General features: G+C 43.7%; 1 protein-coding gene across 1 annotated transcript; it reads right to left on the bottom strand.

Moving 5' to 3' along the window:
- Positions 1-20,891: 20,891 nt before the first annotated feature.
- On the bottom strand, positions 20,892-71,563 carry CACNG8 (calcium voltage-gated channel auxiliary subunit gamma 8). The gene is made up of 4 exons (XM_068242986.1): positions 71,192-71,563; positions 56,352-56,435; positions 23,951-24,091; positions 20,892-21,582 (listed from the first exon to the last, which is right to left on the bottom strand). Exons 1-4 carry the CDS (start codon positions 71,412-71,414, stop codon positions 21,002-21,004), a joined length of 1,029 nt encoding a protein of 342 aa, XP_068099087.1. The 5' UTR covers positions 71,415-71,563; the 3' UTR covers positions 20,892-21,001.
- Positions 71,564-72,089: the final 526 nt, after the last annotated feature.

Raw genomic sequence — 72,089 nt, 5'->3', positions numbered from 1 at the left:
GAGTTCCTCTTTAAGGACCATAGGCTTACACCCCCCTAGTGACCAGGCTATTTTTTACAATTCAGGCCCCTACGGCTTGAAGGGCTTGCAGCAGGGCCGTACAACTCAGCATACAAGTGATTCCACCCCCTTTTCTGCCCACCAATAGGGCTTTCTGTTGGTGGGCTCTGATCACTGCTGCAGTGCTTTGTTTATTTTTTATTAATTTATTTGTGTTTTTTTTATAAAAATGTACATTTTATAATTATTTTTGTAGCCCAGATCTCTTCCTCCCCCCGCCAGCCAATCACAGCGATCGGCTCTCATAGACATCAGCCTATGAGAGCCATTTGCTGCTGGAAGACTGATAACGGAGCGGAGCTACATCATGCAAGCGGGGATGCGCATGCATCAGTGCGCGCAATCCCCAGCAAAATACTGCCCCAGAACTTTATGCCAATTGCGTTAGGCGGTCCTGGGGCTGCCGCCGCGTTCATGCCGATTGGCGTGAGGCAGTCTTTAAGTGGTTAAAATTGTTTATAATTGGAGTATATATGGTTGAAACCAACTCCTGGAAACTTGGATTGGACATCAAACATCTTCATTCATCATATTTTGTACATATATAATTATGAGCTGCATTGCCTGAGCCATGTAGGGTGCATCTGTCTTACACCAAAAGCAATTAAAGCAGGTTTGCTGGTTTTTAATAAATCATCCGACTGCAGTATTGATATTTTGTTTCTTTAGAAAAGACACATTCATCTCAATTACAGAATCCACACAAGAGATTTCCTTCCTTACAGCCCCTAGTTTGAGACATTTATAAAATATGTCACATTCTTCCATTAATAAAGAAAGTTTCTGAATAAAGCTCACGGTACTTAAAAACAGGAGGCCGCACTTATTTACAGAATAACAGAGCAATAAACTGTCTTCATGTCATGCAAACACCTACGTGTACATAACATATAACAAATATAGTATTGTTCAGACAAATCACTGCTCACACCCTGATTGGTGATTAGGACACAGAGGCCCGGGCACTGGGTGGCTGCAGCCCAAATGGGCACCTGGACATGAAAGCGAGATTGCTACATATGAAAGAGGAGGCTGAAAATAGGCAGGAACACATGAAAAAGGGAAATTACATTCTTATGAATAGAATATTTAACATAGCTGGGTTGTGGGTTGTCTGTGCTGCAGCCACATTCTTCCAAAGTTTAGTTACTTTCAGGGTGAGTCAAATGAGATAGTAGAATATGGGTAGGGAACCTATGGCTCAGGAGCCAGATGTGGCTCTTTTGATGGCTACATCTGGCTCACAGACAAATCAGTAGGGGTTGATTCACTAAGCTACACTGCTCAAGCAGCGCAGCTTAGTGTGGCAGCGCAAGTAACATTTTCAAAGTAGTGCACGTTTCTGCTGTAGAGCACTACTAACTTACTTGCGCTACCCCAAAAGAAGTGGCTGCTCCAACTGTCCCACTCTGGACCCTGTCAGGTCCAGTGACTTTGTAGAACTAGATCCTGCACTTTGATTAGCCCAATAGGCTGCCTGTCACTTGACTTGACAGGCAGCCTATTGGGCCAAAGTGTGGGGATCCCGTCTTACAAAGTGAATCAACCCCCAAGTCAGCTAGCTAATTGTAAAAGTTGTTAGTCTGTATTTCTCCTGTCTGGCTGTTGTTGCGGATGTTGCTAAAACCCAAGAGAAGCTGAAGACATGTCTGACACCTCCGCTGCCCGGAGGATCAACTGTGTACACATCACCATGGCAAGTGGGACGTAAGCCCTACTGTCCCAGTTTGAAACATATTGTATGGCTCTCATGGAATTACATTTTAAAATATGTGGTGTTTATGGCTCTCTCAGCCAAAAAGGTTCTTGACCCCTGCAGTAGAAGATCCTTGCCAATCTTTTTCTTAAGTCGATAACTAAATATATTCTGGCTGTTGGTTTCCTACATTAGTCTATGTAATAGAGCATATCATTTGTTTAACACATATTGTACTATAATAACGTATAACACTTCTGTTGTCCAGAAACACACATAAAATGGAGAATTGTTTAATATATTTAGGTCAAACCTTTGTTTTAAGTTTGAGATTAAAATGCAAACTCCACAGCTAGCATCTATGAGCAGATTTACTGTGAAAATACAAGTAGAGCAGGTCAAACTGGATTAGGCCAGATATAATGTGCTTTGGCACCTCTGGACCTAAAGCTTCCTGTGGTGTAAAAAAATGCTTAATCTTTTTGAAAGAGTACAGTTAGCATAGAGAAACAACAGGGTGGATGGTTAAGAGGAAGACTGGAACAAAAGTGGAACAATAACCAATCAGAACCTTGTTGAAGAATACGAGAGGCACCTACTTGGGATAAAATAAGGACTATTTAGGTGAGCAATTTCAATCTAGGGGCACTTACCCCTTACAAAATACATTAAAAACTAATATAGATGAACACTTTTTGTTCAAAGAATTTTAAAACAAGTTTCACATGTTCAGCCAATTTTGCCAGGTAACAGTGCCATCAAGAGGAAATACAAAGATATACAGATCACGTGTGGGCTGTGGGCACCTATTAGCAGAACCTCGTTTTGTTAAGCAGGAAAGACCTAAGTGGTTGAGTTGGGAAATGCTTCCATATAGGGTACAGTTAAAAATGGCGCTGGCCGAATAACGGCACCATTTTATGAACGATATTTTGTTTAAAACAATATTTTTTGTTTTAAACCTCTTCTTCTTGTTTACAAAACATTATAACATTATAGTCTTGCTTCACTGAGAGGGGCGGGCGGCGGCGGAGATCCGCTGCTGACAGACGCATGTGAGGCAGGGCTGCTGCTCATAGCCCTGCCTCACTGGGAAACGAAGCCCGGATTGCCCCCCGGGGAGTTTGGGGGCAATTAGTTAGATTAGAGCGTCGGGAATGCGACGGTTTAGTTAGGGCTATTAGGTATAACACTATTATTAAATAAAACAAAACTTTTACAATGGCAACTGACGATGACAATTGAAACTATAAATAATGTTTTATAAACAAGGAGAAGAGGATTAAAACGAAAAATTTAGTACGGACATCCTGCGCCATTATTTAACCATAAACGATAATAAAAGTCTATGAGGCGCCGTTTTTATACCAATGGTGCTCGGCGCCGTTTTACACTGATTCATCCATATATTCTTTGGCATTTCTTTTACCTGTTTTGTTAAATCTTCTCTAATTTTCCCATTACACTAGACATACTCATTTTTAGCAGTATGACCTCTGCTGGCTGATAGAGGTAGCAGTTGTAGGTACAAAGGGACTGATTTTCTTTTCTGTGGAATTATCTCACCTTACCTATTAACTCACAATGGGCTTGATTCACAAAACGGTGCTAACTGTTAGCACGGCTTTTCGCTCGTTTTACCGCGTTTTCACATGAAAAAAACAGGTTTCCACCAAAATTGCCATCAAGGCAAAGGAACATGATACAAATGTTAAACTGGTAGAAGAGACCCCCCAGACAGCACCCACTACTAAAAAAAAACAGGCACAGAGCACAGCTATTACCAGGTAATAGAATGGGTGGGTGGTTCCCTGTGTGGACAAACCCTTCAGTTCCCCATCAGGTTCGATCATTTGCATACTGTTCTTTGATTGGCTTTTATACTGTGATAATGACTATATGAAGAAGTGTGTTTGCATTTGCTCATTTGGCTGTGTGGCGTGAAGAAGGACTGTGGTGGTCCGAAACGGTAGACCTATGCAGCTGTAACAGTTTGTTTTTTATGATCCCAGTAAAGTAATTTCTGATAAAAGAGCTGTGCTGGATCGTTTTGGAGAAACTGCCTGATATACCCAGAGGGTACATGGGCTGATCCGCTGCACACTCATCCCCTGCATCGCTGGAGTGCGGTCTCATATCCCTTTTTGGTTGCCATCCCTGGAAGCAACATGCTGCTTCCAGGTCACTTACTGCCGTGTCTCCCTCATTGGGAGTGAAAAATGACGGAAGCTGTCAAATGCTTTTCTGCAAGCTTGCAGAAGATCATTTGACTGTCCAGCCACCAGACACCCAGTGAACCGGCCCTTAAAGTGAACCCGAGGTGAAAAAAAAACTGGTAAAATAAACCATTGTATTTATCCTCCTCTTCCTAAAAATAACTTTTTTTTAGATATCCCATGGTATTATTTTATATTTATACATTTACAAAGTAGATTGACTGTTTTATTGTCTCTACTCAATGGCAGTCTATTAAGTGTCCCAGAGTTGAGATACATGAATTATTGACCTTTCTTTATCTCTCCCTGCATTTAGAAGTTGTATTCTGCCAGGAAAACTACTATGTCTGTAATTTGCTTATCAGCGAGGTTTACTATATTCTCGACAAGGTACCCACAAGACAGAAGCTGTCACTTGCATGCCTGAAAATTAACTCTTTCAGACAGCAAAATGAAAAAAAAAATAGCCTGGTTATTAATATGTTTGGCGCTGTATATACACGTTTATCTCATCATGTCACATGCCGTCTTGGGTACATTTTAAGGTGAAAAATAAGTAAGCTTTGTGAATCCCCCAAAGAGAGATATCTAGCTTTCCCTTCTTGCCATAGGTCTTGTGTACATGGACAAAGCGTAAAAGCATACTCTCAAAGTGCACAAACTGCTGCATGCCAGGAAAATCTAGTGGCAGAAGCAAGAGCAATACTGCATAAAAACTGCATTATTGATCATTCACACCCTTATTTGGGATGTTTTTGAGGATACACGCTTTATAAGAATAGCTTTAAGTAAGCAAATATGTGTTTTAAAGGAGTTATCAGGGGAAAATGAATAAAATAAGTGCTACTTACCGCGGGCTTCCTCCAGCCCCAAGCTCCTAGCATGTCCCACGCCACAGCTCTCTCCTGGTCCCCGGCGAAGACGTCAGGCCAACCTCCAGGTCGGCCTGTACTGCGCCTGCGCGAGCGGCGCTGTCAATCACCGCCGTGTGGACCGGAGAAGGCTGCGCAGGCGCAGAACGGCTGCGGGGAGAGCTGCGGCGTGGGACATGCTGGGAGCTTGGAGCTGGAGGAAGCCCCCGGTAAGTAGCACTTATTTTATTCATTTTCCCTGATAACTCCTTTAAGTCTGGTAGGCCTTCAATGTGTTTCATACCCCTAGAGGAAGCTAAGCATATGCGCTCAAAATAATCTCAGTTAAAGCAAGATGCCTCAAATGTAGTACAAGCCTTCAGTTTGTGTTTTAACAGATGCCAGATTAACGGGGGAAATGTGGGCAGGGAGCTGCCCAGCTGACCCATCTACTCATCTCCTGACACTCGCAAAATGGCAAGTGATTGACGGACGCTTCTCTGAAGGCAATACAAGGACTGAAAATAACAGATGTAATTTAATATTCTTGAGAGCATTGTGACTGCACAAGAGTGACAAGTCAATCTGACTTGCATGTTTCAATTAAATTAGTTTATTTAACAAAATATATATATTTAGTGTAACTCTAATCCCTGGAAAGCCTACATGGCCTTGTGTTAAAATCTGATAATTATACAGACATCATGCAAAATGATTGAACTCCTACTTTCTTACTGTTATGCCCTCCATAAAACATTCAATACGCAATATGTCCAAGCATTCTCATTTTACAATCCTGGGCTGTTCTTGTATAGACACTCCAAGTTACTACATCCTCTCGACAGCTAATTGCAAATTTTTTGTCTCAAGGCAGTTATCCCACCCATTTGTCTCTTCAACAGATGGAAGAGACTGGAAGAGAGTTTACAAAAATATTTTTAACGTATATTGTTGGTGGCATAGCAGTGCCTTACATGTACATGACTTATCTGGTTGTGGGGTATAAGCAGCATGTGCCCTTTATGTAAGTCTGTTTTTTAATATGTTTTATGGTGCGGAATGATGAAGAAATACATTTTATAGTCCACGATAAAAAGCTTTGATGATGATGAGGATTTTTTTAAATTTTGGTCTGTTTAAGCTGCTTCATCTTCTCCTGGTGGTGGGACCATTAAGTTCACAAGAGGATTTCCATGAAGAATACTCTTTTGTCTGTTTTCTTGGGTTACTCTGAGGACTGGACATTTGTAGGGATGGTTGGAAATTTCCATTTCTGATTCCGCGGAAAATCCGATTTCCGCCAATGCCAATTTCCGATTTTTATTTTTCTGATTTGCCAATTTTTGAGGAGTATTTTATTTGTCATTTTTTGCATCAGAGAATGCAAAAAAATAACAAAAAATCAGAAATAGGAAAATCAGAATCTTGTGATTGGTCTAAAATTGCCGCAGTAATCCGACTTTTGCGGGGAAAAAAAAATCTGCATTCTTTGATTGGTCCAATGCTTCCGAGTTCTGTGATTAAGCTAAAATTACTGAGTTGTGGTAACTCGGAAATTTCAATGCCACAGAATCCGAGTGAGCATCCCTAGACGTTAGCTGCAAGCTTTATCTGAATTTCAACTTTTACAGCACAGGCTGATTATTTTTATAATGTATAAAGTTGCAGGGAGTTTTTTTGAACATGACTTTTTTCAACCGGACATTTTTTTTTAGGATGGCAATATGAAACATGAACATTTTGGACACAAGGTAAATTGCTTCCTCCGTTACCTTCCCACCCCTTTGCCCCATTCCCTTCATCTTTTCATTAGATGGTAATATCAATTTAAAACGCCATGCTTTCAACATATACATTTTCTAGAGAGAAGAAAACTGGTTTGCTAAGGGAATGTTGAACTGGAAAAACCATCTCTGAAGAGGGGAGGAGGCCTAGGACACACCATTAGTCAGGCACTTGACCAATTTATATCTATATAAAAATATCAGTTAGCTACAGTATATTGTTTAGTTGAATCAAGTGGATAACCTCCACTTTTTAAATGCCTAGGAATCTGATTTGATCATTAGGACTTGAAAAGTCAGCCTACAAAACAGGATTAAATGTCTTCTACAACAGTAAAAAAAAAAGGTGTCCACTTAAAGCAAACCTAAAGCGAAAATAAACTTATGAGATACTGTTGTATGTGTAGTACAGCTAAGAAACAGAACATTAGTAGCAAAGAAAAAAAGTCTCGTGTTGATTTCCAGTACAGGAAGAGCTAAAAAATGTCAGTTGTTTTCAGTGCAAAAGAGCTTCTCTGAGCTATTCGACCCACTGGGTCTAATACAGTCCTGTTTTCTGAAGCACTTAAAAAGCCAAGAAGCAGTGAGAGACAGCTTGAGATATCATTTTACTGCAGGAAAGTTCAAAGGATAATTATTTCAGCTTTGTTTTATAGCTTAAAGCAGAGTTCTCCAACCCTGTCCTCAAGGCCCACCAACAGTACATGTTTTGCAGGAAACCACACACAATCACAGGTGGGGTAATTAATGTATCTGCAGAGCTGATTAACTACCTGTGTGCATTCATATAACGCATGCAGTGTTGGTGGGCCTTGGGGACAGGGTTGGGGAACACTGGCTTAAAGGACAGAGTGTGGTTTCTAAACTGCAACTGTGACCGTAAGATGCAACATCATAGAAAAAGCTATATAACTTAAAATAAAAATATGAGACTCTTCTCTTTGTTACTAATGTTCTATTCATTATATCATTGGGGTTTTTTGCATCAGGCATGCTTTAACCTCTTCAGGACCCAGCCTTTACCCCCCCTTAAGGACCAGCGCTGATCTGTGCTGGATGGGCTCTACAGCCCCCAGCACAGATCAAATACCAGGCAGAGCGACCAGATCGCCCCCCTTTTTTCCCCACTAGGGGGATGATGTGCTGGGGGGGTCTGATCGCTCCTGCATGCGTGTGGGTGGCGGGGGGGGGCACCTCATAGGCCCCTCCACCGCAGGATTCCCCCTCTCCTTCTTCTCCCTCCCTGCCCCGGAGATCGGAGGCTGCACAGGAACGGATCTGTCCTGTGCAGCCTCTAACAGGCTCCTGCCTGTCATGTGACAGCGATCCCCGGCCGCTGATTGGCCGGGGATCGCTGATCTAGTACAACGCTGCTACTGTTAGCAGCGTTGTAAAAATGTAAACAAAGTGGATTATTTCCGCTTGTGTTTACATTTAGCCTGCGAGCTGCGATCGGCAGCCCGTAGGCTATTCACGGAGCCCCCCGCCGTGAATTGACAGGAAGCGGCTGTTTCCTGATTAATTAGCCTGCAGCCGGCGACGCAGATGTGCGTCGCTGGTCCTGCAGCTGCCACTTTGCACGTTATGAGTGGGCGGTCGGCAAGTGGTTAAAGCTATTTCAATTTTTCTTTGGATATCTGTGTTAATAACTCAAAATGGGAAAGGGCGGCAAAACAATCTTTTAAAATTAATTCCTTGTTTAGATTAAAAAAATTAACACCATCAGCATCCTGTCTTATGCCGCTCCAATTCATAATTCAGTTATGACATTAGAAGTTGAATGTTCACAGCTGAGAGCCAGTGAATAGCAGCTGTAGTCAGCCATGGAGTGGAGAAGCATTGGATAAGATGACTGCTGTGTTTTTCGTTTTTACCTTAGACCAGGGGTCCCCAACCTTTTCCGGCCCGGGGACCACTTTCTGACCAAATTTTTCTCCGGGGCCCACTGGGGGTGTCGGGTGTAGTAGCGTCCTAGTGGACAGTGTCGTGCACAGCGGGTTACCGGGGGGGGGGGGGGGGGGGGTCATAGCTAGCATAGTTGCCTCAGTATAGGGAGTTTGGTTGCCCCAGTATGGCTAGTAGAGTGCCCAGTAAAGCTAGTATAGTGCCCAGTAAAGCTAATAGAGTGCCCAGTGTAGCTAGTATAGTTCCCAGTATGGGTAGGTAGTGCCCCAGTATAGCTAGTATGCCCCAGTATAGTTAGTATGCCCCAGTATAGCTAGTATAGTGCCTCAGTATAGCTAGTATGCCCCAGTATAGCTAGTATAGTGCCCCAGTATAGCTAGTAAAGCCCCAGTACAGCCAGTATAGTGCCCAGTATAGCTAGTAAAGCCCCAGTACAGCCAGTATAGTGCCCAGTATAGCAAGTATAGTGCCTCAATATAGCTAGTATGCCCCAGTATAGCTAGTATGCCCCAGTATAGCTAGTATAGTGCCCCAGTATAACTAGTATGCCCCAGTATAGCTAGTATAGTGCCCCAGTATAGCTAGTATGCCCCAGTACAGCCAGTATAGTGCCCACTACGCCTAGTATAGTGCCCAGTATAGCAAGTATAGTGCCCCAGTATAGCTAGTATAGTGCCCCAGTATAGCTAGTATAGTGCCCCAGTATAGTGCCCCAGTATAGCAAGTATAGTGCCCCAGTATAGCAAGTATAGTGCCCCAGTATAGCAAGTATAGTGCCCCAGTATAGCAAGTATAGTGCCCCAGTATAGCAAGTATAGTGCCCCAGTATAGCAAGTATAGTGCCCCAGTATAGCTAGTATAGTGCCTCAGTATAGCAAGTATAGTGCCCCAGTATAGCAAGTATAGTGCCCCAGTATAGCAAGTATAGTGCCCCAGTATAGCAAGTATAGTGCCCCAGTATAGCAGCACACACCTCCTCCACCCCCCCCCCCCCCCCCCCGCGCGCCCGCCGCTGCAGTTACCTTGGCCAGCGGTCTCTCTTATTCCCCTCTCTCTCTCTTCCCAGCGTGTGAGTAACAGCGCACCCTACGGCTGCTGTGATAGAGAGGGAGGAAGCAGGAAGGTGAGAGCGGTTCCCATAGTAACGGTGCGCCGCTACAGGAAGCCGCTCTTTCTCTCCTGTTTTCCTCCCTCTCTATCACAGCAGCCGCAGGGCGCGCTGTTGTGACACACACTGGGAAGAGAGAGAAGGGAGAATATAAGAGACCACGCGGCCGCCAGAGGTAACGGAGCGGCGGCCGTGGAGGGGGCGGGGCGGGCAGACAAGAGGACAGTCCCGCGGCCCAACTGGAAACGTCCTGCGGACCACCAGTGGGCCGCGGACCACAGGTTGGGGATCCCTGCCTTAGACCTTCAAAGCGAATAATATTGTGAGTTATTTGGGTGTGGCTATGCCTTCATGTATTTTAAAAGCTATAACTTTTTGTTGTGGTAAGGCCATGTTAAAGTGAACCTAAAGGCAAAAAAAAAAAGAGATAAACTCACCTGGGGCTTCCCTCAGCCCCCTGCAGCCGATCGGTGCCCTCACAGCTCTGCTCCGATGCCTCTGCACCCGCCGGCGACGACTTCCGGTTTCGCCGTCACCGGCCGACAGGCATGGGAACGCGAGTGATTGTTCGCGTTCCCAGCCTGTATATGGCCCCTTATGCTGCTATTGCGACCTCCTGGCCGCAATAGCAGCATAGGGAGCGATATACAGGCTGGGAACGCGAACAATCACTCACGTCCCCATGCCTGTCGGCCGGTGAGGGCGAAACCGGAAGTCGTCACCGGCGGGTCAAGAGGCATCGGACCGGAGCTGCGAGGGCACCGATCGGCTGCAGGGGGCTGAGGGAAGCCCCAGGTGAGTTTATCTCATTTTTTTTTTTTTACTTTAGGTTATCTTTAAATAGAGAAAAACATATTTTATTTAGGCCTTGGCAAAAGGATGGTTGGGGTTAGGCATTGGTTAGGCATAAATATTAGCTATTTTTGCTGTTAAGGGGAACAGTTATCATTAGGCATAGCTTATGGTTAGTTGTAAATATCTGAAATATTTGCCATTAAGGTGGACGGTTAGGCATCAATTAGGTTTAGGTTAGGTGTAAATATCCATTATTTTTGCCATTGAGAGGGATGGTTAGGGTTAGGCGTAAGTATTAGCTATTGAAGTTAAGCATAAATATTGGCTATTTTGGTTAAGGGGATGAGTAGGGTTGGGCATCAGTTAAGGTTAGGTGTAAATATTGGCTATTAGAGCTAGGTGTCAGCTATTTTTGCGGTTAAGGGAAATGGGTTAGGTTTAGGCATCGGCAGAGGGGCAGCTTGTGTGAGAACAGGGCTAGATTAGATGGTAGTAACATTTTGGTTTACAATTACCGATATTTCACTATCGAAAAAATGTCAAATACTGTCAAAAAATATTTAATGTACTCTCCCTCAAAGAGGTCAGGGGTTTCTTCCCCAATTTAATGTACAAATAAAAGGGAACCCGAGGTGAGCGGAATATGGAGACTGACATGTTTATTTCCTTTTAAATAATGCACTTTGCCTGGCTGTCCTGGTGGTCCTCTGCCTCTAAAACTTTGAGCCATAGACTTTGAACAAGCATGCAGATCAGATGTCTATTATGTCTGTTTGTCTGTGACAACTCTGACAAGATTAGTTGCATGCTTGTTTCAGGTGTGTGATTTAGACCTTAATAACCAGAAAGACCAGCAGCACTGCCAGGCAACTGGTATAGTTTAAAAGGAAATAAATATGGCAGATTTTACAGGTCTCACACCTCAGGTTCCTTTTAAGGAAAATACAAAGCTCATCAAGAGTAACACAATAACTATACATGGTGCAGCGACTTGTGGTCACAGTCCCATCTAGAGATAAAACTGCATTAACACAACACTAGCAATGTTTGACCAGCGTCCGATGGTGTTACAATATAACAGACATGGAGTGCCCTATAAAGAAGTACGGTAATCTATGTAAATGAGAGATCATTTGCATATTCAGTAGTGATGCATTGTGGGTAACCACAGTCACTCACTTAAAGCTGAATTATTACAAATACCTTGTTGTAAGAAGGCAAACTACACTGAGCTTTGCTTGTTAGTAGGAGGGCTTTTAGACCTCTTTAGTTCCCTATACAGTTCTACTAGTTTTGGGTCACCCCGAGCTGCTTCGGTCTTCTGTTGTACTGGTCAAAGCCCTATCCCATAGAGCCATATTAATCCCTGCCATGCACTGATGAGGACCAGCCAGCACACACAGCTGAGAGATCAAATTACACTTGTGATTAGTCACAGAGGAGGAGGAAGTAGACAGGTTCAACTCTCTAAATACAAACAGGGTGCATTTCTCTGTGTTTTTCTTCTGTCCTGTGCAAGAGTTCAGGTTCACCTTAAAGCGGACTCCAGTGAAAATAATGTAATAAAAAAGTGCTTCATTTTTACAATAATTGTGTATACATGATTGAGTCAGTGTTTGCCCATTGTAAAATCTTTCCCTGATTTATATTCTGACATTTATCACATGGTGCCATTTTTACTGCTGGAAGTAGCTGGAACTAGAAGTCACTGGAAGTAGCTGCTGCTTGCTTTTTTGGCAGTTGGAAACAGCTGTAAACAGCTATTTCCCACAATGCAACAAGGTTCACAGACAGGAAACTGCCAGGACCATGGTCCTCACAGTTTCCTGTGGGAGGGGTTTCACCACAATATCAGCCATGCAGAGCCCCCTGATGATTTGTGAAAAGGAAAATATTTCTCATGTAAAAGGGGGTACAGCTACTGATTGGGATGAAATTAAATTTTTGGTCACGATTTCTCTTTAAAGAGAACCAGAGACAAAGCACCCTCATGTATTTTATTACATTTATCAGTGGGAACATGACAGTAAACACCTACCCTGCTTTTAGTTTTATTCTTCTCAGTCTAATCTATCTGTTATCAACTGTGATAAGAATCCACCGATTATTCAGTGGAGGTTTGACCTGGAATCATTATAGCTGAGTCACTCTTTTGTTCTTTTCAAGCCCAAGCCTTCCCCCTCCTGGATCAGATTTCCTGCTTTACATACTGAGAGCTCTGATGACATTGGAGGGGCTGCTGCTGCAGGAAAAATCTCTCTCTAACAGACAAGTGTGGCTGTGTGATCTGTGTGCTCTGTCTGTGCAGCCTGTCATGATTATCTACTGTATGCAGTTTCATTACTATGAGAGACACTTCCTACAGGCAGCCACAAAGCATACCAGAATATGAAGTTGAAAGCACACAGATGAAAGCCTACAGCAGCCCTGCTTGTCTATAGTCTCATATAGCCTAGACAGCACATCCAGAACACCTCAACCTGGAAGCAGAAGGAATATGAGCCGGCGGCCATATTGGATATTTCCTGGAGCAATAATGGATAAAAAGCACTCAAAAAGGCACGCCAGAGTGGCGAAATTATCGGGTAGAGCATTTATTCTTTACAAGCTATCAACTGATATGTTTATTTTGTGTGAATCGTTCATCTCTGGTTCCCTTTAAGGGGGATTTACATCGCACAACAGTGCTAAGCAATTTTCTAAACCTTATTTTGGAATGAGTATTTGACCGTGTGACAACGATGAGCTCTGGAGATCCAGCTGAATTACACCCCATTCTTGTGTAATTTCCTGGAAGGATTTCCTTTAAGCCAGTAGCCCTGTCCTCCTCAGCTGCGTCTCCTCCACAGGCTTCCTGGCACTGAGGTACCACTGGGATACAGACGCCCTCTCACAGAGAGATCTGAAGAAGCAATATATTTATATTCTTGCCAGACGCAGACTCCCATAGCATTCCATTACTCTGACATGGGAGATAGATGACTATTTTGCCAATAAAATGGAGGAGGCACAGCGGGCGCTAGCAGAGGTAAATGGTGCAGTATTTCATCATTGCTGCACTCATCGCAGAGTATGTTTCCCAACACAGCAGCAGCCCAGACATCTGGCCCACACACCTGGCTAGATAGATAAACTCTATGACTATCATAATCTTTCTTAATTTTTCTCTCACCTTGCTGTAGATATATTACCCTTCTAATGAGGTTTGTAACAGTAAAGCTCACATGGAGAGCTCCACGATAACTACGGTTCGTGAATTTTTAAATCTCACCACATAGTAACCTATCCAAAATAAATGATAGTTGGTCTTTGCAAACAGATTTTTCCTTTTTTTCATACTCGCTTATCTCCTAAGCCTTTTAAAGTGAACCTCTACTTAGGTAAAAAAAAAAAAAAATGATATAAACATGTATTTCGATGATGCATTTTAAGGGTTTTATTATGGAGTTCAACCTTCAGCCGTATTCACAAAAATGGTAATCCGTTTTAACCCTTAATCCTCTTCATGGACGCTCCCCTCAGTGCTTAAAGGTAAAATCCGCGCAGAGTATAAAAAACAAACTGCACTTACCTGGGGCTTCTTCCAGCTCCTGGCAGTCGATCGGTGCCCTCGCCGCAGCTCCTCTCCCTCCCGGCGTCCAGCGGTGAAGAAGCTAAGGTTGGCTTCTGGGTCGGCTTCATGTGCGCTCCACGGCGCGGGTCACGTGGTGTAAGTGACATCATCTGGTCTCTACTGCGCAGGTCGGCTTCTGCACCGCTGGACGCCGGGAGGGAGAGGAGCTGCGGCGAGGGCACCGATCGACTGCCAGGAGCTGGAAGAAGCCCCAGGTAAGTGCAGTTTGTTTTTTAAAGTCTGCGCGAACCTTCCCTTTAATTTTTTTCTGGTGTCCTGGGGGGGGGGGGGTCATAGTTGATCAGGAGTATGCAGTGGCAGCAGGGATTCTGGGGGTCGGTACCTCCTGGCATTAGAGCAAGGAGGTGACCATGCATCAGTGACTCCTGTTGGACTTTGTCACATAAATCCGGCAGTGTCGCCCCTAGTAATCAGCCCAAATGTGCCCACGTAATATTTGTATTGCATGACAATGGGAATGAGGCTGGTGGTGCTCAAAGTGTCGGACATTGTCCGACACTTTGATCTGAAGGGGTTGATGCAGCGCAATCTGGCAGCAAGTTTTTCAATGTCGGCAGAGATGGTATAAGATGTAATAGGGCCCTAGGCAAGGTAGTAGATCCGGGGCTCCTTTGTGGTCCTTTTGGTAAGCTGGTGGGCCCCTTGACACCCACTAGGCCCCAAGCACCTGCCTAGGTTTCCTGGGGATTAACCTGCTCTGGATGCCATTGCCAATTTAACTGTTTATAGACAGAGTAGCAGGAAGCTCCTTACAGATCTTGAAACATTCAGCTGGCCCCCAAAAAAGTCTGATTGCTAGTAGCTCCTATTTTGACAGGCACCGGAGGTGGGAGATGCCTATAAAAACCATGGAAACCTCTATGACTGTCAGAAGTTTGATGCCTGCACAAAGCTTAAGTGTGAGGCTCCTATTATCTAGTTAATAATTGATGCATCGGTTGTGAAAATGTGCTTTAATTGTCTAAGATGAAGGAATTAAAAAAATAAAATAAAAGTATTAGGCCTCTGCCAAAAAAACTCTAGAAAGTGCCAGATAAGTGGTTATCAAAGTGCTTCTCTGCGCTGTGACTATTTTTCATTAAACACATAGGAGCAAATGGACCCTCATTATCTTGTTTCAGAACCATTTTCAGTACTCAGATGTCACCAAGGAAAAAAGACATAAAAGGCTTTGATATAATGATGAACACACACGAACTGAGGTTCAGGACAGCACTGAGGTTCAGCACAAAGAGATCTCCGTGGGGGGAAACAGTTCCTCTTTTATCTTAAAAGCATTCAAAAGCAAAGCAGAACTATTTTTAATATGATGAAAAAAATGCTTTCCAAATCCCGCTAGTGATCTGAGCCAAAACTGGTCATCTTACAATTTTTTTTTCCTTTTAAGAGGGGAACACAAAAGAGAGCAATTCATTATTTCTTTGCTGAAGGGTACCTTAGAGATTTACTGCTGAAAACCCCCTTAAAGGACAAGAAAAATAACATTTATATTGTGCTTTTCTCCTGGCGGACTCAAAGCACCAGAGCTGCAGCCACTAGGACACGCTCCATAGGCATTAGCAGTGTTAGGGAAGCTTGCCCAAGGTCTCCTACTGAATAGGTGCTGGCTGACTGAACAGGCAGAGCCGAGATTCGAACCCTGGTCTCCTGTGTCAGAGGCAAAGCCCTTAACCATTACACCACCCAGCCACAGGAACCCTGTAGTGTAAGAAACATGGTGGCTGCCATCTTTATTCACTTTTCTTTAAATACCATGTGCCTGGCCTTGATGCTCATCATTTAGCTTAGTACAATCATGCAGCCAAGGAGGTCAACATATCAGCTAATCTCTGTCCTCTTTCTAGGTCACTGACTTGAGATATTAGAGGCAGAGGATTACCATAACATAGACAAGTAGCATTAAAAAAAGCAATAAAGAAAGCAGCTTCTGTAACCCATAATAGTACATAAAGGGTAAGTATTTTTAAGTAAAACACATTGGCCCATGTGCAGTTAACTTTTTCTCCTGCGTTCTCTTCTAGGTGATATGTTCGCACTTTATCAATAAAACGCCCTTTAAACCACCAGCAAGCAAGAAAATACACAAAATAATTATGCAGAGTTCCCAAAAAGTTATTTAAAAGAGAAGATGAAAAATTATCTCCTAGGCGAAAACTCAGGAAGAAAAGTCAAATGCTTGTGGGCCAGAGGCTCTTATTCAACTCACATTTTTCAATTTAAAATAGCATTACCTGAAGAGCTGATGATTCTGTGCTAACATCTTGCATTGGACACTAAAGTAATATTTCTGTCTGTAAGCTCCCCAGCAAAGAGAGTCTTTGCTGTAGAGGTGCACAGCAAGGTAAAACAATAAAGCCACTACTACTGTCACACTAAAAGCTATTCACTAAAGAAGTCAATATGAAAAAGGTCAATATCTTCTGAAAAAACTATGAAGGCCCACATGCCATTAACTTTTTCTCTTGAGTTTTCTTGTAGGAGATTATTTCTCTCTGAAATAACTTTTCAGCCCTTTGCATCATTACTAAAAAGTGGGTGAAAAAACACTACCCAAATTATTTTCAGTATTTTCTTGCTTGCTGGTGGTTTAAAGAGAATCTGTACTCTGGAATTCTTACACTTAAAAGCATACCATTCTATTCATTATGTTCTCCGGGGCCCCTCTGTGCTGTTTCTGCCACTCCCTGCTGCAATCCTGGCTTGTAATTGCCAGTTATAGGCAGTGTTTACAAACAAAAACATGGCTGCTCACCAGCTTGTGATAGGCTCAGAGGAGCTCAGTCTGTGACTCATACAGAGCCTGCAGGGGCATGGAGAGGGTGAGTATAGCTTCTGCCTGTAACAGCAGAGCAGCACATTCCTGCCTGAGCCCGACAAAGCCATTAAAGCAAAGAAGATTAGATTATATAACAGAGATAATACAGCCACTGTGCAACTAGGAAAGGCTGCAGTAAGACAGACCACATTAGAACAGGTATAGGAACTTATAGGATAGAAGAAATAAAGCTGAACATTTTGTTACAGAGTCTCTTTAAAAGGCACTTTATTGATAACAGGTGAACATATCACCTAGGAACCAACTCATGAAAGTTAATTGTATATGGGCCGAGGTGTGCAAACATAAGGGGCCTTATTCAATTCCCCTTTTCCTCAAAATTTTCTTCTAGGTGATAGTTTTACATCTTATTAAATAAATGCCCTTTAAACCACCAGCAAACAAGAAAATACTCAAAATAAATTCTGTAGTACCTTTTCACCTACTCTTTGGTACCTTTTCAGTTGCAATGTGCTAAAGAAAACTTAAGAGAAAAAGTGAATTACTTATGAGCCCTTATCAATAAAATACCTTTGAAGCCACCAGCAAGAAAAAAATAGTCATTTTAACATCACTTTTTCCACTTAGTTTTTGATACTTCGTCAATAGCAGAGTGCTAAAAAGTTATTTTAAACAGAAGATAAAAAATTATCTCCTAGGAGAAAACTCAGGAGAAAAAGTGAATGGAATAAAGGCCTGATGGTCCTATGCAATTGCAAGAGATTGCAGAAGATCTTGGCACTGTACTCAAGTTACGGCAAATTCATTTGCTGTCAACTCACTGCCGATGTCTTTGCGAGGTTAGCCTCACACTGATTAATTAAACAAATTGCCTGAGCCTTGAGGAAGCAAAGCCAATTGATTTGTGAGCAATATGCAGTGCCATGGAGATGTCTTCAGTACCATGCACTGCTTTTTTATTGAAACTTTCAAAGTAAAAATTTTAAAAAATTGACGTAGCTCCCCTCCCATGACTCTTAATGCTCTTGTCTCTCATTTAAGTTGGCATGGCCAGGATGGCTGAGCCGGACTGTGTGCAAATCCATACTAAACAATACAGCCTGCATGAACCATGACAAGAAGGGGACCCTCCAGGAGAGGGACACAAATCCTTCCTCTCTCTCTATGTCAAGGACAAGAGGCTCATGCCCATCTTCTGTGCTTAGGAGGAGGTGAGGGAGGGTCTTTGGGGTGGATTTATGTCTGAATCTGAGAGACACTTTATTAATATGGGGACCCCGGGATGTCAGTCCCAGAGGTCCAGATGTATTTGCTTTCAGGGATAAGCAACCCATGCAGATGCCTAACATGACATCTGCAGAAATGGACACCACAGAGCTGTTCTTAGCACTTTGCACTTTATGGAATTCTTATACACAGCTACTTGCTTCATTAAGAAAAGGGCTAGATGGCATTTTTTACGCTGAGGCCTGAAAAGCGTAACAATGATATGGTAGGTGCTAATAATGTGCTAGTTAAAGAAAACCCAAAGTGGGTTCTAAGAATCCAATTAGCATACAGAGGCTGGGTCTGCATATAATACCCAGCCTCTGTTCCTATACCGTCTCCCCCAGTCTCCCCCTGCGCTCAGCTATGCCCCATAAATCAATCGCCGTGCTGGCAACGGGCCGACGGCTGTTTACATGTGAAGTGTCAGTCTTCCCCGACTCCTCCATAGCGCCAGTCCCTGCCCGCGTCCCTTTCCTCCCCGCTGATTGGAGGGAAGGGGCGGGACCGGCGCTATGGAGGAGGCGGGGGAGCGGCAGACTGACACTTCAAATGTAAACAGCCGGCTGGCGACACGCTGCGTGTCGCCACCAGCATGTCGATTGATTTATGGGGGACAGCAGAGTGCAGAGGGGGCTGGGGGGGAAACAGTATAGCAACAGAGGCTGGGTATTATATGCAGGCCCAGCCTCTGTATGCTAATTGGATTCTTAGAACCCACCTCGGGTTCTCTCTAAGCTGTAATTGCTAAAGATTTGGTCTGTATTAAGTGTTGCAACTCTTCTTAATTTATATTACAATATAATGACCTGTAATGACCCAGGCTTTAAATAAAAGGTAAAATGTTTTTATGCAATCGCTACACACCCCTTGTAAAAATATAGGGAGCGTTTCTTATGTGGGTTTAGTTAGTTCGGGCTACTCGGGTGTATCTGCCTGGTAATGATTTGTGTATTCATTCTAGGATTATTTTGAGAAACAACATAACTCTGTACATAACCTACTTATTTGTTATAGGTAACTAACTAATGGAGTCTAGGAATTTCCAATTTACAAGCTTGGGGGAAGACTATAGATACCCTGCCTGTAACGCTAAGATGGCCAAAAACAGCCCGATCTAGGAACTTGTGGAGAAACATGTGATCAGTTTGATCATGTGACAGATTTGTAAGGCTCTGATTTGCTGGTCATTATCACATGCTCAAGTAGGACGTAATTACAGTAAGTCAGAGCCTCGCAAATCTTCTTATGGTTCTGCCATGATAAGTGCCAAATGAGTAAGTTACAAGTTACATTTAGTTTGTCCAGACCTTTGGACATGTGTTGAATCAGAAGTCACATCCACCAATGCAGTATATACATATTAATAAAGAAAAAAGTGATAGTCAGCAATGACCCTTTTGACACTAGTTAGTCTACGTTGAGATTTAAGTTAGAAAATGTCAGACAAGGAGAATAGCTAAATGAGCTCACCAACTGAGTGTTATTACTTGGTTTTAGTGTGTTTAACGCAAACTTGTGAGGTTTGAAATGCACAAATTTAGATACTTCCCCGATCCTCCTCTGCCAGGCCGTTCCAGCGCTGAGACACCTGAAGCATGGTCACACTACGTCTGAGGCACGAGCCTTCAATAAGCCCTTGTCAACAGTTCTCGTGAGGAGACAGCACTGGAATGGTCTGGTGTAGAAGGACGGGGGAAGCCTCTGAAGGATCCAGAGGCTTCCCTCTCCCGAGGTAAGTACCCAACTTGGGCACTTTTTCCCCTGCTGGTTTCCATGATTCTTTGTAATTGTATACTTGTCCAGACTCCAGAGTTTCACTTTGGCATTCCCCAGGTTACTTCTTCCTTTGCTGTTGACACTTTGTAATGTGTAAGATCTCCCACTCAAGTCAATGATATTAAACATTCAGCGTGTGGAGAAGAGTAAAAGATGAGGAATGAATCTCACCACAGTGTGCTTATTTATACCCTGTATTCTGTGACCACCCCCCACTACGTTAGGTAAAAGTACTTTATCAATTTGTTCATTTCCTGCCAACTAGCCAAATACATGACACATGAAAGGGGACTACAGCCATTGTGTAATATAATATACAGCCAAACTGGACACCTGACACAAAAGTCCAAATACAAATATCTCAGATTATTATTATTACTATAAAAGCTTAGCCTATTAAAAAGTGGTATTTTAATTTGTGGTTAGCTATCCATAATTCCCACTAGCTTGTCAAAAACTCTCAGAGGCTTCTAAACAGTGCTCTCTGCACTTGGGTGTTTGTAAATCCAGAAACCCCATTGGAGAGATTTGTTTTTTGATGGCCCCGATGAGAAATCAGAATGATGCAATGAGTGTACAAGCGATTGATGGTCATTTAAATTGCTCTGGCACTATTTTCAGGCAAATTTTACTATAGCCTTTATCACCCCTGTTGTTTTTCACAGTACTTAATTACAATGGAATGTCTTTTTAAAAATCATATGAAGAGTTAAATTTTGAATGTGAAACTACTTTGTATTTTTTGTGATGATGTCGTGACTCATGAGAGAAACTACAGCATAGCAGCAACGTAGACTGAAGCATGTGAAATAACAAATGGTCGGATAAACCTTATCGTATCTTAAAAGAGAACAGTTTTTGTAAGGTGTACATTATCTCTCAAGTATATATTTATATATAATTTTTTTTTTATCAAAACACTATAATGCAGATTTCAGAACATTTACCATTTGGTTCCAAAATTTCTTTCACCAGAACAGAGGGTTTAGACTCCTGACACCTCTGTACCAGAAATTGGCAGCTACATGGCATAAAATGGCTCCTACCTCCATCCTAAAACGTACATCCTATCACACGCATTGCACATTCACTCACTCACACTCACTTTGAAGACCTTAGCCTTGAAACCACCTACACAGGTGTGGTTTTCCTGTTTAGAGTGTTGGTGTTTGAACCGTCCTTGCCCAGGGTGCCCGTATTGGAGGCTGGTCCTGTGACGGTGACAGCGACTCCTGGTTCCTTAGGGAAGCAGTTGTGAAGCTGTAGAAAACTGTGATCACCACGCTCTGTATTGTATAGGCTGCTCACATTAGCCTTGGAGGTATCTCTTGACAAGGTGTACATTGAGATATCGGTTGAAGGTATCCCTTTCACTCCAACAGGGGAAGTGTCCCTTGACTGAGAAGGCTCAGTGGAGCGTGAACTTGACCTAGAACGTCGGCGGTATCGAAAACGATAACTTGGTAAGCGTAGGATGGCAGAGGGGTTTTTAATTAACTCAGTACGTGATTTACAGTGGGCTTCTCTGTTCTTTTCAATATAGATGTTGACCGCCAGGACCCCGATCATTTCGGCAATAATGAAAGAAAGTCCCCCAAAATAAAAGGACCAACCGTATGAATAATGACTTTTCTTCTCATCATCTCTCTTGGTGCCAGGATCTCCGGCGTTGGCAGATATGTAAACAATGACACCAATAATGTTGCTTAAACCTGTCATTGGGTGAGGAAGTGACAGTGTTAGAGAAAAGGGTAAGCATTTTATGAAGTGGGCATATCAAACACACAATTAAATTACCTTTAAAAGAAAAATGCAATATGTCAGGCATTGGTGGACACTTCTGAATTGAACACTCACATTTGTTGGAACGGTGACAGACTGACAGACTTGTAAAGTAAGATGAACCCATCCCTAAGGGCCCCTTTCCACCAATAATTGCATTCCGAAACCAGTTGTGATTTTCTCTATTTTCACAGTCAAGATCTACTACTGTAATTTTTCCAGAGACTTTAAAAACTAATTATAGTTATAGGCCAATTTCAAACGCATTTGTCATTTGAAAGACATCTCAACTCCTATAAGATTGACATGATATAGGCATCTAAAAGGACTGTCCCTTAAAAATATACTTCTATTCGTTACTCATTGCCTATACAGTAGTACATGTAGTCGTCAGCATACCCTTTATTTACATATCTATCCCTGTTCTCTCCAGACCTTTCTGTTTACTAAGCAGTAAAATGTCCACATACCTTCAGCTGTGCAGCACCCACAATGGTCTAATGCTGGGAATACACCATGACATTTTTTGGCAGGTAGATGGCTCTATAGATGATTTCCGACAGGTCCTATATGTTTTCAATCTTTTTTGTGGTTACTGTATATTCTGGCGTATAAGACTACTTTTTAACCCTTGAAAATCTTCTGAAAAGTCAGGGATCGTCTTATACACCGGGTGTCATTAATGCCGGGTGATACGCCCTATCCTGTTACCGCCTCTCATATCTCGCTGCTGAGGACTGTAGTGGAGCAGCGCCGGCGCACGTGTGAGATCTGAGAGGCAGAGAAGGAGGGAAATAGATTACAAGGGCGGGCCAAACAGGTGAAAAGAGGCGTGTTTTATGGGCTCAGCGCAATCTATTCTTCCATACCACTCTGATAAACAGGGAGACAGAGAGAGCTGACCAATCCACTTAGGGAGAGTTGACCAATCCAACCAGTCAATCGCCTATATACTGTTATATGCTGGGTACCACATACAGTACAGTACAGCACCAGTATCTGTTCATACATAACACCACTATATTATGTTTCTAAAATCTTTATTTGGTGTGCATTGGAAGAGGGGTAGTCTTATACTGCGAGTATATCCCAAACTCTATATTTTAACTGCAAAAGTTGGGGGGTCGTCTTATACGCCCAGCCGTCTTATACGCCAGAATATACAGTAATTTTCCTATGGAAGTGAATGGAAATCGATCATAAAAACAATCAATGAATCGGAAAAAAACTATCAGAAAATCAATCGGAAAGTAGATCTGCCAAGAAAACTCATTGCATATTCCCAGGATTAAGGCACAAAAGCCCAGTGTGTGAAGAACACCACAACTGCTGTGAGTACTAGGACCTCAGTACCTGGTAGGTGGTAAGGAGTTAGAAGGTACAGGAAAGGCTGCAAGGATTATTTAAAGCCCCTGTTCTTCATCAAGGTTTATCACACCAATTTATCTCTCCAGTAACATAACGCAAGTCTGATTAGTTAAAAATGCCCAAAAGTATCTTAATTTTTACAAAAACAGCAATAGTTATGTAAAAAAGAGAACACCGAGAGCCCAATATAGTGTAGTATGTAATGAAATATGAAGAAAAATGAAAGTGGTTCCAGGCAACCACTGTACATGCAGGTGAGGAGATTAGACCTGTCCTCACTCAGAAATAAGAAGTCACTCTCTGTAGACCGAAAAAAAGGGGTAGGTCACCCCTCCACCAGGGGCGGACACAATACAAGTAGTAGGGAACAGAGGCGCTTTTCATGTTCCTGACGACATACTGTCTATATTCCTACCTATTGCCCGATGAAGCTGGTTACACCTGCGAAACGTGTTGCATCTTTTTTGGGGGAATATACAGTAAAATTGTTTGTCTTAATTGACAGTAATTGTGTCTGCTTTTTGGAGGTAAGTCCACCACTGCCTCCAAAGCATTTTTAAAGTTTATAGATTGTGTTTATCCTGCTGGCACCTCTGTTCTCTACTACTAGCAATAGTTATGTGTTCACCACTGCTTCATCAGCCCCACTCCCAATTTCAAGCATTCTGGAAGGCCAGGTGCAGGCCACTCACCACCTCTTCCAAAGAGGACAGGGAAAGGGGGCGCAGCCAACATGCCACTGGACCCCTCTGTGATGGGGGTATATGGAGGGGATTGCATGGCAAGCGAGAACTGGGAGACTTTGGACTGCAGACTCTCGTTTTATGCGCAGAGAGCATAAGCTAAAAATTAAAAAAAATAATAATAACCAAGGTCCACATACTCTTAGGTACTTAGGTGAGAATGTGAAAACACTCATTTACTTCTTACCTGCAGCAACAAATAGAATTCCAGCTCCCAGGATGATGTTGCGCTTGGATTTGTAAACACGACTGGCAGCAACACAAAGGCCCCCGAGTAGCAGGAGCATGGCACTGAGGATAGGGAAGATGCTTGAGGCACGAACAACACCTGGAACCATTAAAAGACAAAAAATGGGACTCAATGACCAACATGACATATGGTTTTCTGTCGAACGCTGTCATGATGAAGCAAAATTACACTAAAACAAAATAAACCAAGTATATGATGATAAAGTACACAACCAGAGATTACCATCCCATCAGTAGAAACGAGATAAAATGATTCTTTGTTCCCAAGTTAAAATATATGCAAATCAGTATCCTGCAGTGAGTGTCTGCGCAGTCCGCTCCGGCCCACGTGGCGGTGACTGACAGTGCCGATCGCGCAGGCGCAGTACAGAGCGACCTCCAGGTCACTCTGACGTCATCGCCGGGGACCGGGTCGGAGCTCCGGAAAACGGCTGCGGGCAGAGCTGCGGCGAGGGAGGTCCTGGGAGCTTGGGGCTGGAGGAAGCCCCCGGTAAGTAGCATTTATTTTTTTCAAATTTCCCTGACAACTCCTTTAAGTTCCTCTTTAAAGAGACTCTGAAGCGAGAATAAATCTCGCTTCAGAGCTCATAGTTAGCAGGGGCATGTGTGCCCCTGCTAAAACGCCGCTATCGCGCGGCTAAACGGGGGTCCCTTCACCCCCAAACCCACCCCCGCAAACCTTGGTCGCAAACTTGGTTGTGAATTTTTTCTTCCTGGAGGCAGGGCTAACGGCTGCAGCCCTGCCTCCAGTCGCATCTATCAGCGGCGCATCGCCGCCTCTCCCCCGCCCCTCTCAGTGAAGGAAGACATAGAGGGGCGGGGGAGAGGCGGAGATACGCGCTGACAGACGCGCCTGGGGCAGGGCTGTGGCGGTTAGCCCTGCCCCAATGCGGAAGCGCTCCCCGGCTGTACGGAGGGGATTTGGGGGTGAAGGGACCCCCGTTAAGCCGCGGGATAGCGGCGTTTTAGCAGGGGCACACATGCCCCTGCTATCTATGATGTCTGAAACGAGATTTGTTCTCGCTTCAGACTCTCTTTAAGTACAGTACCTTCCAGTTCACAAATAGCTAGGAACTTGATTTTATACCGTTTGTTTTTTGCCATGCTGGGCAAGTTAAGATAGCTTAGATACAATTTTGCTATATTGGGTCACAGATTTACTAGATAAAACAAAGTTTATGCCGCATTACCTATTAGTCTGCTAAATTACTAGATTTACGGTAATTAGGGTTGAGCATACACATTTTTAAAGTTTGTTCTCGCTGTGAATTGGCCTGTTTTAGTCCACCCAACTTTTTTTTGCAGAATTGCCGCATAATTCACCTTAAAAATTGACTTTCACCTTTTTGTGAGTTCAACAGCAGATTTCCCCAACACTCAACAGGGAAACAGGTTTCAATGGAGCTGAGCATAGCTTATTTAAGGGCAACTGAAGTGAAAGGGATATGGAGGCTGCCATATCTATTTCCTTTTAAAAAATACCAGTTGCTTGGCTGTCCTGCTGATCCTTTGCATCTAATACTTTTAAGGCGCGTACACATGCCGTATGTTTACAAACGACGGGTCCGTCAGACCCTCCCGCAGGGCGGTCGTTCTGTCGACAGTAGTACGTGAGTACAGGCTGTCGACAGACTGATAAGACTGTTTTACACTGATCCACAGTGCGGATCAGTCAAAAACAGTCTTATCAGTCTGTCAACAGCTTGTAAACACGTGCTACTGTTGGCAGAACGACCGCCCCGTGGGAGGGTCTGATGGACCTGTAGTTTGTAAAAATACGGCATGTGTACGCGCCTTAAAAGTATTAGATGCAAAGGATCAGCAGGACAGCCAAGCAACTGGTATTTTTTTTAGCCATAGCCATAGGCTCTGAACAAGCATTCAGCAGATCAGGTGTTTCTGACATTATTGTCAGATCTAATAAGATTAGCTGCATGCTTTTTTCTCTTGTGTTTCAGACACTACTGCAGCCAAATAGATCAACAGGACTGCCAGGCAACTTGCATTGTTTAAAAGGAAATACATATGGCAGCATCCATATTCTTCTCACTTTAGTTGCCCTTTAAAGAGACTCTGTAACAAAATTTTCAGCCTTATTTCGTCTATCCTATAAGTTCCTATACCTGTTCTAATGTGGTCTGAATGAATGCAGCCTTTTCTAGTTGCACTGTCTCTGTAATATATCTAATCTTCTTTTCTTTGTCAAGCTTTGTCAACCTAGAGAGGAATGCACTGCCTCTGCTGTGATAGGGAGAAGTTATGCACGCCCCCTCCACGCTCCCTGCAGGCTCTGTGTGTGTGTTTTGTTTATCCCTCACAGACAGGTCTCTGCTCCCAGTTTCAGCTTGTCTGAGGGGGAGGGAGCTGCCACGCTGAGAATCCCAGACTGGAGTGCAGATAATTCACTATGTAATAAAAACTTGTAGTATACTGTAACATGATATATATATATATATATATATATATATATATATATATATATATATATATATACATACAAACATCACTTCCTGGTTAGCGGCCATGTTTTTTGTTTGTAAACACTGCCTAAAACTGATGGTTAAAAGCCAGGATCATAGTGGGGAGCGGCGGAAACGGCAAAGAGGGATCCAGGAGATCACAGTGACTCGATTGGTATGTTTTTTATTGTACAAATCGGACAGTACAGATTCTCTTTAAGTGTAGACAGCAAAGGAGGTTCATAGATCTCTGAACTTGTAGTTGTGGCACCGTCAGCAAAAGGTATGATGGTTAGTGATGGGCAAATATGTCCATTATCATTTCACCATAATTTTTGCAAAAATGTCACATTTTGGCACACATGAAAATATTCGCGAAAATAAATGGGAAGCAGAGAACTCATTTTCAACAAGTCCACTAAAGTGTATGGGCATGAGAAAACTAATTGTCCCACAAATCAGTATATATGCCACAATTAATTGCCATGCATACAAAAATATTTTTTTTCCTAATGCATTGAATGAGACACGAAAAATGGGCACAAGAAAACACATTTTTAAGAATGTTCTTACTTCTTCACAAATGTGTTCATTGCAAAAAAAATCATTAAACAGGTATTTTCGCAATAATTTTGAGTTGGGCTAAGATGCAAATTTTGATGTGAAAATACAAGCTCATACCTTATAATGGTATCCTGTCAGGGGTTCAGGCAGCAGACTAAGTTGAAGTAATTTGTGATACTTTAGCAGGGGGTACCTATGAAATCGCAGCCGGGAGACTTGGACGCAGGATACAGCCGATATACAGCTTACCCTGCTCCTGCACAAGTCCTGGTGGCGTTAATTACTACCCCCCCCCTTTAGGTCGATGTAGATTGTGGGGAATGATGTAATTCGGGTGCCGGCTGTTGCTGGCGGCCAAATTACAGTGTTTTAAAAGTAACTTCAGCTCTGTCTTCTGACAGCACCGAAGTTACTCACTGTGCGCCGCTATAGCCGTTATACCTTTTTTTTTTTTTTTTTTTTATTCTTTCAGGCTCAGTCATGCCACCAGGCTATTTCCTGATTAATTTAAGGCACTCGCCTTAGATTCAGGTATCACTTGCATCATTGCCAGAAAAAAAGATTGATTTTTCAGCTTAATTTACTCTTCTATCTATATAATACCTTTAATAAATCTATTCAATTTTTTATACCCCCCACCTCCTTCCATACCGCAAACACACTAGAACAGACATACCTTTACATAACAAACATACCATAACAGGCCATGCCAAGAGCTATCACCATCGCCAAATATACTTTACACCCCACCTTGCTATTATTTTAAACATTTTCCAAAGAGAGAGCATCCCGCATACTACCCCATGTTCCTCTAAAACAGTGATGGCTAACCTTTCAGAGGCCGAGTGCCCAAATTGCGACCTAACATCGACTTATTTAGGGTTGCGCGCCGCGCAGGAAAATGGGGGCGTGGCCATGATATTGGATGGGCGGAGCTAACGTAATGATGTAACAGCGAGTCATAAGAAAGCAGTGTTTCCGCCATGATGTGGTGAAACGAGGATTCGCATCATGGGTGTGCAGAAACTGTGTGATGCTATTTATACCCTCCGTAACCCCAAAGAAGCAAATATAGCCAACTATGACCATTAAGGGCTCATTCACACTATGTGCTGCGCTGTCAGTTTTGACGCAACGCACATAATGTAAGATTCATATGGTAACATGAAAGTCAATAGACTTCCATGTTACCATTCACACTACAGGTGTGCGTTCCCATGTGTGTAACGCATCTGGGAACATTTTAACGCACAACGCAAACGTTTCCCCGATGGGTACAGCTGCCGACGTCCACATTTAGCGCACCACAACGTGCATTCAGTGCGATCACTGTGCGTTGGCAGCACATGCATGAAATCGCATTCGTGCATACGTTCTGTAGTGTGAATGAGCCCTTAATAATAAATGCAGCAACAGTTACCCCAGACACCAGAAAATAAACGCAATGTGTGCAACATTTCAGCAGAAAATCATGCAATGTGGGCCACATTTCACCAGAAAACAAACGCAGTGGGCCACATTTCACCAGAAAACAAACGCAGTGGACCACATTTCACCAGAAAATAAACGCAGTGGGCCACATTTCACCAGAAAACAAATGCAGTGGGCCACATTTCACCAGAAAACAAACGCAGTGGGCCACATTTCACCAGAAAACAAACGCAGTGGGCCACATTTCACCAGAAAACAAACGCAGCGGGCCACATTTCACCAGAAAACAAACGCAGTGGGCCACATTTCACCAGAAAACAAACGCAGTGCGCCACATTTCACCAGAAAACAAACGCAGTGGGCCACATTTCATCAGAAAACAAACGCAGTGGGCCACATTTCATCAGAAAACAAACGCAGTGGGCCACATTTCATCAGAAAACAAACACAGTGGCCCACATTTCATCAAAAAACAAACGCAGTGGGCCACATTTCACCAGAAAACAAACACAGCGGGCCACATTTCACCAGAAAACAAACGCAGCGGGCCACATTTCACCAGAAAACAAAGGCAGTGGGCCACATTTCATCAGAAAACAAATGCAGTGGGCCACATTTCACCAGAAAACAAACGCAGCGGGCCACATTTCACCAGAAAACAAACGCAGCGGGCCACATTTCACCAGAAAACAAACGCAGTGCGCCACATTTCATCAGAAAACAAACGCAGTGGGCCACATTTCATCAGAAAACAAACGCAGTGGGCCACATTTCATCAGAAAACAAACGCAGTGGCCCACATTTCATCAGAAAACAAACGCAGTGGCCCACATTTCATCAGAAAACAAACGCAGTGGGCCACATTACATCAGAAAACAAATGCAGTGGCCCACATTTCATCAGAAAACAAACGCAGTGGCCCACATTTCATCAGAAAACAAACGCAGTGGGCCACATTTCCCCAGAAAACAAACACAGTGGGCCACATTTCACCAGAAAACAAACGCAGCGGGCCACATTTCACCAGAAAACAAACGCAGTGTGCCACATTTCATCAGAAAACAAACGCAGTGGGCCACATTTCATAAGAAAACAAACGCAGTGGGCCACATGTCACCAGAAAACAAACGCAGCGGGCCACATTTCACCAGAAAACAAACGCAGCGGGCCACATTTCCCCAGAAAACAAACGCAGTGCGCCACATTTCATCAGAAAAGAAACGCAGTGGGCCACATTTCATCAGAAAACAAACGCAGTGGGCCACATTTCACCAGAAAACAAACGCAGTGGGCCACATTTCATCAGAAAACAAACGCAGTGGGCCACATTTCACCAGAAAACAAACGCAGCGGGCCACATTTCACCAGAAAACAAACGCAGTGGGCCACATTTCACCAGAAAACAAACGCAGCGGGCCACATTTCACCAGAAAACAAACGCAGTGGGCCACATTTCATCAGAAAACAAACGCAGTGGGCCACATTTCACCAGAAAACAAACACAGCGGGCCACATTTCACCAGAAAACAAACGCAACGGGCCACATTTCACCAGAAAACAAACGCAGTGGGCCACATTTCATCAGAAAACAAACGCAGTGAACCACATTTCATCAGAAAACAAATGCAGTGGGCCACATTTCACCAGAAAACAAACGCAGCGGGCCACATTTCACCAGAAAACAAACGCAGCGGGCCACATTTCACCAGAAAACAAACGCAGTGCGCCACATTTCACCAGAAAACAAACGCAGTGCGCCACATTTCATCAGAAAACAAACGCAGTGGGCCACATTTCATCAGAAAACAAACGCAGTGGCCCACATTTCATCAGAAAACAAACGCAGTGGGCCACATGTCACCAGAAAACAAACGCAGCGGGCCACATTTCACCAGAAAACAAACGCAGCGGGCCACATTTCACCAGAAAACAAACGCAGTGGGCCACATTTTATCAGAAAACAAACGCAGTGGGCCACATTTCACCAGAAAACAAACGCAGTGGGCCACATTTCATCAGAAAACAAACGCAGCGGGCCACATTTCACCAGAAAACAAATGCAGCGGGCCACATTTCACCAGAAAACAAACGCAGTGGGCCACATTTCATCAGAAAACAAACGCAGTGGGCCACATTTCCCTAGAAAACAAACGCAGCGGGCCACATTTCCCCAGAAAACAAACGCAGCGGGCCACATTTCACCAGAAAACAAACGCAGTGCGCCACATTTCACCAGAAAACAAACGCAGCGGGCCACATTTCACCAGAAAACAAACGCAGCGGGCCACATTTCACCAGAAAACAAACGCTGCGGGCCACATTTCACCAGAAAACAAACGCAGTTTCACCAGAAAACAAACACAGTGGGCAGCATTTCACAGGACATAAACATGTGACAAAACATTTTAGCAGAAAATAACACAGTGGTCCGCATTTCACCTGCAAAAACAAGTAATGTACTCACCTGATAGAAGTCTTCTCTTTCGGCTGGGCTCTGGGGCGCATCTCTCCCGGACGTTCCTTCTGCAGTGACAGTCTCCCGCGCTGCCGCTGACAGGCAGAGTGCAGGGCTACGGGAAGATGGCGCCCGAAGCCCTGTACTGGAGACACAAATAGTCTCCTGTACAGGGCTTCGGCAGCCATCTTGCCGTAGCCCTGGTCTGCTTCCCGGGAGACTGCGGGGCTGCGGGCTATGAACTGGCGCGGCGGCGTCTAGTAGACGCTGCGGCCAGTTCACAAGCAGCGGTGGCGTGCCAGCAGATTAGGCTACGCGTGCCGGGCCCGGCACGCGTGCCATAGGTTCGCCACCGCTGCTCTAAAAGATCCCTCAACATTTGATAAAGCCATTGTGGGAGCATTGGTGGCTCTATCATATACAGATTCCACTTCTCTAAACCAGTCACTAATATGGGGGTTCCCCCCGCCCTTCCAATGTTTTGCAATTATTTTTTTCAGATAGATAGAGCCAATCTCCTTTAGGAAATCGCTTTCCCCATTTTCTTTCGAATCTCTTATGCTAAATATTACACTGATTATGGAGATGTTAAAACAGCTATCTGCCACCCTTTTACCAAATTTAATAAAATGTTCCGACAAGGTGCAAATCGCTGGACAAAGCCGCCACATATGCAGCTCCGATCCCCCTAACCGCCCGCACCTCCAGCATGGAATCCCCGACAGTGGACCGAACTTTCCCGCTCGTTTGGGAGTCAAATACCATCTTGTTATTATTCTATATTGCATCCATTGGATATCCGGATCAGGGATATTCCACACTGCAGCCCATATTCTAGGCCATTGTTCGGTCAAGGAAGTTTTCATAATATGCTCCCATTTTTTACAATATGAGGGAAGTTCACATTGATCATTAGATTGTAAACAGTCATACAACAAGGACAGTATTTTGGGGGGTCTTTTATTCAAAAACAAAAGTTTTTCAAAAATATTTAAGTCCCTCTTAAAAGGCCCACTTTTATTTATATAATTCCATAATTGAATAAGGCCCCAGGGTACGTTTCCTTCTACTGTTTCCAGGATCCCATTTATCCCCGCTTCCCTGTTACCCAAAACATGGATTAAGCGGGTATCCAAGCTCAAACCACTCCCGGTGAACCAAGAGGCCAAAGATGCGGGCGGGAAGTCTGGGATATTTGGATGTCAAAGGAGACAGGCCATCTTTTAATTGCCATCTTTTCATGAGCCCCATTAAGACACCTAAGGTTGGTTTTATCAGGGGATGGGTTGATGCCAACCATAACCCCCGCACACTTACCCATTGCCAAGAGAATAATATCTCAAAATTTAGTTCCTCTTTCTCTATGATTACCCAAGTTTTTTCCCCTGAGGATGTAGAATGCTCTCCCTTCCAATCAGTTATCCTTACCAAATGTACACTTTTATAGTAAACCAGTATGTCAGGCGCCGCCAACCCGCCCCCCAACTTACTTCTACAAATTGTCTTATTCTACGTGGGGTCCTTGCCCAAATAAAATCTTGGAATAGTCTATTCCATTCCTTAAACCATGTGCTGGGAAGGGCAATCGGTACACACTGCATACAAAATAAAATTTTTGGCAAAATAAACATTTTAAGTGTTGCAATGCGCCCCAAAGGGTTAAAATAAGGTCTATCCCATCCCTTAAGCTTCTTTTTACTTTCCATTATTAATTTTTTATAGTTTAAGTCGAATAAGTTGTTAATTTCACCACTCAAATCAACCCCCAAGTATCTTATTACCTTCTTCCAAGAGTAGCAGTTATAGTCTTGTATTCTTATTCTAGTGATACGGGTGCATCCCAGGTCAAGGATCAGGCACTTTTCTCTGTTTATCTTAAAGTTTGAGCAACTTCCATAGCTATTAAATAAATCCTCACATCTCTTTAAAGATATTACTGGATCTCTAAGCACCAGCAGGAGATCATCCGCATATGCCAATGTTTTAATTTCAACATCACCCACTATCATACCATTAATAGTTGGATCGTCTTGGATAGCTCGAATCAGCGGTTCAAGGCACAGATTAAAAAGTCCGGGCGACAAGGGGCAACCCTGGCGCACTCCGTTAGATAATTTAAAAGGACCCGAAATAGAGGAATTGACTATTAATTGAGCACTCAAATTGTTATACAGCAATCTAATTCTTTCAATAAAAACTGGTCCAAAGCCAAACTTCCTTAAACAATTGAATATAAAAGCATGAGAAATCCGGTCAAAAGCTTTCTCAGCATCAACGGCTACCAGAATTGACTCCATTCTTCCTTTCTTACTATCGTGAATCACATTGATAGCGGTATATACCGTATGTTTTCATGAATATGCCTCTTTTTCCTAAATCCGATCTGTTGGTTTCCCAACAATTCCTCCACTGCCTCTTCCAGCCTTGTTGCAAGAATACCTGAATATAGTTTTACATCCGTATTTATCAAAGAGATAGGTCTAAAGCTCTCCGGGTGCTGCAAATTCTTACCCTCTTTTGGGATAAGGCAAATAAGAGCCCTATTAGTAATATCAGAAAATGCAGCACCACTTACATTCTCGTTAACCATTCTACAAAAAAGAGGAGCCAATTCCTTCACAAAAATGCCATAAAATTCTGGTCCAAAACCGTCTGCACCCGGACTTTTTCCCCTCTTGGCCCTATCAACCGCTGCCACAAACTCGACCTCTCTAATTTTTCCATCCAATAGTTGTTTCAAATCATGTTTAATTGTGGGAAGCTCAACCAAGTCCAAAAAAGGACTAGAGGCCTCTGCTTCAAGAGGGTTTATATTGTAAATTTCCTTATAATAGTCCACAAAGGCATTACTAATTCTCTCCTGCTCGTGCACCAGATTTCCCTCTCGATCAATAATTTTCCCAATGAATCTTTCCTCTGACTCTTTTTTCTTCAATAACTCTGCCAGCACTTTACTGGGGCTATTTTTCCCTCTACGAAACGAGTCATGAGCACCATAGTATTCTTTTTTGCATATGGAGTCTAGAATTTGGTTTAGCTTATTTCTAGTTGCCAACATCTGCTGGGCTAACTTTTGATCTGATCCCGATTTTTTATGTATTTTTTCCAAGTTTGCTAGTTCGTTTAATAAATTTTTAATTTTTTCTTTTTGATTCTTCACCCTCTTAGCATTAATACCAATAAAGGTTCCCCTAATTACACATTTTAAAACATCCCATATTATTTCTGGTGCATGTTCCCCAGTATCATTATATTTTAAGAATTCCAAGATACTAGATCTAATTTTTTCTCTATTTTCCTCCTCTTCCAGTAATTTAGGGTCCATTCTCTACCTAGGTCTAGGAATATTTTTATTCGATATGTTTATTATTAATTCTACGGGCGCATGGTCAGAGTATGTAAAACTTCCTATACTGATATTAACTACATCAGATATAAGTAATAAACCAATAATCGATTCTAGAGTAGCTTTTATGGAGTGCCGAAAAGAAGGTATAATCTCTACTGGAGGGATTTTTAATTCTCCAAATATCTATGAGTTTATTAGAGTGTAACATATCTTTTAATGTATGGAGATTTTTGACCGGCAACTTATTACTACCCTTAGAAGAGTCAACCTCAGGTTCAAGGGCTAGATTTAGATCACCTCCCATTTAAATCACGCCATTTTATTTACTTTCTTTAAAAATCTACAAAGGTAGCCCACCTGATTCGTATTCGGCGCATAGACATTTACGATAGTTAGAGTAACCCCGTTTACCCTCCCCAGCACAATCAGGCCCCTCGCATCGCTATCTCTATATATGTTATCGACAGTAAAATCAAGATTGGATCTAATGAGAATGGCAACGCCACAAGTTTTATTATTAATTTTATCATTAGTAATCCATAACTTACCGTATATACTCGCAAGCAAGCCGACCCGCATGTAAGCCGACCCCCCCACTTTTACCCCAAAAAACAGGAAAAAATGATTGACCCTCATGTAAGCCGGGGGTAGGAAACGCTGGCCGCGTGATCCCCCCAGTATGTCCCAGTATAGCTAGTATAGTGCCCAGTATAGGTAGGTAGTGCTCAGTATAGCAAGTAAAATGCCCCAGTATAGCTAGTATAGTGCTCAGTATAGCTAGTATAGTGCTCATTATAGCTAGTATAGTGCTCAGTATAGCTAGTATAGTGCTCATTATAGCTAGTGAAGTGCCCCAGTTTAGCTAGTATAGTGCTCAGTATAGGTAGGTAGTGCTCAGTATAGCTAGTAAAATGCCCCAGTATAGCTAGTATAGTGCTCAGTATAGCTAGTATAGTGCTCAGTATAGTGCTCAGTATAGCTAGTATAGTGCTCAGTATAGCTAGTGAAGTGCCCCAGTTTAGCTAGTATAGTGCTCAGTATAGTGCCCCATTATAGCTAGTATAGTGCCCCCAGTATAGCTAGTATAGTGCCCCCAGTATAGCTAGTATAGTGCCCCATTATAGCTAGTATAGTGCCCCCAGTATAGCTAGTATAGTGCCCCATTATAGCTAGTATAGTGCCCCATTATAGCTAGTATAGTGCCCCATTATAGCTAGTATAGTGCCCCATATAGCTAGCATAGTGCCCCAGTATGGGTGGGTGGGTAGGTGCTGTCCCTCCCCGCTCCCCCTGCGGCCGCCGCTGCTGCTATTACCTTAGGCGGCGCCGCTTCCTCTATCCTCCCCCGGTAGTAACTCATTCACAGCAGCGCGCCTCTCGCTGCTGTGATGACGAGTAAACCATAGAGAGCGGCTTCCTGTAGCGCGATGCCGTTACTATGGGAACCGCTCTCTATGGTTTCCTGCGTCATCACAGCAGCGGGAGGCGCGATGCTGTTAATGAGTTACCAGAGGAGGACGGGGATAGAGGCAGCGGCGCCGCCTAAGGTAATAGCAGCGGTGGCCGCGGAGGGAGCGGGGAGGAACAGCACCTATCCACCCACCCACCCACACATGACTCGCAAGCAAGCCGACCCCCCAACTTTTGGCCCACTTTTGGGGGGTCAAAAATTCGGCTTGCTTGCGAGTATATACGGTATACCGTTTATCAAAAAAAAGAGGCTTTTTATCAGCCTTAAAGTGGGTTTCTTGCAAGAGGGCAATATCGACTTTTTTTCTGACTAATTCATCTATTATTCTGCCCCTTTTTTGACCTGAATTTGCTCCCTTGACATTTATGGTAATCAATTTTAATGAACTCATCTCTTTTCCTTTGCTTTCCCCCTCCTCCCTCTACCCTCCTCCCTCCCCCCCTCCCCTCTCCATGAAGCAAAGCCTGTTAACATACACCCATCCAGCATACCATTCATACCAATCAAGTCCAGTTTGGATACCCAGAGAGTCATATACTTTGTCTCTGGGTATTTCCAACTTCCGACCATGATCTATCCAATAGTTGACCAAGGTGGACCTGTTTATCCCCCCCCCCTCCCCCCCAACCCCTCCCGATCTACATGATTATTATTTATTTCAAGTTATAGCCGTTATACCTATTACGGTCTATGGTGGTGTCGGCTGCACCCAAATCTCCTGCACTGTTATTACAGCGCTCGTTAGCAGGGCTGTGGAGTCGGTACCTCCACCGCCTGCACTTTGGCTTAGAAAATCAGGGTAATTTATATTAGTGAGAAACGGTTGGTGCCACATGTGCTTTATCCCTCATGGGTGGCCGTTTGCCACATAGATAATATGGTGGATATTTTCATTAAAAACGGAGTTGAGAGGATTTTTCACCGAAAAATGCTGACCTAACAAAGCTGTGCACAATGCCTGTATGACTAAAGGCTCATACACACGTCCAACTTAATGCGCAACCAACGGCACAACATGACTAACCACACAACAAGTTGTTTACCTAATTACCTGAAAACTATGTACACACACGCCAACCGACTAACCAACCAACTCACTTAAATACTATGCGTGCAAGCTAAATGACAAACTGCACAACATGTCTGCATTCAAAAACAACAAAGTTCTTCAAAAGACTTGTAAAGTACACATGTTCCAACCTGCATGATAGTTGGGCAGATTGATTCAGTGGTTGGATCTGGCAAAACAACCTGTTATCAGTTGGTCATCTGGTTGTTTGCCAGCCGTACACACTCCCAACTTATCTTCCAACAGACAAGTTTGGAAGATAGTTGGACAGATTGTTGGTATGTGTGTATGAGCCTTAACTGCCTGTGCATGTGTGCACACGCTTCACAGCGAGAACTTGGATTGCACTCACATTTATTCAGACTTTGGAACTTGCATTTTCTTTTGCTTTCCATTGTCATACTGAGCCGTCCACACATCTGAGGTTTCTCTTATCTGATAGCTGAATACATTAAAGCTGTTATAATTAATTTTCCTTTCACTCAGCAGATCCAGAGATAAGTTGGTACACTGCAGGCGTGCCAGAAGAACAAACGGTATACAGACAGCGCAGAGTTGGCAAAAGCCAGCTAGATCAGAGACTCACAATAAAAGAAAACTGTACAATATGGTTTACTTTTCGTTTTTTTTTCCAGTGGCAGTATTCATTTATTGCACAGAGCTAAGAAGGAATTAATAATGATATTTAGTCTTCATGGGTAGTTTTCATGTGTAAGGCCAACACTGACACCAACGTTTAGCTATGTTTGTTGTTTTTCATTTCTCAAGTTTAAGTGACTATATATGGATAAGTAAGGAAGCCCATCAGTATGAAAGACCAGTACAAAGACTTAGGAGCCAAAAGTAAATGTGACACTAGCTAATTATAGAAGGGCTGACTATGGTCTGCAATGCCAAGCAGGCCTGGATTTCTGGAAAGGCCACCAAGGCCCTGGCCTTGGGCGGCAGCTGGACAAGGGGTGGTTGGACATGGAAGAGTGCTTGCTGCACATGGAAGAAGAGGCTGCAAATGTAATACAAAGGTTGCAAATAAGGAGCAACACATGGTAATAGGGAGCTGCTTGACCAAGTGACCTGTATAGAGTTGAACGAGGCTGCTGTACATGAATGTTAGACATGGAAAAGGGGGCTGCACAAGGAATAGGAGGGAGGTGCTGTACATGGAAGGGTAGCTGCAAGAAAATTGGCCGGGGGCGGAAAATGTATAAATCCGACCTTGATGCCAAGTGGATCAATCCCTAGCCTATTGGAATTATACTGGAGAACAAGTAATGGGAACAAATATGTAGAACCAAAGAGTCTAAGCTATCCTGAAATTGAGAGATGGGTCTGAGAAGCCACTAGACAGCAGTAACTACGATTAGATAGTTAGCCTACTGAAGGACAGTTAGGGATCATTTCCACTATAGCGTTGCGGAATCGCCGGAAAATCACAGCGGACGAAATCGCATGCGGGTGTGATTTTGCATCCGTTTTTCCCGCGATTTCGCATGTGATTTCGCATAGGGTAGTAGGTATGCTATTTTAACCATGTCACTGCCAGTGTAAAGTAACATTACTTACTATGCAAAATCGCATGCGAAATCGCGGGAAAAAACGCATGCCAAAACCGCATGCGATTTCCCTATTAAATACATTGAATGCGATCCGCATAGCGGTGTGCAGGGAGCGAATTCTGCCGGCTCTGCCATGCAGATTTTCCCCGAACACAAAAACGCTCCGCACAATGCACAAGTGGAAACAGGCCCATCCACTTATATTGGCTGTGCAAATCCGCATGCGGACAACGCATGCGGATTCGCTATAGTGGAAACGAGCCCTTAGTGATCTGCCTATGGACTCTGTAAAGTGTAGTGGAAAATGTCACTGCTGTATACATTGACACAATAATAATTTTAACCTTTTTCCGACCGCGTCACGCCGATGGGCGTGGCCGCGGCGGCAGCCCCAGGACCGCCTAACGCCGATTGGCGTAAAGTCCTGGGGCTGTAATTTGCAAGAGATCGCGTGCACGCTGTGCGCGCATCTCATGCTCGGAGGGCGGAGCTCCGCCCGCCTTTTCAGTCTCCGACCGGCTATTGCCGCTCGGGAGACTGTTAGACGGCGATCACGCCGTCTATTTACACTGTGCAGCGCTGCGATCAGCAGCAGCGCTGCACTGGGGACAGCCGTGTGACACGGCTGTCCCCCCGGGGGACAAGAGAGCGATCGGCTCTCATAGGCAGAAGCCTATGACAGCCGATCGCCGTAATTGGCTGGCTGTGGGGAGGGAGGGTAGAGCTTTAAAGAAACAGGGATTTTGATAAAAAAACAACAACAATAATATTTGTTATAAAAAAAACAAACATGGGGGGAGCGATCAGACCCCACCAACAGAGAGCTCTGTTGGTGGGGAGAAAAGGGGGGGCGAATCACTTGTGTGCTGGGTTGTGCGGCCCTGCAGCTTGGCCTTAAAGCTGCAGTGGCCAATTTTACTAAAAATGGCCTGGTCACTAGGGGGGTTTAGCCCTGCAGTCCTCAAGAGGTTAAATATGTATTACATCCATGTCAGTCCATTTGGTGCAGCCACTGGTTGAGCAGTCAGTGCATGCAGGGTTAAGCAAAGGCTCTTTGTTTCTTGTTAGACATAAAAGAATGCTACCAAGTCCCATGTCAATGCCATCCTTTGCCTTGGAAAAACACACATCTGCATTCATGTTTCTGCTCTGATAGAGCGATCTATGAAATTTATGATTTGAGGTTATTGGCCCTTGAATAATGTTTATTTTGGTGGCTGAACAAATATGAAAAATACATGTTAAATGGCATATCCTATTAGCTGCGATCCTCTCTGGGTTTTTAGTGATTTTGAACATCAACAACAAGTACATTTGGAATGACCTTCCTTATTGGGCACAGTCTGTTAATCTCTCTGTACAGCACAAAGGAATGTCCATCTTATTAAGCAGATGTTCTCTTCAAAGGAACTGTATTCAATAATCAGACTTAATTTGGTTCACTAGTAGAAAGTAGAAAGGAAACTTTTATTGATTACTTTCGCTGATAAAAAGCACCGTCGTAACGAAAGCACTTTGACTAACAGGCTAATGCTTTTCACACCATTCAGGATGTTGATCTGACATCCGAGTTATGTCATATCTCTTTATGTAGAAAAGAGTACTTTGATCAGTCGTGTCTATATGTCTTCATGGATGGCTGCATGTAGAGGTCATAGGGATGCTACCTGGTGTACAGTGGCGTAACTAAGGAGATTGGGGCCCCGGTGTGAGTTTTACATGGCGCCCCAAAAATAACCAAGGACAGCTGCAGTGTCAGAGAGGTGTAATCAGAGGAAGGAGACAGTTAAAGGAACTGTCATGAAAATCTTAAAATGTAAAACATATACAAATAAGAAGTACATTTCTCCCAGAGTAAAATGAGCCATAAATTACTTATCTCCTATGTTGATGTCACTTAAAGTAAGTAGTAGAAATCGGACATTACCGGTTTTGGGCTAGTCCATCTCTCCATAGGGCATCTATATATATAATAGAGTAAGTGCCTCAACCTTCAAGCAAGAAGAAGAAGTAGCTCCCTGCCCCCAGGGCCGGTCCAAGCAAGAAGAAGGGGCTGGTCCAAGCAAGAAGAAGAAGTAGTGTCAAATCAAACCAAGGGCAAAGAGGGATAATTTGCATATTCAGTAGCAGTGCATTGTGGGTAACCACAAATGTTCACTTATAGCTGAATTATTGCAGATTTACTTCTGTTTTAAGAAGGAAAATTACACCAAGCTTTGCTTTTTTTAGTAGGAGGGCTTTTTGGTCCCTTTTATCCTCCTATACACTCTTAGTAGTGTGGGTCACCCTGGGCTACTTGGTTACTCTGTTGTACTGGTTCAAGCCCTATCTCATACAGTCTTATCAATCCCTGCTATGTACTGATGAGGACCAAATGTCTGAAATAGGCTGTCACATGTGGGTGTGAAATGACTGTGTAAAACTTAAAGCTATAGGCTTGCTTGACTTACCAAGGGTGAAAAGGAATAATTTGCATATTTAGTAGCGGTGCATTGTGGGTAATCACAAATGTTCTCTTATAGCTGAATTATTGCAGATTTTCTTCTGTTTTTAGAAGGCAAATTACACAAAGCTTTGATTTTTTTAGTAGAAGGTCTTTTTGGTCCCTTTTATCCACCTATACATTTCGAGTGGTTTGGGTCACCCTGAGCTGCTTGGTTACTCTGTTGTACTGGTCCAAGCCCTATCTCTTACAGCCATATCAATCCCTGCTATGTACTGATGAGGACCAAAAGTCTGAAACAGGCTGTCACATGTGGGTTTGATATATGGCTGTGTAAAATTTAAAGTTGTACGCTTGCTTGGCTTACCAAGGGGGAAAGGGGGTAATTTGTATATTTAGTAGCAGTGCATTGTGGGTAACAACAAATGTTCATTTATAGCTGAATTATTGCAGATTTCCTTCTGTTTTAAAAAGGCAAATTACACCAATACAGTGTGCGGCATTGCAGGAAGTGACGACAGTGGAATGCACGATGGAGCATGGAAGAGGTGAGTCATCCCCGCCCGCTGCCTCTTACTAATAGTGGCGGCTGCTACTGTGCTTAAAAAGTAGGGGGAGCGCACATGGGGGACCTAGGTGAGGGGGGGGGGGGGGTCCTGCTGAGCTTAAGCTGGAGGAGGAGTGCACATGGGAGACCCAGGTGAGGAGGGGGGGGGGGTTCCTGCTGAGCTTAAGCTGGAGGGGGAGTGCACACGGGGGACCCAGGTGAGCTTAAGCTGGAGGTAGAGCACACATGGGGGACCCAGTTGAGTGGGGGTCCAACCCCCCTCCACGCCGCTGTGTCCAATATCCCCTTGCTGCCCTCTACCCTCTTATGCGGCTAGTTTTCTATATTCTTTATAAAGACATTCCCTGAAGATTTATACGAAGATGCTGGCCAGCCTCCCTGTTCGCTGCACACTATTTTGGCAGTTGGACGGAGCAACTGTCATTCACTAAGTGCTTTTAAAAATTAAAAAAAAAAAAACCTGAGAACCCCTGCAAACAATTTTTTGATCTTAATGAACCCCTGCATTTATATTGCAGGAGGCATGGTCTTTAGAAGTAGGCGAGGCTGTTTATTTCACTACCCTCTATTACACTGCCTCTCATTATACGGTCTCCTTACCCTAGTGATTTGATTAATGTGCTCATTATTATTCTGACCCCCAATTTAGTGCTTCTTTTTACAGAACCCATTATTATAATGTGCTCTATTATACTTCCCTCACAATGAGGTAAAATGCCAAGGAACCCCTGCAGAGTACTCAGGGAACCCTGGTTGAGAAAGCCTAGTCCAGAGGGCCCAGTGCGGTTGTAACCTCTGCATCCCCTATTGCTACGCCACTGCTGGTGCACTGGATGTGACTGATGAGTGTATGTTATAACTTACCGCAGTAGAGAAGTACCTGGATAAGTAACTTCATATCGGTTTTGTGTTTGAATGTTTCTCTTCCGAACTGGTTCTGTTCCATATATCGCCGGGGTGCACATAGGAACGGGAATGCACTATGCTATACAGAGCCTTCCCTCTACTTAGGTAAGTATCAAACCTGAAATTAGTTTTCTCACTTCAGGTTTCCTTAAATGTATGGCATAATGTGTGTGTCGGGGGAGGGGGCAAGACAGGCAAAAAGAGCTCTGGAACTTTGGGCATTGGCTGTAATGGGAACTATGGCTGTAGCGGTGCTCAGACAGTAATTTGGGCACTGTCAAAAGATGGTGCCCAAATTACTATAAAAACAGTGTAATTTCTCCACCAGCAATAGCTGGCAGCTGAATTATGTCTTACCCCTGAGTCCACAGTGGCCAGGAGGGGGAAACGCCGTCAGGACATTTGCAGGAGCAGGGTGAGACTTTTTTTTGCCCTGCACCCAAGTTTCCTGGTTCCTTAATTACATGAATGCGGATTGGGTGCACTATGCTATCTGACTATGGTGACTAGGGGGCTTTTTATAGGATGACCACACAAGCGATCAGGGTAGTCATCATTCAACAGATTCTATTTCTGTTTTCAATCCTGGATACTCTCCAATGGGGACACATTTGCCTCAAGTCAATGCTTTTAAATTTAAACATACAAATGAAGAATAAAGTCCCTAGCGACATAACTTTATAGTTGGGGTGACATAGCGGTCTTGCAGTGCTAAGGTACCTGGTTCAAATCTGGACCAGGACACTAACTCTATTTTGGGCAGCACAGTGGCGTAGTGTTTAGTGCTCTCGCCTTGCAGCGCTGGGTCCCCGGTTCAAATCCCAGCCAGGGCAACATCTGCAAGGAGTTTGTATGTTCTCCCCGTGTCTGCGTGAGTTTCCTCCGGCACTCCGGTTTCCTCCCACATCTTAAAAACATACAGATAAGTTAATTGGCTTCCCCCTAAAAAAGACTACGATCCTTACACTACTCCATATAGACATATGACTATGGTAGGGACTAGATTGTGAGCTCCTCCGAGGGACAGTTAATGACAACAAGCCTATACTGTATATACTCTGTACAGCGCTGCGGAAGATGTCGACACTATATAAATACTAAATAATAATAAAAATATTTTGTATTTTCTTCCTGTGTTGGCGTGTATGTCCATCCACATCCCCAAAACACTGCCCATAGACCACAATAGGGATAAAATACTGACTATGGTAGTAATTAGATTGTGAGCTGCAATTAGGGACAGTTAGTGACCCGACTAAATGCTCTATGTAAAAAGCTGTAGAAGATGTCAGCACTATATGTCGTAAATAAATCTGCTAATTATGATTATTTTCGCAATTACAGCCATACGTAATTAGAATTTGGACATTCAGTTGATTCTGTGTAATACATTTGTAAGTTTTGCATAATTTTGTGTCGACTTTAGTGGTTAATAGCAAAGTCCCCATACATGCTATCGTCACCAAAATAGATATATATGTTAAGGAGAAGGGCAGGAACTAGTGATGAGTAGAAATTATGCCCATGCGTAATTACGCATTGTAATACGCAATTACGCATAGTAATGCAAGATTTCGGGGGAATAATGTGATTCATTTCGTAGTCACATAACTTTATAGTTTAATTGGGGTGACATAGTGGTCTTGCAGTGCTAAGGTCCCTGGTTCAAATCTGGACCAGGATACTACCTATATTTTTAGAAGGATGAAGGAGGCGCCCGATAGGTTCGCACAGTGCGGTGTATAATTTATAAACTCAAGAACAATAAACTTAAAGTATGAGATAAACTGTATACAGAAGGTCCTACCTTATACAAAAGTAGTCATTCACTGAGTTTATTTCTAGAAAGTAGATACTTTATTGGGCACTTAGCTGACAACGCCTTTTCGCGGTGAAAATCGCTTCTTCAGGTCGAATAATGTGCCTCTTAGGCTGCAGGAGCTATCCAGGCTACCTGTATTTTGGGCAGCATGGTGGCGTAGTGGTTAGCGCTCTCGCATTGCAGCGCTGGGACAAGGAATCAAAAAAAACTTGCAGTTTTTGAGAAAATAACTTTTCCTAGAAGATCGAGTTCCCGGATTCTCCATAAGTAATTGCTACTGTTCATATCATTATCAAAAATGATATCTACAAACTATTCCATTCTGATCTAATTCTGCCAAGAACATAAAGAATTATTGCTAATTGGTAGCACTGGGTCACAAAATGAATACAAAGCTTTTTGTCTTATTTAATGACAGATTCTTTTTATCAACCTAAAATTGGGTTCCACCGAGATAACTAAATAGTTGCATTCAGGTTAAATAACAGCAGTCATGTAACCATTTTTGTCCTCTGATGCCAACTTCAGCACAACAATGGAGGAGTACACAAAATGGGAGGAGGCGTCCCAATGTAGTATGCACAATGGGTAAACTGGGTGATGGAACAACCTTAGTTCAGGAAGGAGGTCAAAGATGATCATTTTATTGGACACAGGTCTACAGCATGAATTGGGAGTGCTTGTATACATTAATGGGGGAGGAGCACCAAGTCCTATGTTAAAAAGTGACTCCACTTCCATCCCCGCAATACCCTATGGTTGAGAGGGAAGCCTGGACAGCCAAAGTACCAGATAGCATTGGCGGTCCAGGCATATGACATGACCACTAATATCTGTCCCAGAATGCAGGTACTTAATAATTCTTAAAGTGAACCAGAGACGAAGCACCCTCATGTATTTTACCATATAGATCAGTGGGAACATTAGAGAAAACACCTACCATGCTTTCTGTTTCATTCTGCACTGCATAGCTTGTTTCTTATCAGACCAGATAAAATCCCTGACTGAGCATTCAGTCTTGCGTTGCTATAATGACTCAGCTATAATGATTCATGAGCAGAGCCAGCAGGGGGCAGGCTTGGACTTGAAAAGACATGAGAGAACACAGACTGAGCTATAAATATTCCTGAGCAAAGCCAGACTGAATGCTCAGTCTGGGATTTTATCAGGGCTGATTAGAAACAAGCTGTACAGTGCAGAATGAAACAAAAAGCTTTTTCTCTAATGTTCCCACTGATCTATATGGTAAAATACATAAGGGTGCTTCGTCTCTGATCCCCTTTAAAGGCTGAATTCTATGAGTTGTGGATTTAATCTTTAATGTAAATGGAATAAAAGGCCATACATCTTGTACATGTCTGTTTTTGCTGTAGTAGCACTGTACTTATAAAGCCTCAGAAGTCATCTTTACCAGATGATCCCTCTCAGAATGGAATACACCTTTAAGTAAATATAAAACACACAATAGTGCATCCAGTATAACACTCAATGATCACCCTTTGTGACAACTTTCTGAAGCACATGCAGTCTTCAGTGACAGGGTATAAAGAAAGGGTACCACCACCTGTGGGCTCAGGCACTACTGGTGGATCCCCTTTGGGCCATCAATGTTAAACTGAAACAACCATACCTAAACAGGGGAGGGGGCCTTCTATACCATTTGTCATCAACTACAATGCTGTTTTCCATCATTCCCTACATATTTTGGATACAGTGCACACCTTCAGCCAGGCATTTAAACAAATAACATCTGTATAATAGTGCCAATTTGCTAGACTGATGTCTTCCAGACTGATTACCTATTCCTGTACATTCAAATAAAAAATGCAGGCCTTCGCTACGCCTTCACTTATGGATAAGTGGTGCCAGCTATGCTAATGCAAAATTCCTGTCAGCAAGCAAATTATTAAATCTGTAATCAATAGAAAGAGCAAGTGTTAAAGGACACCCTAGGTGAAAATAAACTAATAAAATAAATAATGGTATCTATCTTCCTTCTCCTAAAAATGACTTTTTAAGCACTTTCTGCTAGAAATGTGTTTTATAGTTGGAATTTCTTATCAGTGAGGGTCACACTGTAGTCACTTTCAATCAGGACTGAGTCAACCACTTACATACCTGATGTTTAAGTCTTTCAGGCAGAGAAAGAAAAAAAGGAACACAGCATAGTTTTTGCAGGGCCGACGTTTCCAGTAAGGCAAAAGGGGCAACTTCCCCTAGGCCCCAGAGTCCCTGGGGGCCCCAGGCCCCTCTTGGCCTGGCAGCCAAATGTCCGCGCCGCCCATCGCCCTGTGTCCCACCAGTGTGGGCTGGTCTGCCTGCCTGGGTGCGGGTGCGTGGGGTGGCTGTGCGGCAGCCGTGCGGGCAGTGAAGTCACCTGGCGGAGGGAGAGACATGAATCATATACATACCTCCTCCAAGCGGTTCGGTTCCAGCATCTGTCTCCTCCAAGCAGTTCGGTTCCAGTGTCTAGTCTGGAACCGAATCGCTTGGAGGAGACAGACGCTGAACCGAACCGCTTGGAGTAGGAGTATGTATATGATTCATGTCTCGGTTCGGTTCCAGCGTTGTCTGACTCGGACTCTTCCAACTCCTCTCGTCTCTCAAACGGCTCATCTCAGTGGTTCGGCTCCCTGACCCCTCCACGCAGCGCCACTGACGTAGCTGCGCTCCCAGGATCCTTGAGGACTCTGAGAAACGTCCTGGTCACATGCTGCGACGCCTGGCAGTAGTAACGTGCGCCTGCCTCTGAATGCCTGACACAGCCTAATGGTAAGAGAAGGGACATCAGGGGTTGACTTTGACAGGGGGGGGGGGTGGAGATGTAGGGGGGCCCCAAGTTACTTTTGCCCCAGGGCCCCCGTGTGGCTTAAACCGGCCCTGGTTATTTGTGTGCTAGGCACTGTACATACACATGCCTATCTCATCATGTCACATGTCACCTCGGAATCCTTTAAAGTGGATCCGAGATGAACTTTTATTCATTGCATAATTGTGTTCCTTACATATAGTTTATAAGGCATTCCTCAAGCCAAATACTTTTTTTGTTTTGTTTTAATACTCTAATTCCCTATAAACTAAACAAGCCTTGCCCACAGCTTCTCCAAAACGCCAAGACACTCAGAACCATGTAGCAAGGGCTTATGGGAGCTCAGTCTAGGCAGGAGGAGAAGGAGGTTACTAGCCAGAGATTTTAGGGGGGAGGGGGGGAGGAAATTTTTCACAGGCTGATGCGTGGAGATGCAGATTACCTGTGTAATGATGACAAACAGAACATGGCTGCTCTCATTGTATCATGGGAATAAATCATCATAAACTGTTGAAGCTGTATGCAGCCAGATTTGCTGTGTAAACTGTCCAAACTTTAAATAAGATATATAGACAAAGTTACTTGTTATAGATAGTTTTTCATCGCGAATCCGCTTTAAGCCTGGTACCCATGTAGAAAAGGAATCGCACACCACCAGAGAGGTGCAGAATCAAAGCATCAATACAAGAAAATGCAGAAGATCTGCACATTCGATTAATCAAGTCCACTTTTATTCAAGCATAGTGACACAGTTCCATTCTATAGACCAACAATTTGTTTTGGGGCCCCTTGGGGTTCCCTTTGTCAAGGTAACAGCACAGAATGGATTTTCTAGTATTAAGCCTAGTACCCACTTTCAGTTAAGCCAGGTGGCCATCAAGAGTGGGCACAAAGTTGGTACTTGCCTAATGCCTCATTTCACCATAACCCGCTTCTGTTACTACCTAGTGCAAAATCATGTACTGTTTGGTCCTGTATGACCTGGTGGTCCCTGGAGTCCAATACATCGTATGGCTTGCTGAGTAGCAGAATACAGCTACCACTCCCATGCTCTAATTCATTCAGGATATTGAAAGTGTCTGAACACTTTGCTGCCAGTGCTGCCAGAGACAATGGATTTCTGGATGACTCAGTGACTGATCTGTCAATGGTGAGTGAATAAAGGAGCACTGCTCCTGTAGCCCTTAAATAGTGATTCACAGTTTATTGGGTGTCTTCAGCTTGCAAAGTCAAAATCCCTGCTCTGACTTCTGTTAAAGAGAATCTGTATTGTTAAAAATCGCACAAAAGTAAACATACCAGTGCATTAGGGGACATCTCCTATTACCCTCTGTCACAATTTCGCCGCTCCCCACCGCATTAAAAGTGGTTAAAAACAGTTTTAAAAAGTTTGTTTATAAACAAACAAAATGGCCACCAAAACAGGAAGTAGGTTGATGTACAGCATGTCCACACATAGAAAATACATCCATACACAAGCAGGCTGTATACACCCTTCCTTTTGAATCTCAAGAGATCATTTGTGTGTTTCTTTCCCCCTGCATCTCTCATGCACTAAAGTTTCAGGCTGCTCGTTTCTTCCTGCAAACAGCTTTGCCTTTGTCTGTAATTCCTCAGTATCTGAAAGCCCAGCCAGCTCAGAGGACGATTTATCCAGCTTGTAAAAGATAAGAGAGCAGAGAGAAGCTGCACTAATCTAAATATCACACAGGCAGTGTGCAGAGAGGGGCCTGAAAGGGGGAGTTCATAGCAGAACAACAACACTGAAGAACTTGGCAGCCTTCCAGACACAGGCTGACAAGTCTGACAAGGGAAAGATACATTGATTTATTACAGAGACTGTGATAGCAGAAAGTGTTGCAGTAAGCCAGAACACATTAGAATAGCTTTTGGAACTTGCAGGATGATAAAAAACAGGATGTAATTTTTGTTACGGAGTCTCTTTAACTGTCTGTCCTTCCCTGAGGGATCTTCGCAGTTGCTGGCTCTATAGTCCAAAAAACATACAATTGTCTATTAAAGTAGTCACTGATTTTACCATCATCCTGGATTCATCTTGCCTCATTGCGTCTAGCCACATAAAGCCTTAAAGGACAACCGAGGTGACATGTGACATGATGAGATAGAAAAGTGTATGTACAGTGCCAAGCACTGTCCCCAAACCCCCCCCCCCTCCCCCGCATACATTACCTGAAGCCTGGTCCCGGGCATCTTCTTCGCATCACGGCATCCGCGTATAACTTTCTGTCACTCCAGTGACAGCGGAAGTACAAATAGAGCGCCCTCTATTTGTACTTCCGCTGTCACTGCAGTGACACATGAAGTTATACACGGATGCCGGATGCCGTGATGCAGAAGGTGATGCGGAGAAGATGCCAGCCGGGAGCCGGGAGGTGATGCGGAGAAGATGCTGGGAGCCAGCTACCGGTAATGTATACCTGCGTCGATCGTACGCCGCTAGCGATGCGCTCCCTACCCGTTGGCGATCGACCGTAATTTCCCGCATGAGCGATCAACGGGACCGATCCATTTCGGGATGAAATCGATCGAAATTTATCGTTTGGCGTGAACGATTTGACAGCAGATTCAATCCCACTGATCGAATCTGCTGTCGATCGGCGGGTAATCGGCCTAGTATATGGACAGCTTTAAACATCAGGTGTGCAAGTTTCTGCCCAGGTCGGAACTAGGTAGAACTGGGTCAGACTATAGCATAACCCTCACTGACAAGTAATTACAGGCATAAAATACTTTCCTGTCAGTAAATGGCTTTTTGGAGCAGGAAAGAGATAAAAAAAATGGTCAATAATTCATTGATTTGAGCTCTAGCATACTTAAATAAGGGTGTCATTGAGCAGAGGCAAACAGTAACAGTAAAACAGTAAAACTTAAAAACGAGATTTAAATGTAAAATGAAACTGGGATATCTAAAAAAAAGTCATTTTTAGGAGAAGGAGGATTGATACAATTGTTTTTCTCCTCAGTTTATTTTCACCTCAGATGTCCTTTAACTCAGGCGTGTTTTTTTAAAGAACACTTGCACTGAGAGGGAAATAGAGGCTGACATATTTAGTTCTATTTAAACAATACCAGTTGCCTGGCAGCCCTGCTAATCTCACGGACTGCGGTAGCATCTGAATAATACACCTGAAATGAGCATATGGCTAATCCATTCAGACTTCAGTCTGAAACATCTGATCTGCATGCTTGTTCAGCATCTGTGGTTGAAACTATTAGAGGCAGAGGATCAGCAGGACAATTAGGCAATTTACATTGTTTAAAGCGTTTTACACAGGACAGAAGGGACATATAGAGAAATGCACCCTGTATGTATTTAGAGACTTTAACCTGTCTATTTCCCTCTCATCTGTGACTAAGCATAAGTTGTAATTTGATCCCTCAGTCAGCTGTGTCAGCTGGCTACCTCCACAGAGCAGATAATTTGTAAACACAGGATGTTAACCCTATGTCTGCTTCCATGAAAGCAGGAAGTAGACACACTGCAGATTTATTGCAGGATTTGTATCAGCTGTAACAAAGAAATGTTTTTCTTTAATGGTATTATGCTGTTGCGTATCTTTTAGAGCAGAGAGGAAGTTCTGAGCTCAGGTCCGCTTTAGAAGGAAATAAGTATGGCAGCCTCCACATCCCTCTCAGTTCAGGTGTACCTTAAAGCGGATCCGTGATGAAAAACTAACAAGTAACTTGTCTATATATCTTATCTAAAGTTTAGATAGTTTAGAAAGTTTACACAAGCAAATCCAGCTGCAAACAGCTTCAACAGTTTATGCTTATTAATTCCTGTGATACGATGACAGCAGCCATGTTTGCTTGTCACACAACACAAAGGCAAGCTGATAGCATCTCCAGCTCTCAGCCTGTGAAAACCTAATTCCCCCTCCTCCTTCCTCCCCTCTGCCTCTGAAATCTCTGTCTAGTAACACCACCCCCTTCTCCTGCCCAGACTTAGCTCCCATAAGCCCTTGCTACCGTGCCAAGGCACTCTGAAAAAGCTGTGGGCGATGCTTGTTTAGTTTATAGGGAATTAGGGTATTAAAACGAAACAAAAAATGTATTTGGCTTGAGGAATGCCCTATAAACTATATGTAAGGAATATAATTATGCAATGAGTAAAAGTTTATCTCGGATCTTAATGCATAGTATGTAACATATCATAATTTTCAATGCATAAAGTTTTGTGTAGTGTGTGTAAGCTATATTAATAATAATAATAATAATAATTATTATTATTATTTTACTACCTGGCTCACTAGATTTGCAGTGCTGACTTTCTGTATCACATGCTAGCGACAAAGCTTTCATCTCTCTTTGGAGCGGTTAACGCTTTCAAAGTGAAGGACGCTATTATGATGAGCTATAATGATCTGTGCTGTGAGGTTCAGGTTGGTAGCAGATTTTGCTTGCAGACTTCTACTGGCAGTCAAAAACAAAAGTGGCATCATTTTGTCTGACAGACACTTCTATTAATATGGTGATCTGTAAAATGTCATTATTTCTGCAGGAAGAACGTTACTTTTCAGGTATTAAAGTGAACCTGAAAAAGTGAAAAGTACAGTACTCAGTAGAGGGATAGTCCAAAGGCTTCCCCATCCTCCTCGAGCCCAAGTAGGGTCTGCAGTGCACCTGCCCAGTAGCTCAAGCGTAATTGTGCTACAGGTCATGGACAGATCATGCTTGTGCATGCGCAGTACGGCTACACAGATGAAAAGAAAAGGGCCCTGGGCAGACACGATGGGGTTAGAGGAGGACATGGGAAGCCTAATTGTAAACCTTTTTCTCCTCACGGGTTTACTTTAAAGTGAACCCGAGTTGGGTCTAAAAGTTTAAAAAAAAAACCATGCTGCCTGGGGGGGGGGGGGGGGGGGGGGGGAAGGGATTGCTGGATCAAGTAGTGCTCATTACCTCCTCTCCCCGCCGCTCCTAGCTCCTTCCATGCCTTGCTTTCAGTCTCATGACCTTTGGGGTCACAATGCTGGAGAAGCACGTGAATGGGGCAGGGAAGAGGCGGGGAGCAGGCAGCGGAGAGCCTGTTAGAAGGCTCTGATAGGCGGGGAAGGGGCGTTTTGCAGGCGTACATTATCCTGTAGCGAGAAGCCCCTTACCCATAGTCTATTAACATCTTAATGTCGACAGACTCCGGGGGGGGGGGGCGCTAGCGGGGCACAGGGGGCACAGAGAGCGGCGAGCAGGGCACGTAGAGGCATGTCCTGCAGATGGGATCATGCCTCTGTGTCATATTTTTAGATTTAATAACCCTCCTTGGGTACTCTTTAAAGGGAACCCAAACTGAGAAGGATATGGATTTTTCCATTTAAAATAATACCAGTTGCCTGACTCACCTGCTGATCCTGTGTCTCTAATACTAGCCACAGCCCCTCAACAAGCATGCATGCTTGTTTCAGGTCAGTGATTCAGCCACTACTGCAGCTACAGAGATCAGCAGGACTGCCAGGCAACTGGTATTGTTTAAAAGGAAACATCCATATCCCTCTCAGTTTAGGTTCTCTTTAAGCCAATCTTTATAAATAGGCCTCTAGGACGTGTGAAAGAGTTCAAAGGAGTGCATACTTATGGTGGCCATACATGTTTCAATTTTTCTGTTTGTTTTTACCCCAATTCAATTAAAACAATCGATTGTGTGAAGAAATCGGGAGAAAATATTTTTTTCCGATCAATGAATTCAATCGAAATTGTCGTTTTTATCAATTAAAATCGATCGTAAAGGTTGGAAAAATCCGATCAATTTTGTCAGAAATTGAATGGTGTGCGGTGGGTTGTATAAAAGTAATTCGACCTAATCTATTTTAAGTTTACATTCAAGAATAAAGAAACTTTGTTTGTCAAAGTGCCACATTAGATAGAATGTATTTCTATAATGTACTAAATGTAGCGTTTTTCATTAATAGTAAATGAGGAATAGATTTGTTAACGTAAGGTACTTTTTCTAACGTTGTTTGTGTTGAGTGCCTTTATACACATCAGTGATGGCACAGAGCAGATCCATAGCATTTAGAAATGGAAATATATATATTATTACATTCTTTAATCGATTGTTTGTGTCGTGATTGTACCAAACAAAATTACACATACGTGTGTGGTACATTGGTTACAAGAGTCTAATTTTTCATTTGAGCAAAAAAAATGAAAAAAAAAAACGATCAAAATTGTTAAATTAAAAAAAAAATGTTTTTAAATGGTAATGTGTGTGGCCAAGTCTTATGCAAGTATGCAGTACAACATAGCAGGCTTTGATGACACACCCAGTATAAGGGTTCATTTATGCTTCTGCTTTTTATGTACTGTTTCTAGGCGTATTTTACAGCACACAGACTGCACCTTACAAACATGCAGAATACTTAATTGTTGTTAGGATTCTTCCCTAATATGTATGAGGCCTCAACAGTAAACACTTTGCCAAATGTCAGTGATCTTTAAGCAAAGGATTTTCCCAGCTAATATGATAGCATGATGAGACTCACTGAAATAGTGTGTAATTATGTAATTAGGATGAACGCATTAACACACTCTCCTCTCTGCACATTGGTATGGTGTACATGTGAAGCTTAAACTCTAGACCAGTGGTGCCAACATGTTTTTAGTTTCTGAGCTACTTGAAAATGACCAAGGTTAAACTAAACCTGAACTGTAAAAAAAATAAAAATGAATCATCACCTTAGAGGGACTGACACTGACAGCCATAAAATCAAACTCCAACTACGTAAAGCTCTGCGCTTATTAGGTAGCCTACATCATAACCCTGCATTGCAAGCATCCCAATATAATAATAAATGTATCTGCTCTGCTGTAAGAAATCTTATTTCAGTCTCCACTGGGTATTTTCTTGTACATAACCAGAGAGAGGCAAATGAAAAAAAAAGCTCAGTGGGGAAGAGGGCGGGCAATGCATATACCATTTCAAGACAGAGGAGACAGAGAAGAAAAAAAAGTAAGGGAGGAAATGACATAATGATTGGCTTCAGTCAGAGGCAGTAGAGATGGAAAATGTCTGGAATAGTTTTCTCTTTATTTACTGAATTGAAAAATTTGTGGGGCGAGGGTATGATGAACATGTCCTCAGAAAGGTCAGTGAGGAAATTAAGACCCTTGATAGGCAGAGTCTATGTGTTCTAAAGGTGCAAAAAAAAGTCAGTTTGCATTCCATTTGTATGCGATTATGGCCATATGTCTGAGAAGGTCAAGTCTCTGGTGCGGAAGTTCTAGCTGATCCTTAATCAGAATCCCAACTTTGGTAAATTATTCAAGTAGCCTCCATTTTTTGTGTATCGCAGAGGTAGGACCATAAGGAATTGGGTCTGTGGGTCTGACATTGCAATAAAAGAAAAGGTGGTGGTGCCTAAAAAGAAGGTACAGTGCCCTTCATGGGTTGCAATTGCTGCAGTGCTATATGGAAAAGGAATCACATCAGCCATCTTTCCTCTGGTGAAAAGGTGTACATCAAGGGCCCTATGTTGTGTATGGTTTAAAGTGCCCTTGTGGCCTTGTTTACATCAGCAAGACGGAAAGGGCAGTGAAACAGCAAATTCAAGAACACAAGAGGCGTATAACTAATCTGGCAAAGTAAAAAAAAGAGTATGAGACATCTGTTTCTCACCAGTGCATCTCTTTGCAGCATTCGGTTACCCAGGTAAGATGGTTTGTGCTGGAGGCAGTTCCGGATTTACCTCAGTGGACCCTATAGGCACAGATGTCCTGGCACCTTAGACTTTGCTCCTTTGGAATCTACAAACCCCCACTGAACCGTACCACAAGCGTGCTGGCTGTCCCAGCTGTCACTTCTCCCTTACATCCCTTGCCCATCCTAGCTACAGGTGACCCTTAGTATTAGGTAGCCAGAGGTACCCTCAATGTTAGTAGCTAGAGTTCCCCCCAGGTATTAAGTAGCTAAAGGAACCTCAATATGAAGCAGCTAAAGATGTCCCCAAGTATTAGGTAGCTAGAAGTGCCCCTGACTGAAGGGAGACCGTCAGTTGAATGCCGAGAGCAGGTTGAGCAATCTCTTGTTTACTATCTTATTGGGACTCTGTGTAGAGAGGGAAGCACCCGGAGAGGGGAGTGGGCCGCCTTTCCATTATCTGGCGCCTGTAGGCACATGCCTACAGTGCCTAATGGTAAATCTGGCCCTGGCTGAAGGGGGTTCCTGATTCCTCAAGAGAAGCCGATAGGAAAAAACTCTTGTTGCAGCATGAAGCAAGGTGGATTAAGAAATGTATTTGTGTACAGTATACCCCAATGGTTTAAATGAATGCTTGATTCTGAAATGTTTTCTTTGATTCTCTTTTCTAGGTAATATGGTGGACTATCAATGAATATCTCGAACAGGACTGTTTTGAAACTTGTATTTGGTTTTGTATGAAAATTTTAATTGAATTACATGTTCTGGGAGATGCACTCCTCAGTGATTTGCTGGAGTAGACACTTTGGGCTTGATTCACTAAACCGAAACTCAAATATCACACCTTATCAAAGATCACACCTTATGAAAAGATATCACACCTTATCAAAGTTATCACACCTTATCAAGAGATATCACACCTTATCAAAATTATCACACCTTATCAAAGTTAACATGCCTTATCAGAGTAGCAAACCAAGCACTACAAACTTATGTCTGCTAATTGGCAATGGCACTCGTCCTGCCCTGAGCCATTGCAGGTTCGTAGCGCTCGCTATGCTACTCTGATAAGGCATGTTAACTTTGATAAGGTGTGATATCTTTTCATAAGGTGTGATATTTGAGTTATCACGGTTTAGTGAATCAAACCCCTTGTGTGTAGATCCCTAGATAGATGTAATGGTTAGTTTAAATTTTATATTCAGTAATGTTGTTGGTCATGTGATGTAATTGCATATGCATTTTCTCTTGTGGGTGGGTATAAAGGTGTCACCTGGATGAGGGGCAGTACACCTGAGGAAGGGCAACACCCGAAACATGTTGTGTGTACCTCTGTATTCTCTCAATACAGTCTGAATTGCTGAAGCCATTGGTGTGCCGTCTCCATTTGTTTCGTTCTACTTACCAACCTTACCTGTGGGGAGGTTGTTGGGTCTTCACATTTTTTACAGATCAATCTACTATACCACTTCTTACTGAGAACATGTGGAACAGGGACATGGAGAGGACTCCCTACTACACAAACCACGTCATGGTGCAGTGCACACAATGCACAGCCAATAGCGGGGCAGTCTGTTGTGACCCCACACATTACACTGAGTAGGCCAGCACTCAGAAATCCCATAGTTTTTCTCCAAACTGTAAAAACTGAGCAACTCAACTGCACCAGAGAGGAAAGACAGGTGGCTACACTTTCACATTATTGACTGAGTATGTGAGTTGAGACATAATATGATGGAACAACAACAAACAAGGACAATATTCAAAATGGAATTTAACTTACGTAGAAGATATTCAGCACTATCGTGATCGTAATCTGTGTCTTCAGGAAAATGATTTATTTTCACACACACTCCTCTTCTTTGTCCTAAATGTATATTAAAAAAAATAATTAGATTGCAGTTCCTCGAAGCATGACAGATATATTGGGGAAGAAACTGACGGGCCATATATGGATACAACATATCTTACAGGACTCTTTGCAGTCAGGACCAGACCACTAACTTCTACTGAATACCCACGTCTGAGATCTGAGTTTGAAAGCTAAACACTCAATGGGAAGAATTCAGCAAACTACAGTTGGACCCCTTTTACAGTTGCATTGCAAGTGTGTGTTGCGTTAGCTTGTTTTACTGGAGGGTAACGCAAAGGCAATGAAAGGTAACGGGGACTAGCTCACTTACAGCGTCACGTTGAGCCACAAGTTTCTGATAAAAGTAAGCAGTGCATTGCCATATGACTTCTGCGGCTACACAGTGGTGGCGGAGGTCATTGGAATCAATTTTATCAATGGGAGCGTGGTGCGTAGAGATGGCCCGAACAGTTTGCCGGCGGACAGTTCCTGGCGAACTTCCCCTGTTTGCGGCGAACATATGCCTTGTTCGTCCTGCCTCCTATACATCATCATGGAGCCAAACTTTGATCCCTAACCTCACAGTCAGCAGACACATGGCAGCCAATCAGATAGCACCCCCTCCTGGACCCCCAATCCCCCCATCAAAAAGCAGTGCGGTGGCCATATTGGATTCATTCTCTGCTGGCTGCTGATTGTTAGTGAGAGGAGGGTCAGACTGGCTGCAGATAGGTAGAGAAAGCATTAGCTAGGCCTGTGTTCTTGTTCCTCACTTGCTGTGAAAGCATCCCAAATTGTCCTTTTGAGGGCTCACTGACACCCAGAGCTGTGCACACTACTGCTATTGTTGCTAGATTAAGTTGCAGGCACATTACCACTCCGACTTTGCGTCAACTCCGTAATTTTTGGTCGGACTTTTGGCAAGGATCCCCCTCTGGCATGCCACAGTCCAGGTGTAGGTTTTAAAATTTGCCTGCCCATTGAAGTCTATGGCAGTTCGCCGGCTTCGCACGTTTGCGAACATTTGCGAAAGTTCGCTGTTTCGCGAATGTAAAATTTGATGTTTCCTGTCCAGCAGGGAGTACGTCACTGAGCGGGGGAGGGAGGGGCATACTTTATGCACCTAACCCTGTTGGAGAACTCTACCACAGAGTCATATGTTAGTAATTTTTTTTTGCGTTGCGGTGGGTTGCGGGGGCATCGCATCCCAACTGCAACGCAAAACTTAGAAGTAAAACCAGCCTAAAGTTGAAGTGCTCAGCTTTACCACAATGTTATGTTTGTGCCAATTGTGTAATACGCATTACCCTACTTGAAATAAAGTAGATTGTTAACTTTTCAATCATGTTTTGATTGCCTTGTTTTAAAACCATTGGGATTGATATACATACAGTACATTGATGTTTGAAAGCTAGAGTTCTGCTATAGTATTTGCTTGCTATAGCCATAGCTGTAATTAAGCTGGTGCTGCCCAAATTACTGCACCAGAGCCGCTATAGCCGCAATTTTTACAGCAGCCTATGGCGGTGCCCACATTATCAGATGCGATCTACAACTAAATTAACTGATTCGATCCAGCATTACCGCAGTACATCAGCACCTTAGTGTTTGGCGAGTGTGCAATCCTTCTATTACTGCTACCATTTGAGTGTCATATACATTTTGGAAGTGCACTTTTGAGTCTCAATATGCTGTATCGTTATAGTATATAACATTATGGACTTGATTCACAACAGTGTGCTAACTGTTAGCACGGCCGTTTTTGCGCGATCGCGAATTTTCGTGCGCATTTAAACGGTTTTACACAGAAACGAGAATAGTTGCGCGAAATCGTTATCGTTTTGTGCGTGAAAATTCGCGTTTGCACGCAAAAACGCTTAATTGCACGCAGAAAATTTGCGATCACCCGCAAACGCGAAAATTCGCGCGAAAACGGCCGTGCTAACAGTTAGCACTCTTTTGTGAATCAAGCCCTATGTGTGCAACAGACTGCTGTCTGTGACTGCATAGAGATCTAAACATAGTTGGCTGTTAAATGAGAACATTTTCACTTTCAATTAGTTTTCATTATTTTGGCATACATTTTTAGGAACAGGGGCGTAACTAGACATCACTGGGCCCCCCTGAAAAACTTTGGATGCCTTCCCCCCTGCACACTGAATAGGGAACTGTCTACAAATCTTTGTCTACAAAACTGTGTATGATTCGTTATCAATGGCTGAGGACATGCAGTCATTAGAACAATTGTGCAGTGAGCAGAACGTTTTTTTCTCTCCTTGCCCTTAGTTGTCAGTCTCTCAGAACTCCCTGTGGCTTCTGGGTGCCCCAGCGGCTGCATCCCTTGCAGGGTCTATTGTTACGCCCCTGTTTAGGAATACTTTATTTAAAGGACATTCGAGGCGGAAAAAAAACCCTGAGATAAACAATTGTATCTGTCCTCCTACTTCTAAAAATGACTTTTAAAGTTATCCCGCAGTTTTATTTTATATTTGAATCAACTTTTTAAGCTTTTACTGATTCATGGCCTTTTCGCAATGAAACATTAATTGAAGTATGCCAGGGCTAAAATATATGAACTATTGACCCTTTTTGTATCTCTTTCCTGCTCTTAGAAGCCATTTACTGCCACAAAAGTGTTTTATGGCTGCAATTCCTCATCAGTGAGGGTTACGCTAGAGTCCGACCCAGTCCCGACCCGGACAGGAAATGCCACTTACATACCTGATTTTAACTCTTTCAGGCAGAGAAAGAAAAAGAGGAACACAGCCTAGTTATTTGTGTGCTAGGCACTGTACATACCCATGTCTATCTCATCATGTCACATGTCACCTCGGGTATCCTTTAACAATATTCACACAGTAGTTGGTACAGATCTCCTTAAAGTTATGTGAGAGTGCAGGTTTTAGGAACCACTATTAAAGAAATAAGAAGGTTAAAGGACAACTGAAGCGAGAGGGATATGGAGGCTGCCATATTTATTTCCTTTCAAACAACACCAGTTGCCTGGCAGCCCTGCTGATCCTCTGCCTCTAATACTTTTAGCCATAGCCCCTGAACAAGCATATGCAGATCAGGTGTTTCAGACATTATTGCCAGATCTGACAAGATTAGCTGCATGCTTGTTCCTGGTATAATTTAGACCAGGGGTCTCAAACTCAATTTACCTGGGGGCCGCAGGAGGCAAAGTCAGGATGAGGCTGGGCCGCATAAGGGAATTAATCAATCAGCAGCTCCCGCGCTGATTAAGCGGCAATGCCGCCTCTGCCCGCTCCTTCACAGAGAGCTGCGCCGCGATTTTGTTGTCAGGAGGGGCAGAGCTGAAGCTGAAAGCTGTTACTTATTTGGACTGAGCAAATATTCTATTCCTCCTTTTGAGGCTCTGAAATGAACATTTTAGAGCAGCAATTCCTGATTTAGAAGTGGAGTGCCTGGTTGTTGTGCTTTCCCTATTGATTTGAGACTTGAGAATTAATGACCCGGAACCAGCATGCACATTAAGCCTACTGCCGTAAGAGACTTCCAATCCAAAGTATCCTGGTGATTTTGTCAGGATGAGATGATAGGCTGGATGATAGATACATACACCTTCAGTTGTTATCTATGCAAAAGAGCTTCTCTGAGCACTTTGACCCAACTTAGGAAGAAGACAGTCCCGTTTCCTGACGCACTTAAAAAAACAAGAAACTAAGAAACAGTGAGAGACGGCTTCAGATAAGGTTTTACTGCAGGAAAGTTCAAAGGTTCATTATTTCTGTTTTGTTTTATAGTTTGAGAGCTCGTTCACACTAGAGGTGTTTTCTGATTTTATTAAGCGCTGGCGATTTTCAAAATCGCCTTGAAAGCTCTTGTGCAATGATTTTCTATGAGAGAGTTCACCTCTAAACGGTTCGTTTCCGATCTGCTCAGCAAAGCGGCCTGGAAAATTTTGAGGCGGTTCCACCTCAGTGAAATATATAGTATAGGCAAAATGCAAAGCGCTCACAAAATCGCTTTGTGCAACAATTGCGTTTTTAACAATAAATACATTGTATTTATTATTTTCCGGTTGAAAGAGTTCACTTCCTGACTTGCGTCAGGGAATGAATTACAAAACCGCTTGGAAAAAGCGCTTTTAACAAAAATGCATCGACCACCAGGGGTGCTCGGATACCCCTTTTTAAAATCCGAATTGATTCGGATCAGGATACCCAAATCGGATATCCAAATCCAAACTTTTTGATATCCGAGTAAACTAGGATATCCGAACCCAATATCCGGCCGGATTCGGATATCTGGATAGAAAACCGGAAGTGACCTGAAAATGGCTTAAAATGCTTCCAAAGGTCTCTTCAAATGGCAAAACCCCTTTCGGATCTCTTTCTTTCTCTCTCTCTCTCTCTCTCTCTCTCTCTCTCTCTCTCTCTCTCTCTTTCTCTCGACCTGGACGCCTTCAAAGGGATTTTTGCCATTGAAGGTGATTTTGGCTTCTGCTCGGATATCTGAACTAACTATTAGCCCGGATTTCGGATTTCAAATAGGAAAACCGAGTTTGCTCGGATAGTCTATTCGGATTTTAAAAAATATCCGAATTGCCATTCAAAGTTCGGACAGTGGAAAAAGTTTGGATTATCTGGGTAGTTCGGATACCCGAAATCTTGCTGAGCACCACTGTCACCCACCCAAGCGCCGGGAAAGGAAAAAAATGCCTAAAAAAACTGCCAACGCAAATGGACACGCTATCGGAACGCAAAGGGAAGGAGGCCTAAATGACAGAGTGTGCTTTTAAACTGCATCTGTGACAGAATGATGCAATGCTATAAAGAAAAACAAAAAGCTGTATAACTGAAAATAAAAATATCAGACTTTTTTTGTTTTGTTAGTAATGTTCTATTCATTATCCGTACTACACATACAAATCATTATATAAGTTTAAGTATATATGTTTAAGTGTCTATCAGGTCCCAGCAAAATTAATTTGTCATGAGATAGTTTTTTAAAGTGGCCCTAAACTGTATATTCCAAAGTGAAAAAGAGGCGTATCTATTGGGGAGTAGCCCTTGCAACCGCAGAGGGGCCCCAGAGCTGCGAGCGGGACCCAACTACTAACCTTCCCTTCCTCCGGTCTATATATCAGATCAGGTGTGTTTGTAGCTACACTGGTAATAGGTATGAAGATTATGATGTCCACACTTGTTTAACCACTTCACAACTGAGGGGTTTTACCCCTTGAGCACCAGAGCAATTTTCACCTTTCAGCGCTCCTTCCATTCATTCGTCTATAGCTTTATTATTACTTATCGCAATTAAATGAACTATATCTTGTTTTTTTCGCCACCAATTAGGCTTTCTTTAGGTGGGACATTATGCCAAGAATTATTTTATTCTAAATGTGTTTTAATGGGAAAATTGGAAAATAATGTGAAGAAAAAATCATTATTTTTCAGTTTTCGGCCATTATAGGTTTTAAATAATGCATGCTACTGTAATTAAAATCCATGAAATTTATTTGCCCATTTGTCCCGGTTATTACACCGTTTAAATATGTCCCTATCACAATGTTTGGCGCCAATATTTTATTTGTAAATAAAGGTGCATTTTTTTCAGTTTTGCATCCATCCCTAATTACAAGCCTATAGTTTATTAAGTAACAGTGTTATACCCTCTTGACATAAATATTTAAAGAGTTCAGTCCCTAAGGTAACTATTTATGTATTTTTTTATTGTAATTAAATGCTTACAGGGAGTTCAGTGAGGGTGGGAAACTTTTATTTTTTTCACAATGATCACGCTGCTTCTCATAAAAGCAGCCGATCATTGCTGGGGGGCTTAGATCAACGAACGGGAACAGTTTTTCCCGTTCATTGATCTCCGATCAGCGGCCGGTGGCGGGCACGAGCGCGGGAGCGTGCGCACGAGCGAGCGGGAGCGCTGATATCTACGCCCCTGGTGGGGAAGGGGTGGAAAAAGGGGCGTAGATATCCCTACCTGCGGTGGTAAAGTGGTTAATGACCATTGCAAGATGGGTCACCAAGGGTAGGCAAAAGAAAAGGTGTGAACAACATTGGAGGGCTCCATCAAAGTATTGCTGGGGAACCTCATAATTTGTAGTTTCACTCCTGGATGTTTGACTGAAGTTTGACTGGATTTGTCACATGCTTGTTTCAGGTGTGTGATTCAGACACTACTGATGCATAATTGATTTGCAGGATGCCAGGCAACTGGTATTGTTTTAAAGGAAATAAATATGGCAGCCTCCATATCCCTCTCACTGCAGGTGTCCTATAAGGACAGTACCTTTTAGGCCACACCTACTTGGTTACTCTAACAGAAACTTTTCACCCATATAAGACATTTTCTTAGCAGTCTCCGCAAGGGCAGAAAAAACATCTTTACAGTTTTCAGGAAGGGGTGTGTCCAGAGTTGGATTAGGATGTAATGGGGCACTAGGCAAGGTAGTAGATGTGGGGCCCCTTTGCAGTCCTTTTTGGTAAGCTGAAGTGGAGAGAGGTCAAAGAAGGTGGCAGGTAGTCCCCTTGACATCCACTAGGCCCCAAGCACCTGCCTAGGTTGCCTGGTGGATAGTCCTGCTCTGGGTGTGGCTAACCAACAAAACCTGTATTTTGTGGCACAGAAAGTATATTTTTGTTCATGCTACTCTACTATAACTTCTGCTGACAACGTGGCTTTTATTTTTACACTTCAGATCTACTCACCCACCTACTCTTATAATGCCCATACACGGTACAATAAAAATGCTCGATTTTCCTGTTTATTTGACCAAAACGCTTGAATCGAACGAAACTCAAAAAAAAAAAATCGTTTTTTTTTTTTCAACAAAAGCGAACGATTATCCTGTTTTTTCTGTAAAAATCCGATCGGACATGTTGGAAAAATCATTATATTGGTCTAACGGAATAATCGAAGGAAATGATCTAATCGGAAAATAAATGAAAAAATTGTGCCATGTATGGGCACTATTAGCTCTAGTAATTTCCATCTCCCTGCCCATCTAGCTAGGCACACAATAATATAGCAATACAAAAGCACAATATAAATTCAGCAGATAATCATCATAGCAGAAGTATGGCCATTGCAGCGGATATTTTATTTTTTCAGCCATTTGCAGAGTAATTTAAGACATGTCTAGCTGTGTTCTCAGAGCCTAATGTGAGCTGAATGTGAAATCACAAGAATGCCCCAAGTTGCATAATAGATATTCATGGGCTTATTTGTATTGTGTTATGTTCATAATTTAAATTGATATACAGTGTGTGCAGCATAAACTCTCCTGTTCATTATTCTGCTCATCGACGTAGCGTAAAACAATTGTATTGAAATTAATAAGAATACCACAGAGTTTTGATAATTCTTAGACTAGGTGTTACGGTTTTGCTATTTGCGGAAGCAGACTTGTAAAACATCTGGGGCTTGATTCACTAAGACAAATAGCATGCCTTATCAGAGTTAACAAGCCTTATCCGAGTTAACAGGCCTTATCAGAGTAAGAATAGCGAGCGCTATGAACTTATGCCTGCTAATTGGCAATTTGGCAATGACGAGAGCTCCACTACTTGTCCTGCCCTGAGCCGCTGCGGGTCCAATCACTTTAACCTCCTTGTCGGTAACCCCGAACGTAGTTCGGGGTAAGCCGCGCAGGAGGTTTTCTCCGGCCCTGCTGGGCCGATTTGTTAAATTTTTTTTTTTGCTGCACGCAGCTAGCACTTTGCTAGCTGCGTCAGCACACCGATCGCCACCGCCCCGCGCTCGATCGCCGCTATCCGTGCGCTCCCCCCTAGACCCAATCAGTGCCAGGCAGCGCTGAGTGGTGGTTCAGGACTCCCAATGACGTCCCACGTCATCCCGCCCCGTTGCCATGGCGACGGGGGAAGCCCTCCAGGAAATTCCGTTCTTTGAACGGGATTTCCTGATCGGAGATCGCCGAAGGCGATCGAAGCGGGCGGGGGGATGCCGCTGAGCAGCGGCTATCATGTAGCGAGCCCTGGGCTCGCTACATGATATAAAAAAAAAAACTGCTGCGCTGCCTCCTGGCCAAATTTTTTATACTGCCAGGGGGTTAACCTCCCTAGCATTCTGGACGAGCTGAGCTCGTCCAGAGACGCTAGAGGGCACCGCTCAGGCCCCACTGGGCCAATTTTGATAATTTTTTTTTCAAACACGCAGCTAGCACTTTGCTAGCTGCGCGTTTGCCCTGATCGCTGCAGCTCGCCGCCGATCCGCCACTACCCGACGCGTAAGAGGCCCCCCCCCCCCCGCAGACCCCACCGCCAGGCTGCACTTTGGGGTGGATCAGAAGTCCCTGTGACGTCACAACGTTCATGACGTCGATGACGTCACTCCGTTCGTATTGCCCCGGTATTTAGGGGGTTTAAATACAGCGTTCTGCCATAGGGATGAGGCGCTTTAGTACTGGTGATATTGCAGAACATAAATGTCAAATAAAAATAGGATTATTATAAGGCTTCAGACACTTTAAATGCTCTCTGACATTTTTCTCGTTAGTTCAGGTTGCAGGTTAGCCTTAATTCACAGATGCGTGTAGGCAGGGCCAGATTTGTGGGAAGGCCGATTAGGCCTGTGCCTACGGCGGAGCCAAGGAAGGGGCAGGTTTACAAACAAGCAGTCAACCTGCCAACCAGTGTCCTCACAGCTGCCAACACCATTCCTCATAATAATGAAGTGCCGTGTTTGTCTGCAGCCGCCCCCTGCTTAGCTCTACACACAGGAGGATGTCTCTGTGTGCGCAGCAGCAGAGGCTACAGACAGGGTACAGAGCAGGCCGGGCAGCTTTACTAATCTGAGCGTGACAGGAGCAGCGGCTGTATCACTGAAGCCATGTCCGCTGCCACTGTCATTCTCTTAGACATCAAATGTTAAGGCTGCCCCACCCCCGCTTCCTCCCCCTTGCTTGTGTGCCCGGGCCACCTGAAGCACGCAGGAGCCCCGTGTTCAGCAGATACTAAAGTGACAAGAGGCTCTACTCCTCACCTCAGCCTCTTTTCCACATGGCTGAACTGAAGGAATGTATGGCTGCCGGTGCACCTAGTCTCACATGATCCAGCTGTAAGGAAGTGAGAGAGCACGTCGTATTTCAGTGGAGGAAGGGCCCCTGGACAGTGTGAGTTGATGAAGATGTACACATTCCTGAGATTTCTTCCAGTTCCCCATAGTGTTCTTGTTCTTGCCACTTAGTTCCTTAGGACTCCTCTCATATTACTGTCACCACTCCTAAAAAGCTGTGACTGGGAACAGCACAGGCACATGCAATGACCTGTGTGCACAGCACCTCCACAATCAAGCTCTTCAGCATCTGTGCATGACAGCCACAACCAGTAATGTTCTGTGCATGTGTGATTTACATTATTTATGAACTACGCAAGAGCAGAACACTCTGGGCCACAGCCGTCTTGCCGCTTGGAAGCATTATTTAGGAGATTGCATGCACCAGTCGCAGCTTTTTAAAGGAGAGGTCCAAGGGAAAATCAAAATCCACTTACCATGGGCTTCCTCCAGCCCCTGGCAGCCATCCTGTGCCCTCGCCGCAGCTCCGGTGGCTCCCGGTCTCCTCCGCTGCAGAAGCCGACCTCGGCAGGTTGGCTTCTTGTGCACTCTACTGTGCGGGTCACGTGGTCTAGCTGAAGTCATCAGGTATGTACTGCGCAGGCGCAGAACTACTGCGCCTGCGCAGTACATAAATGATGACGTCAGCTAGACCACGTGACCCACGATTCTAAGACAAATACTAATAAAAGATTTATACATACCTTGGGCTTCCTCCAGCCCCCTCCACAATGATCGCTCCCTTCTAGTTCTCCCGTTAGCAGCCCATAAGTTTGGCCTGTCTGCGCATGCGCTGTGTGGCTCCATGTGCCCCCCCCCCCATCTTGCAGTAGTACTGCGCAGGCTCAGAGTGCTTCTGGCCACAGAAGCGTGGCAGGGTGCGCACAGTGCTATCAGGGCTACTAACGGGAGAATGAGGAGGCGGAGGACGGCGGCGTGGGAGCGATCCGAATGGATGGGGCGGGAGGAAGCCCTGAGAATGTATACATTTTATGCACATTATTATTTGTCTCAGGGTCACTTTAAAACAATACACTTTTACTTACCTGGGGCTTCTTCCAGCTCCCCGTAGTTCGTGAGGCCCCACAGCATTCTCTGGGCCCCTTTCATTCTCCCACTGGCAGCTCTGTAAGTTTGGCACTCTGACTGCGCACGCACATCCTATTCACACACCCTTCCCAAGTATGCCCCCATTCCATCCTGGTCTAATAACCCACACTGTGGCCCCCAGTTCTGGTCCTCCCATCCCCTAATACAGGGGTGGAAGGCGGGTAATTTGGTTGCCTACACCAAGGGGAGGCAGTCATACTGCTGCCCAAGACCCTCTTCCTTGCCTGTGTGTACACGCACTGTACTGTGTATGTGCAAGTACATTCCCAGTAGCACAAAGCAGATTGTGCAAAGAGGAAAAGGCCATGCACAAGTGGCTTTGTGCTACTGGGAATGTGCAGACCATACTAGTGCATGACCAGTACAATTAGGCTTATACACAAAGGGAAGTTCAGCCTCGAGGAAGAAGAGGGCACCAAGCAGCAGTGGTCGGGTCTGAATATGCTCAGAGGGACCCAGCAATGGAACAGTGGGTCCCAGGAGGATCTACTATGGTATGGTTCACTTTAAGGCTATATGTTTGGGGGACAAGTGTGTGTAAGTTGAGGGATGGGGTTAGTTAAGATGCTGTTGGTCAGATTGGTCAGGGGGCGGATGGTGACAGTGGGCCTTGGGCAGTAAAAATTAGAAATCCAGCCCTGCGTGTAGCTGCAAGTTAACAGCTGAAACTGGCATAATCATACAATGAGAATATAATCTTCCAAACAGTCATCGCTAGGGATATCAAATCTAACCCAAAAAAGTTTTACAAGTACATCAACTCTAAAAAAAGAAAGGTTGACTGTATAGGACTCCTAAAGGATGAGGGTGGGAACTCAATAATGGATGACCAAGGTAAGGCAGAGTTATTAAATGCTTTCTTTGCTTCTGTCTTCACAAAGGAAACAGCACTGTTGCAAATTACAGAGGCAGAAGAGTCTCAATCTTCTAACTGTAATATTAAATACCGTATATACTCGCAAGCAAGCCGACCCGCATGTAAGCCGACCCCCCCACTTTTATCCCAAAAAACAGGAAAAAATGATTGACCCTCATGTAAGCCGGGGGTAGGAAACACTGGCCGCGTGATCCCCCCAGTATGTCCCAGTATAGCTAGTATAGTGCCCAGTATAGGTAGGTAGTGCTCAGTATAGCTAGTAAAATGCCCCAGTATAGCTAGTATAGTGCTCAGTATAGCTAGTATAGTGCTCAGTATAGCTAGTATAGTGCTCAGTATAGTGCTCAGTATAGCTAGTATAGTGCTCAGTAATACAGTATAGCTAGTATAGTGCTCAGTATAGCTAGTATAGTGCTCAGTATAGCTAGTATAGTGCTCAGTATAGTGCTCAGTATAGCTAGTATAGTGCTCAGTAATACAGTATAGCTAGTATAGTGCTCAGTATAGCTAGTATAGTGCTCAGTATAGCTAGTGAAGTGCCCCAGTTTAGCTAGTATAGTGCTCAGTATAGTGCCCCATTATAGCTAGTATAGTGCCCCATTATAGCTAGTATAGTGCCCCCAGTATAGCTAGTATAGTGCCCCCAGTATATCTAGTATAGTGCCCCCAGTATAGCTAGTATAGTGCCCCATTATAGCTAGTATAGTGCCCCCAGTATAGCTAGTATAGTGCTCAGTATAGTGCCCCATTATAGCGCCCCATTATAGCTAGTATAGTGCCCCCAGTATAGCTAGTATAGTGCCCCATTATAGCTAGTATAGTGCCCCCAGTATAGCTAGTATAGTGCCCCATTATAGCTAGTATAGTGCCCCATTATAGCTTGTATAGTGCCCCAGTATAGCTTGTATAGTGCCCCATATAGCTAGCATAGTGCCCCATATAGCTAGCATAGTGCCCCAGTATGGGTGGGTGGGTGGGTAGGTGCTGTCCCTCCCCGCTCCCCCCGCGGCCGCTGCTGCTATTACCTTAGGCGGCGCCGCTTCCTCTATCCCCGTCCTCCTCCGGTAACTCATTCACAGCAGCGCGCCTCTCGCTGCTGTGATGACGAGGAAACTATAGAGAGCGGCTTCCTGTAGCGGCGATGCCGTTACTATGGGAACCGCTCTCTATGGTTTCCTGCGTCATCACAGCAGCGGGGGGCGCGCTGCTGTGAATGAGTTACCGGAGGAGGACGGGGATAGAGGAAGCGGCGCCGCCTAAGGTAATAGCAGCGGTGGCCGCGGGGGGAGCGGGGAGGGACAGCACTTATCCACCCACCCACCCACCCATGACTCGCAAGCAAGCCGACCCCCCAACTTTTGGCCCACTTTTGGGGGGTCAAAAATTCGGCTTGCTTGCGAGTATATACGGTACTTAAAGAGAACCCGAGGTGTGTTTAAAGAATGTTATCTGCATACAGAGGCTGGATCTGCCTATACAGCCCAGCCTCTGTTGCTATCCCAAACCACACTAAGGTCCCCCTGCACTCTGCAATCCCTCATAAATCACAGCCTCGTTGTGCAGGCTGTGTTTACATCTGTAGTGTCAGTCTCAGCTGCTCCCCCGCCTCCTGCATAGCTCCGGTCCCTGCCCCCGTCCCTTCCCTCCAATCAGCAGGGAGGGAAGGGATGCAGGCGGGGACTGGCGTTCTGCAGGAGGCGGGGAGAGCAGCAGACTGACACTATAGAGATAAACACAGCCAGCTCTGACAAGCTGTTTGTCAGCATCGTGGTTGCGATTTATGAGGGATTGCAGAGTGCAGGGGGACCTTAGAGGGGTTTGGGATAGCAACAGAGGCTGCGCTGTATAGGCAGATCCAGCCTCTGTATGCAGATAATATTCTTCAAACCCACCTCGGGTTCTCTTTAATGCAGGAAGAAGTGAAGGCAAGACTAAATAGAATAAATTAAAAATAGACAAGGCACCTGGCCCGGATGGCATGCATCCTCGGGTCCTAAGGGAATTAAGTTCAGTTATAGCTAAGCCCCTTTATCTTATCTTTTGTGACTCTCTTGCAACTGGCAGAGTCCCAGTGGATTGGCGTACAGCCCACGTTTTCCCATTATTTAAGAAGGGCAAAAAATCTGATCCAGGAAATTATAGACCTGTAAGCTTAACATCAGTTGTATGCAAACTATTTAAGGGGTTACTAAGAGATACTATACATGACTTCATAGTAGAAAATAATCTTATTTCTCAGCATCAACATGGGTTTACTAAAGACAGGTCCTGTTTGACTAACATGCTCAGCTTTTATGAGGTAGTGAATGCTAATATGGATATTGGGAATACTGTAGGTGTGATATACTTGGACTTTGCAAAGGCCTGCGACACTGTTCCCCACAGAAGTCTGGTGCAAAAGTTGAGGATGCAAGGACTGGGGAAGAGTTTGTGTGCATGGATGGGGAACTGGCTAATGGACAGAAAACAAAGAGTTGTAGTCAATGGATCGTACTCAAAATGGGAGACTGTTAGCAGTGGGGTCCCACAGGGGTCTGTACTGGGTCCAGTGCTCTTCAATTTATTTATTAATGAACTAGTAGATGCAGTAGTGAGCAATGTTGCTATTTTTGCAGATGATACAAAATTGTGCAGAATCATCAACTCTCAGGAAGATAGTGTCATATTGCAACAGGATCTGGATAGGATGGCTATATGGGCACATACATGGCAGATGAAGTTCAATGTTGACAAATGTAAAGTCATGCATTTTGGTCGTACCAATGGTCTAGCACCATACAAAATAAATGGGATACAGTTGGGGACATCAAACTTGGAGAAGGACCTAGGAGTACTCATCGACAACAAGTTAAATAATCATACTCAATGCCAAGCCGCTGCAGCTAAAGCGAACAAAATTTTGGGATGCATTAAAAGGGAAATAAAAACTTGAGATGCTAGCATAATATTGCCCCTGTTTAACTCTCTAGTAAGGCCACATCTGGAATATGGAATTCAGTTCTGGGCACCACATTACAAAAAAGATATTGCAGTTTTAGAGTAGGTGCAGAGACGAGCTACAAAATTGATATGTGGGATGGAAGGTCTCGCTTACCAAGAAAGGTTAGATAAACTGGGTTTATTTAGTCTAGAGAAAAGACGCCTTAGAGGAGATCTAATTAACATGTATAAATACATCAGAGGGCAATATAATAGCTTGGCGGATGAGCTTTTTGTCCCTAGGCCTTCTCAAAGGACTAGAGGACATGATCTGCGCATGGAGGAAAAACGTTTTAGCCATTTATTTAGGAAAGGGTTCTTTACAGTAAGAGTGATTAAGATGTGAAATGCATTGCCACAGGAAGTCGTTATGGCAAACTCTATACCTGCATTTAAAGGGGGCTTAGATGCTTTCCTTGCGTTGAAAGACATCCATGGCTACAATTACTAGGTTATGCCTAATGATGTTGATCCAGGGATTTTATCTGATTGCCATCTGGAGTCAGGAAGGAATTTTTCCCTTTTGGGGCTAATTGGACCATGCCTTGTGGGTTTTTTTTCACCTTCCTCTGGATCAACAGGGGTATGTGGGGGGCGGGCTGGAGTTGTACTTTGTACTGGTTGAACTCGATGGACGTATGTCTTTTTTCAACCAAAATAACTATAACTATATATGTCATAATAATAATGTTGTAAAGAATCATTTTATTATAGCAAACATACCATATTAAAAAAAAAACATTTTTACCTTCCAAACAGCAAATTCTCCATAGGCCAGAATGGGTCAGCCCTCCGGGGTCTTTCTTGTCTTTCAATGGTGTTTCTTCACTTGATATGTTAGTTGTATTGCAAATGAAGGCCCTAGCATAGAGCCAGTAATCTGTCCCTATTGCGATTGTCATGAGCCCAAATGCAGCAAACGCTCCCACCGTGGTCATAAGAACCTGAACCCCCTTCTCACACCACACCATCCTGCCCTCATTCCACCTCTTCCACGACTCCAGGGTGACAGATTGTGGGGGCCTAATTCACACAAAAAAATTGGCTTGAGTAGAAGAAGCCCAGAGTCTTCTTCTTTGGTCAGTCTTGTGCTCTTTGGTTCCTCAGACCTTCTCCCAGCCTTCTTTCTTCCAGTGGTTTTCTGGTGTCAGCAGTGGCTCAGGTGCTTTTGCCAGAGGACAATGGAAGCCACTGAACTGCTCAGGACTATGTTACCAGCAAGCCTCAAGTTGTGTTCCATTGACTGTCTACTCTCAGTTCCGTTCTGTATTCAATGCAGATTGAGGCAGGGCTCCACTTGCAACCACAGAACCTGTACAAAATGGCATAACATTGTGAATACTTTAGTCAGGCTGATAAAAAAAGTAAATTAACAGTAATTTAAATATAATTCTAATAATGCTCATGCAGAAAAGACCAAAGAAAATCCTATTAAAGTGGACCTGAACTCAGAACTTCCTCTCTGCTATAAAAGATAACCAACAGCATAATGAACCTAAAAGAAAAAACATTTATTTTTTACAGCTGATAGAAATACTGCAATACATCTGCAGTGTGTCGACTTCCTGCTTTCAATGAAGCAGATACAGGGTTACCATCCTGTGTTTACAAATTAGCTGCTCTGCGTTGGCTGCCGGGATTCCTGA

The sequence above is a fragment of the Hyperolius riggenbachi genome, chromosome 6 (genome assembly GCF_040937935.1).
Source record: "Hyperolius riggenbachi isolate aHypRig1 chromosome 6, aHypRig1.pri, whole genome shotgun sequence".
NCBI lineage: Eukaryota > Metazoa > Chordata > Amphibia > Anura > Hyperoliidae > Hyperolius > Hyperolius riggenbachi.
The sequence above is the reverse complement of the archived record's forward strand: the minus strand, read 5'-3'. Positions and strand labels throughout refer to the sequence as shown.

Excerpts from the sequence above, each read along its gene's own strand:
- CACNG8 (XM_068242986.1), bottom strand. The coding sequence starts at position 71,414 with ATGGTGTGGTGTGAGAAGGGGGTTCAGGTTCTTATGACCACGGTGGGA. Across the intron at positions 56,436-71,191 it reads GAGAATTTGCTGTTTGGAAG|GACAAAGAAGAGGAGTGTGT; the intron begins GTAAAAATGTTT and ends ATATACATTTAG. Across the intron at positions 21,583-23,950 it reads AATTCTATTTGTTGCTGCAG|GTTTAAGCAACATTATTGGT; the intron begins GTAAGAAGTAAA and ends ACCCAATGACAG.